Source organism: Nicotiana tabacum, chromosome 16 (genome assembly GCF_000715075.1).
Source record: "Nicotiana tabacum cultivar K326 chromosome 16, ASM71507v2, whole genome shotgun sequence".
NCBI classification, from domain to species: domain Eukaryota; kingdom Viridiplantae; phylum Streptophyta; class Magnoliopsida; order Solanales; family Solanaceae; genus Nicotiana; species Nicotiana tabacum.
Window position 1 is genome coordinate 165,257,259 of NC_134095.1, and position 72,089 is coordinate 165,329,347.

Genomic DNA, 72,089 nt, shown 5'->3' on the forward strand with positions numbered 1-72,089 from the left:
ATCAGGGACTCGTCAAAAACAAAAAAAAATCCGAAGGTCTACGTCGAAACAAGATACGTAACAATCAAGGGGAAGAAAAACAGAATCAAAAGATACACAAAGGCGAAGAAACTATTTTATTTATATATACGTGCGCAACAACCGCACCTTACAAAAGGCCGAAATAGGCCCTCAAAAAAAAGAAAATGAACAAAAAAAGACGAGAACGAACAACAAAAAAAATTATAAAAATTGCAGCAACTTTTCACTCGGTGTCATCACCGTCGTTCTCTCCATCATGGTCTTCGGGCAAACCATCCTCAACATCAGCATCCTCACCAGCCTCCGGCGTCGCAGGGTCATGGTCACAGTTAACACGAGCCTCCCGCGCCTTCGCCCGAGCTTCTTCAAAAGCAGCCTAAAAAACACTACCCGCCTCCCATAAACCTTTGTATATGTCCCGTTGGGCCTCGGTATGGACCCAAAACTCATACAAATGACGAGGAATGCGGCAGAGGCAGATTCAACTTTAGCCAACAACTGCGTCCTCTCACCCTCGAGCGCCACAACCCGGTCCCCTAGGCTTGAAGTCTCCCTATCAATCTCGCCAATGCGCTCCTCGAGTTGCGCCTCCCTCAGCGTGGTCGTGGCCCTCTCAGATTCCTGCTCAGATTGAAGGACGCATATAGTGTCCTCTAGCGCCGCTGCTCTTGCCAAAGCCGACGCCCGAGCGTTCTCGGCATTTTCTATCTCAGCCACTTTTCTCTCCAACTTGGCCAACTTCCCCATCCATTCTGCACTCAAAGCTTCGACTCTAGAGGAATTCTTCTCAAGTTCGGCTTGCAACGACAACACCTTCGCTTGAAGATACTCACATTCCGCAGTGACCCCCTTTCCCAACTCAAGCTCTTCATCTTTGGCACGGAGCATCTCCTCGAGTTCACTGCATCGGCGGATGGATTGCATCAACTCCTAGCCTCTTTTCTCCAACTCCTCACCGAGGGATTGGGTGCCAGTACTGCCCTGAGCTGCTCATGCATCTCACGGTACTTGTTGTGATTCCACGGATAACTTTCAAGCATCTTCAGAAAAATCTTGGCCCGAGTCTCGGCCCTGCGAGCACTCTTGATCTCCAGCAGGTAAGACTAAAAACAAAGAGAAGAAAAGAGTCAATAAAGACCAAAGTCACAAAAAATGGGGGAGAAAAACAAACAGAGAAGAGGCACTTACCCTCAGGCCCATCGCAGCCACGCCACATGATAATTCGGCATCACTGACATCCTGAAGAGCTCCGCTTTCTGTGGCAGAACATAGAAGGTCAAACTGCGGCATGAAATCTACCGTGTCTTGCAGAAGGTTGAGGTCCGATGGAATTTCGAGTATTCGGGAAGGACCTCCCGCTCTTACTACAGTCCGGGTAAAGCCCTTCTCAAACATCCTAACATCATTAGGATCCGCCCATCAAGCTCGCCAAGAGGCGACCCCAACGGATGGAGGGACTATCTGTATGTGTCAAAATCCGGCCATAAGATGGCTGTTCTTAGGAGGAACGATAAGGGGTCGACTGAGCCGTAGTCGTGCCCACGGGGCATGATCGCAAAGAGCACCTCGGCCATTGCCGGGATCAAACCGTCAAAAACCTCACCTCGCATAATAGGTGTAATGTTTGGGCAAGTAATAACGGGTACAGTCATGAGAAAGTACGCCAGTTAAAAACTATTGAATAAAAGGGAAAGTTGTCAGTATATATAGGTGGGGGGAAGATCTCCAAGGGGGGAGGAAAGCCCAGATCTAGCTACAACATTTACAATCATCATCATGGAATCAACCAAGAGATATCTCTGAATCATCAATAACTCTCTCTCTCTTCTACTTCTGTGCTCTTACGAGTATGGTGTATGCCTGCCATAGACGTAAGCATACCATTTACATTTAATGTATGATAATCATCTTAAGAAATGCTACTTAAGCTTGTTCCTCTTCGACTTTTGTACTCAATATATTTGGATCTAGAGTTAATTATGTTTGGCTAAGATTTGACTTTTATGTCATTATTAATTAGTTTAACTAAAAGGTTCAACACTTTTTTGGTCAAACAATAAGGAAAAATAATGTTGCATAAAATTTAACATATATGTGTTACACATGTAATCCTGCATAAATATTCATTGTTTAGGGTATGTTTGGTATAACGAAAAACATTTTTCGTGAAAAATATTTTCCAAGAAAATATTTTTTTAGAAAACAAGTAGTAATCTTATTCATTTTCCGGTGTTTGGTATGCAAATTAAGGAAAATAACTTCTCAAGAGTATTCATAAATAATTTAGATACAACAAACATGAAGCTATAAACTTTCTAACCAACAACCTTTCGAACACACAAATTTCATAAACTTCCGAACCGCTAAACTTTCGAAACTGCGAACTTTGGAACCTGCAAACTTTATAATTTCTAAAGCCGTAAACTTCCAAACACATAAACCTCTGAACTCATAACTTTAGAACTTGTAAAATTTCGAACATGTAAACCGAAAGATAAAAAAACTAAAATTGAAAATATATAAAAACAATTCGGGGGGTGGGGAGGGGTGTGTGCAGAAAACAAAAAAAAAACAGAAATTGAAATTACAAAAAAGTAAAAAAAATAACTTTTTTTTGTGCGGGGTGGGGGCAATGGGGGAGGGGGGGGCAAAAAATCGAAAAACAGAAATTTGAAAATTACAAAAAAAAAAGTAATTTTCTGTGCGGGGGGAGGGGTGGTGGTGGTTTGGCGATGGGTGGTGCAAAAAAAAAATGAAAAAATAGAAATTTAAAATTATAAAAAAAGTAAAAAAATATTTGGGGGGAGGGGGTTGGTGGAGGGATAGCAGGGTGGATGGTGACGGAAAAAGTTGAAATTTGAAAAAAGGCCTTTTTGGAGAGAGGGGGTGAGGTGGGGTGGGGTTGGGTGGAGTGGGTGTGAGGTGAGTTGCTGAGGGTGGAGAATGGGGTGGGGAAGGTTAAGAAGGAGTTTTGGAAAATGATTTCCCTTCTTTTGATAAGGAAAATGAATTCATAAGGAAAATATTTTCCAAAATATTTAAGCCAACCAAACATGGGAAAATTGGAAAATGTTTTCCTTCATAACAAACACACTCTTAATTTCAAATATAAAACTCTGCCTAATTAATGCAATATTTACGGTGTGTTTGGTATGAAGGAGAAAATATGTTTCCAATTTTCTCATGTTTGGTTGGCTTAAACATTTTGGAAAACATTTTCCTTATTAACTCATTTTCCTCCAATTGGAGAAAAATATTTTTCTTATCAAGAGAAGGGAAAACATTTTCCAAAACTTCCTCTCAACCTTCTCACCCACCCCACCTACCCCACACTACCCCCCTTCCACCCGGCATATTTTTTTTTTTTACTTTTTTCTATAATTTCAAATTTCTGTTTTTTATTTTTTGTGCACCCTGCCTCCCCCCACCCCCCACCCCCGGAAAAAAATATTTTCTTATATATTTTCAGTTAATTTTTCATCTTTCGATTTACAGGTTCGAAATTTTACTTCCAAAGTTATGAGTTCGGAGGTTTATGTGTTTGAAAGTTTACGGGTTCGAAAGTTCGCAGTTTTGAAAGTTTAGCGGTTCAGAAGTTTATAAAATTTGTGCATTTGGAAGGTTGTTGGTTCGAAAGTTTATGGTTTCATAGTTATTGTATCTAAATTATTTATGAATGTTCTTGAGAAGTTATTTTCCTTAACTTGCGTACCAAACACCGAAAAACGAATAAGATTGCTACTTATTTTCCAAGAAAATATTTTATTGGAAAATATTTTCCACGAAAAATATTTTCCTTTATACCAAACACACCATTATATTCTGTTGATTCTACATTACTTATTCCAGCATAACTTCTTGACCTAGAAAATATAAATATAATCTCAACATAATATATCACATAAATAATTGGGAATCATATCTCTTAATTCATAAATGATTTTTTTCTACGAAATGAATATGTAAAATTTTCTGATAGGTATTATATTTTTATCTGCTCTAAAAAATAATAATCGAGAAATTAAAAAATAGCTAGATTTACAACTGGTCGTTCAAAAATAGCTCAGTTTTAAAAGTAATCGAAATTTAGTCACTTTTCAAGTAAAGATAAATCTGAGCGAAAACACTGTTCAAAACTCGAAAAATACGCCAGTATATTATACTGGAGTTCCAGCATAAGTATGCTTGAACTCCAGCATATTATACTAGAGTTTCAGGATAAGTTTGCTGGAACTCCAGCATAATATGATGGAGTTCCAGCATAAATACACTAGAACTCCAACATAATATACTGGAGTTCCAACAATAATATAATGGAGTTTGGAGCACCGGTGCTCCAGTCTCCAGTATATTATACTGGAGTCAACAAAGTATACCGGTCCAGCATAATATGCTGGAGCATACACAGGTGCACCGAACTCCAGTATATTATATTGGACCGGTCTCTATTGCAGCAAAATAGTAGCTATTTTTTATTGACTTCGTAAACGTTGACTATTTTTGAATGACCAGTCCGAAAACTGATTATACCGTGCTATTTTTACGATAAAACGCCGAACGGCCCAAATTCTTTCCAGGAGAACTGGGCTTTGTTGAATAAGGAGCCCATTAACTACAGTCCAAAACTCTGTCAATTGGACCTCTCAAAAGCCCATTTCGGAGTTTATCAATAGTTCGTATACCCCTCGACCCCCCGCTTCTTTTCTCCTCTTCTCTACACCTCGTCAATTTTCCATTATTGCTCTGCATCGATTTCTCTGCTCAACAACGAAAAAAAAGGTAAAGATTATTCAATTTTCCAGTATGTTAATTGATTTTTTCAGCTTAAAAGCATTAAAATCTTCTCGATTTAACTTTCAATCGAAATCTAGGGTTTCTGAACATTCGTTGTAGAGTTAGGTCTATAATTTAGCTGCTTTCTAGTGTTTCTAACTTGTAAATTTAAGCTCTATTTGACAGTAGTAATTGTACAATTTTAAGTAAGGAAAAAATTTCTTTCCTTTCGTTTAATTTGCATAAAGTTATCATTTTCCCCCTTTTTAACTTATTTTTTGAATTTGAGTATTGTTTTGAATGCGTAATTTAAGCTTTATTGAAGGAATTTATGAGTTTAAGTTTTATGCACTCAAGGTGTAATATTTACCCATGTTAAAAAGTAATTGCAGGTAATTTTGTTAATAAGTAGTGATTGATAAACTAAGCATAAACGGTAAGTAACTTGTTATGACATGTTAATTTATATTGATAGTGTGGAAATTTCTGTACATTGTTAGTGTATATAACTTGAATCCCTTTTTTAGTTTAAGTTTTGTCCACTGACGTTAAAAAATATCTTCCCAATCATCTCAGTTAAAAGGTAATTGTAGGTAGTTCTATTAATAAGCATTGGTTGATACACTAGCATTAAAGGTAATTAACTTGTCATAACATATTAATTTAGACTGATGGTGCAATTTTTTTATGCACTGTTAGTGTATATAACTGAAATCCCCTTTTTATTTGTTTTTCTCGACCTAGTGGTGTTTTTGTTGGTAATTTCTTTTGTATAGTTTCTATGAGCTGGAGGGTGTATTTTGGTCTTGTGAATTAGGAGGAAGAAGTGGAGTTTCAAAGATTTTTTTTTTTTTCAATGTGTGAAGTTTGCAGTAAAGAAGAAATCTGTTTTTCTGTTTTACTTTGAATTCAAGTATATCATTTGAATCCTTAATTTGAGTCTTATTGACGGGGAAAACTACCTGAAAAATTTGGTGGTGGATTTGTTTGGTTCAGTTCAATGTTTTGATGCTTACTTTTTGTTTGGTTTTCTCGAGCTAGTTGTATTTTAGGTGGTGTTTTCATTTATATAGTTTCTATGAGATGGAGGGTGTATTTTGGTCCGATGAATTAGGAATAAGAGTGGAGTTAGATGTCCTCACTCCACTTTCACTTGTCCCCCCCCCCCCCCCCCCGCCTCCTGTTTTTACATCAGAAATGACAGAGAAATGATTTAATGAGGAATATGTGTTATCATCTGGTCTGTGATTTTCGTAGCCTTCTCATGCCCCTCAATGGCATCAGAGATGGTTTGAAGAACGGTCTTTTTGACGCTTACGAGAAGAAATGTTTTAATATAGAAACATTGAACTAGGAAGAACTGTTGACAACAGTAAAAAGATGGGTGCTTACTTCCAATACAATAGGAGTCTACTAGTGCAAGTTAGTTGAATGTCGTATTTGAGTGGATGGGTGGATTAGGTGCAAATCTCACCCAATGGGAAGTTATAAGGCTAGTTTCCCTCGGGACCTTATAAAAAAAAATAAGGCTAGTCTCCTTCGGGATGAAGAAGTATTGGATCCCAAACAGCAATAAAGTAATAATTTTATCGATGTGGTGAGAAGCACTGGTATACTTGCATTAAGTCTGATGTTTGTCAAGAGTTTTTTTCATTTACTTGTGTGTTGTATATTTGCAAGTGTCTGTTTTAGAGGCCTTTAGCTTTGAGAACTCACAATTTGCCTTGATAGATGATTTTTTTCTTATAATGGAAACAAACTTATAAATATTTAGCACAAAGGCTGTGCTAGTAGCCGTATTTACAATTCAAAACACAGAGAGAGAGAGAGAGAGAGAGAGAATTGTATCCTTGTTCTACTTACATGGACTCCATAATATCTATCAAAGAATCTGCATCATCTAAAAATTCTTCCTTACCCCAACAGTGAGACAGCAGTAAACAACTCATCTTAATCTTCTGAATAAGGCTGCTTGTTCCTTCAAAAAACCTCAAGTTTCTTTCCCTCCATGTAGTCCACCAAATGCAAGCTGGAATAATCTTCCACCACTTCTTCTGTCTACTCAATTCTTCAGAGAAACTTCAGCAAGTAAGCAGATTTGCAGTAGTCTTAGATATGGTCCATTTATCACCTTTCATGTTTTCGGAAAAGCTGCCAGAGTATTTACTATTGAGATGAAATGGACCTCAATAGAGCTGAATGAATAAAGAGGATTCATATGGTCACAATTAAGTTGGATCGACACTTACCCTCTGTTTGGATCATTGTTCCCATCGTTTTATAATGTATTGTATTGTACCGTATTGTTTTATGAATACAATGTTTGGATAGATTGTATTGTTTGTTATTGTTAAATAATATTTTGTTGTTTGGTTTGACTGTATCGTACTGTACTGTAACTGATAAATTTACTAAAATACCCTCAATGTTTAAATATTAAATTTATCAATAATTATGTATAAAAATAATTTTGAAAAACAAAATAGAAGAAGGCAAAACACCTTAAGAAAGCAGAACAAAGGAGCGAGACAGAAGAAGGCAAAACAAAGGAGCACAACTAATTAGAATTGAGTTAAAAGCAAATTAGGCTGGAAAATAAAACAGGAGGCGGCAAAACACCTTTAACATTGGTCTGGAAAAAAACAAAGTAGGTTATAAGTTGGAGATTTGGAGTTAAAATAGAAAAAAAGATAAAGGGTAAAATAGAATTGTGGAGTAATAAGTTAGGGCATAATTGGAAAGAAAAATAGGAAACAATCCCACCACATCAAATCGGTTGTTCAAAAGAGGGGACTTTTCATTGTTCCGGAACAATGGATTTAACAATACAATACAACCAATTTTAATGAAACAATCAAAACAAACATTATTTTGGGATAACAATACAATACGATACAACGAGGAACAACCATCCAAACAAGCTGTTAGTTGATTGATTGTGTGAATGTGCCAAGCAGTAATGATCATTTAGTTTTTCAAACATGGGATGGTTGTATTAGCTGAACCATCTGAAATGTGATTATATTAGTGTACATTTTTGCAAGTTTTAGTTCACTATGTTATGTAACTTATTCACTATTTTCTGTGACAGGTAACCTGGTATCTGAACCTTAATCTTTCCAATATCATTTTTTATTGTTGGCCAAGCAAAGGGAGGAAAAGATAACACTTTGGTGCCTACATCACTAAGGGCATGGCTGAGATTAAGACTTCTGGGAGACCGATCGACCAATTGCTGGAGAAGGTTCTGTGCATGAACATTCTTTCTTCTGATTATTTCAGAGACCTATTGCGCCTGAAAACTTATCACGAAGTGATTGATGAAATTTATAATCAAGTTGACCATGTGGAACCATGGATGACTGGCAACTGTCGTGGTCCTTCAACAGCCTTCTGCCTTCTCTACAAGTTCTTTACGATGAAACTTACTGTCAAGCAAATGCATGGCCTGTTAAAGCATCCAGATTCTCCTTACATTAGAGCTGTAAGTGGTGTTCTGTATCTTACACTTTATCTATTAGATTTGTTGCTTTCTTAGCTATGAATTGTTTCTTTTTCGCAATGTACTGTCTGTGATTCCCTAAAGATTTTTGTATAGATTTCTAGGAGATGTTTGCTTTTGTTTTCAGCTGATGATCGTGCCTGTTTACTACTAGTACATTAGTAGTGTGCATACTTTTTTCCCTTAAAAACCTTCTTCCCTTTTTAACTTTTGATTGGAAAAGAATTTAGAACCATTAAAGGAAGTTGAGAGTTTTCGATGCTGTCGGTTGGCCTGGAAGTCGGTCCAATTCGCTCTGCTATTGTGTCAAAGGGAGGTTCCATAGTGGAGTCAAAAATGATGAATGGATTTGGATAAAATGAGAACCCTAATCCGCAGCTTTAACCGCCTCTAATTAGGGGTGTCAATGATTGGGTTCGGCCGGTTATTTTATAAAATTTGTACCATACCAATTTTTCGGTTATTTTATTATGCATAACCAAAATTAGACTTTCCGAAAATTAGACCGTCCCAATCATGTCGGTTTCTCTTCAGTATCAGTACGGTTCGGTTAATTTTTGGTATTTTTTTTAATATCATATAAAATTCACCCGTAGAAGTAGAATTCAATAACATACGTTCTTTCAGAGGACATAGCAAAACTCTCTAGACATTTTTACTGTTTAAAGGATGATGAATTAAAAAAGAAAAAAGAAAGATGGCTAGAGTATAGATCCATCAACTATTCTACAACAACGAAAAGAAATCAAATAAAGGCAAAGAAAATATAAATCACACAAGTTGAAAGATATACCAAGCTAGGACTCAAGAATAAAGTCTATAGAAATATTCAAAAAGATAAATCTAAATTATATGAAAGGAAACATATTCATTGTAGTTTGCTACTCATAATTGCTAGAATACGTTGTCTTGCCAATAAAGATACTTGAAATAACTTAGTTTAAGTAGAAGTAGCATAATAGGTTTTAAGAATTAGTATTTTGAGTTTAATTACTTGTTGGCTTGTAATAGTTTTCATAATTCCAAAGGCTCAAAGAAAATTTAATGCATTATTATTTTTAAACTTACTAAATAAATATATTTTCTACATGTAAAATTTATTCGGTACGGTTCGGTATTTTTTCGGTTTATTTTTATAAAATAAAAAACCTACCCTAATTATCGGTGCAGTTATAGATTTATATAGAAACCTATGGTTTCTTTAAAAGAAACCTAAAAATTGGTTCGGTGTGGTACAGTTTGGTCGGTTTAGTCGGTTTTCGAATATTCATTCACACCGCTACCTCTAATAGTGTTTTCTATTAAAAGGTTTCTATTTGGAAGTGAAGGAGTGGAAGGCATCCGTGGAGTGTGTCATGTGTTTCCAAAAGCAGAAGGGAAAAGGAACATTATTTCTACTCTTCCAATAATTGTTAATAGGCAATCAGTAGTTAGATTAAGTGTTATAAGAAAGTTTCTAGGCAGACTTGATCCACTTCATCCCTGAAGAGGCAGTCTTTAGTGACGAGTGAGGCGTACTGAGTTTTTTTTCTTTACCAGCCAGGTTATGTCATGCTTTTCCCTCTCTATATTTTTCTCTGCATAATGCTGCATAAAGCTAACAACATTACTTTTTGTAGTTGCTGATGCTTAAAAAATCCTCCACTTGCTTGCCATCACCGTCACTGCTTCACCAAGTAATGAATCAAAATTAGGCTTTCGGAATTCCATCTAATGCACAGTAGTTCCTTTCATTACCTATTGAAAGTAGCACATGTATGAATAGAGAATTCAGTTGCATCCCCAATTAAACCATGTCCCTGACTCTCCAAATTCATGTGCTTTTGTTTTCTGACATTGTTGTACTTACATTCTTGAGCCTCTTGCCAATTGATTTAATGCTTGTAATTTTTTTGGCAGGTTGGGTTCCTTTATCTGAGATATCTTGCTGATTTTAAGACATTATGGGCTTGGTATGAGCCTTATCTCAAAGATGATGAGGTAAAAATGAAGTGCTCTACCTGAAGTAGATTATTCTATTGTGTTATTTTGGATTGAAATGCTGCATTTGAGCATTCTATTAAGATTCTGACATTTTGCATACAAACAACAAGTCTATCAATCCTGATCATTTCCATGTTATAGATTTGTCTGCAACTTTGACTATTTTCATCAATTTCATGGAATATAGTGTTTGAAGGAGAAATGCAATCATTTGTTACTGTTCTCTTGTTTCGTCAATCCGCTCAAAATATTGCCTCTATAGTTAATTTCCTGCCCCTCCTCTCTGCTTTCATTCATTTTAAACTAGCTGATCAATATGTTTTCAATCAGCATTTTTTTATCTGAATGGTCTCCTTTGAATCACCAGTTAACTATTTCTATTACAATAGCTCACTTTCCAATAGTTTTAGTGAAGAACTCTCTATCTTTCTCTCTTTTAGTATGCCTAAAACCATGTTGTTCTCAGCTCTGCTTCTGAGATATTGATCTTGATTGTGTGTCGTAAGTATTACATGATCTGTGCATACTTTATGCTATGATTCTCACTCCTTATGCCTTAGGATGCAAGGACCACTCTTGCTTGAAGGTGCGTGGACATGATTTTTTTTGCAGGTGAACTGATTTTAATATTTGTATGGTGGTACACTTCTGAGATTTTACCTACTTTTTTACATTCCATCTCCTGTTCCTTTTTTTTTTCCTTCTGCAAACGGGGTTTTTGAAGCAGTGATTCTTTTCAGTAGTTTTAGCAGCATCTCAGAAAACAGGCCCATTATGTCTTTAGTTTGTTCACCTATGATGTTTATCTTCATGATGGGAGTTTATTTTTAGGGCTCATTCTGATTATTAACTATTTAATTCAGGAATTCTCTCCTGGATCCAGTGGCCGAATGACCACAATGGGCGTATATGTGCGTGACTTGTTTCTCGGACAGGTAAGGTGCCACCTCTAAACCCGACCTTTTGTGGAGAATGTTTTAGCACAGTGGTGCAATAGATATATACTCGTGATATTTCTAATGGATGCTCTTCTCTTGCATTTCTATTTTGCTCTGATTTTGTTTGCTAAGTTTGCAAAGTAGAATATCATGGCCATTGCTTAGTCAGTAGTGAAGCAGTTGATATAAAGGATCTTGACACAGTATAATTCTTTGAACTCTGCTCCGGAATATGTGATCTTTTAACAGCTGAATGAAAAGACAATTCTGTGATAGTTTTGCCCTCAACTGTTTCCATGGCTGCAATTATGTGCTTAGACTTGATAAAAAGACATTTCTGTTAAAAAAACATCTGAGTCGTACTTTCATGTTATTGTTTTGGCCTTGGATTGCTGCAGTCTACATCTTCCAGTTTTGATGTTTATTGAATCTCAAGGGGTGTAACTCAGATGTTCGAACTGACCCTTCATCGGAAGATCTCTCATTTGTCACAGCATGTAGGCGCCTGTATGGGTGCTTCGCTAATGTTTAGATGAGTTCTGGAGCTTCACATTTATGCCATTCACTTATTAGGACATGACTTGCTAGTAAGTGAGCCTCAACTGGGAGGAGGCAAGAAGTATGCTTTGGTGGATCAGGGTTTTCAATTCCTATTCATGTGCAATTACCTGACACTTGGATAATGCTATTAGTGTATTTCAAACTGCTCCCATGATTCACTTGCACATTCTTTTTCATTGCAGTATTATTTTGACACACTATTACCCCGGATTCCTGTTCCTGTTATGCGGACAGCAGTTGCCAATCTCGAAAAAATGAATCTCCCGACCAAACCCTCTGGTTCGATCGGGGACTCTAGTCGTGGATCTGAGGAAACCTCCCGTCGGCCACCTTCTGTCAAAGCTTCCCTTTCAGTGTCTTTTGGTCAGCGTGCACCTCATCGTGCATCAACTAGAGATTCATCTCCCATCCGACGTACAATCGCACCACCACCCTATGATAAGGATGGTGCAGATGATTCAAGACGGTCCCCCAGCATCCGCCGGAGTCAAAGTCGTGATATATCTGACCGAGAGAATTCCGAAAGGGACAGGGGCCGAGACAGAGAGAGGGAGAAGGAAAGGCCTAGGGACAGAGACCGTGATAGGGATAGGGATCGATATAGGGACCGGGACCAGGAAAGAGAAAGGGAGAGGGGCAGGGATCGGGATAGAGATAAGAGGTATGATTATGAGAGAGATCGTGAAAGGGATAGAGACAGGAGGTATGATTATGACAGACATCGGGGAAGGGATAGAGACAGGAGATATGATTATGATAGAAGTTCAAGAGAAAGAAGCAGAAGAGACTATGAAAGGAGCAGGAGCCGGAGTAGGAGTCGAAGCCACAGCCGAAGTTTGCATGATCAAGGGACCAGTCTTGATCAACAGCGAACTCCACCTAGAGATGAAAGCAAGGAAAAGAAGGCTGCATCTAGCAATCTTGCCAAGCTTAAAGATCTATATGGTGACTTAGGCAGTCAAAAGGAGAACGTAGGCGGCGAGAGGGCTCCAAACAGGGATACAAGTACTGAGGAGGTTATCAGACTTGGTGGTTCGTGGAGGTAGCTGGTCACATTTACGTAGACTCTTTTTCCCATTGTGAGAAGCGAGTAATTCCTCTCACTCTCGCACCTGCACAAAAGAGCACGTTGTCGGCTAGACTTTTGTCGAAGGGGAATATGCAACTGATATCTAAAGCGAGGACATGTTGTATCATGATTGTGCAGTTGAGCAGAGCTGTGTGTAAGCTGGATTTACTCTACTATTTTAAACGTATGTTACATTATTGGATGGATTCAGTTGTCCCTTTGTTGTTCAAACATTATTACTATGTTAGACAGATACAGCTAACTCAACTAATCAACACTATCGGAAAACTTATTCTGACCGGTGATCGCAGGATTTGCTCTGTTCTATACTTTGCTTATTACTCTTGCTGACTTGCTACTGATAGATTGATAGACAAGTATTAAATGGATTTCTTTTATTTTTGTCCGTTCTGTTTCATTTTTCTTCCCTTTTTGGCAAATATGAACAGTTCACTTCCATTTGGGATTGATTTACTGAGTTTCCACTATTCATTAGCCCCTCTTCCCAAAACATCTTCTAAACACGCACACAAAAGGAAAAGGAGAAGAATTTGTACCCAACTCCTGTCGAGTACCTCATTTTCTATTTAACAGTACTCTTTGTCAACTCAATGACTGGGTATTTGGAAATCTAGATTCTTCATTTAATACTTTTAAGTGTTAAGAGTATAGAATTTTTGCGAAAACTCAACTCCACTATAGTCATTACGTGTTTTTTCTTTTTGATTTGTTATTCGGTTTTCGATACCTGTGTTGATAAATCTGGATTCATGTCATGTAAGACCATCAAAGGAGAAGATGTTTCTTACCAGAATTTCTCATTTGCAAGCTTGAACCCAAGACCTCTGTTATGAGATTATTGCATATTAATTATGTATTTCTTTAAAGTCAGAAACTTTTATTAGCTGTTTCCTTTTTTTTGGTACACCACAGAGACCAGATTAACATACAAAATCAAATACATATGTTAAAAGACCTTAAAAGAGCGAACGCGAGATTAGGTCAAGAACCTCATATGCTTGTATTTTGAAATAACGTCGATTTGGGGAAGGAAAGGGAGAGAGCTCACTACTAAGCCAAAGAAACAGAACTAATATTTAGTCCAAGCTTAAATTAAGTTTCAATATGTTTTGAAGATTATGGAATCATTATATTTTGTAAGCTTCATTATGGGTTCAAAACACAGACAAAGACACACACACACACACATAGAGAGAGAGAGATGAAGTGTGTTCCATGATATGACCTCCGCACTTGTTAAATGGGTTTAAATTACTTACATCACATTGATTTATCACATGATTTCCATTAAGAAGTTTACCAAGTTAAATCTTGAATTTACTACCGTGTTGAACTTTGAATAAATCATGTATTACGTAAAAGCTTGTGCCTTTCCAATTGAAAGATATAGAATACCATGTGATAATTTGTGTTAGATATGCGCTCTTAAGTAATAAGAATCTTGCACATAAAGTTAAAAAAGAAAAGCTTTCAGATTAGTTGAGATGATTGAACAAATTTTGAGATATGCTCCTTGGCATAGTGCAGCCTTATCAGAGATCTTTAACTGACAGGGACGGTGTCAAAATGTCATTATGATAATGGTGATGGGCAATATCAGTTAGCCACAGATCTTCAGTTACAGGATCTAATCTTCAGTTAATGGTGTCAAAACGTCGTATATTTTGATCAATTCAAGGTGAAAAATGGGTGTGATCTCTAGCTGATAAGGGTGGTGTCAGACCGCTGGGACTCCACCCTTGTTAATATGAACCCAAGTTAACAGTGGTGGTGCTCGACTATTGTGATCGAACTAGTGACTCACAGTGTGGATCCATAGCCTAACTGGCAGGGATGGTACCAGACCGCTATGGCATACCCAGTTCTCACAATGCGAACACAAAAATAAAAATTGAAGTAAAAGAATAAGATATAAGTAAGATAATTAGCCATAGGATGAAGGGGGAGTCTTGACGTAACTAGTAAAGTTGTTGTCATGTGACTAGGAGGCCACAAGTTCGAGCCATAGAAACAACCTCTTGCAGAAATGCAGGGTAAGACTGCATACAATAGATCCTTGTGGTCCGGCCCTTTTTCGGACCCCGCGCATAACGAGAGCTTCGTGCACCAGGCTGCCCCTTTAATAAGCCATAAGATAAGTGATAAAATTACAAGAAGGAAGAGATTTAAGTTCCAAAGATGCAAGAAGGGACCATAACCCTACTATAGTAGTAAGTTATTGTAATGCGATGAGTTCAGATAGCAATACATAATAAAATAAGGGAAAATGTTTGAGTAGTCTTTTCTTTTCCCATATATTGTTAACTCTTTAGCTAAATACTGAAGTTGGAATCAAGACTCAAACAAATTGGACAATGCTCAACGAGAGAATGGCTCATTTCATACATTCTTTTGAAACTTGGGACCAGTACAATTATAGCTCAAAGCTTGCCCAATGCAGTAAAAGGGATACTAGACAGATTAGGATAATGTGTTGGAAGGATTAGAATATGGAATGAGGAAACTCTAAATCTACTAATCGATATAAACTGTTGAGCTGTAAATGAAAAATGGCAAAAAGTTCTTAAAATTTCCGGCGTAAGATAATACATGCTTCATCTCAAGAGATCCTACCATCCTACATGGTCTTCTTGGATACCAGATACCAGATCTGTAAAGGATTCTGTAAGAGACAGAAGACCATCCCATCAGCTTCCTACTCGCACTTGATTGACCGGTATATGTGACGGACAAAAAATAGGGCTGCGCGGAAACCAACAGTCCCAAGCATGAGAAAGAAACCGTAGCAGATGCAAGCCATGTATCCAAAGAAGAATGAGGTTTGCATGAAGCCGGACATATCAGAACGGGCATAATAGTAATACAAGCAGTAGCCGTAGATGAAGAGTCCAGTTGATCCACCACAAAGGAAAGCCCTGTTTGGAGCAACATATACAAATTAGTTCTTCAAATGTTCATCTGAAATATCATGATGTTAAGCACATCAAAGTAACGTTTTGCAAAAGGATTCTCAACGCTCTTTCTTTGCTTGCATAGGTGAAGAACAAAAATTGGTTGATGCATATATTATTGAAACGAAAGATCACTGAATAGCAATAGCAGTAAATGAACACACATACCTCCACCACCATTCATGATCTTCAGCAGCGAGTTGAAAGTATGTCAATGCCACAGTTATAAAAGCAGTGACAATTATAAGAATAATGAAGACTATAAATAAGATGCTGTATATTGTGTAGATCCTGTGACCCCAAACACTTGCAAATATATAGTAAAGTTCGATATATATGGCGCTGAAAGGCAAAAATCCAGCCATTGCCATCTGAGGTAGTGTTCCGCGGTACCAAGGTAATGGTGGGATCTCTCTTGGGTATTTGGTGGTTCGACAAGGAGCTTGGAATTCAGCCTTGCTGTTCTTTCCAGCTATCCCTCCCAGTACAAGCAAAGGTGACGTTACAAGAGCCCATATTAGAAAGATGACCACAATAGTTCCAAAAGGCAGTGCAGCAGTGGCACTGTATGCAATTGCTACACTGTTAAGGAAACAGAACGTGAGAAACAGGGGTCCACAAAACAAGCCTCCAGTCAATAACAAATTCCTGACCTGCAGGATGAAAGGAAATCTAATGATCAAGTTTGCCGTATTCACTTCCATTTTCAGCTTTGTTTCATTAGCTAGGCAACAACTGACTAAAGAAACACAGAGCCACGGTTATTTGACGGCATACACAAACCCAAAAAAAGAATGAAGTAGAATTTTCCAGCCACATGATCCGGTATGAATACTTCTCTAATAACATGTAATATCTCTTGGACATGACAAGTGTAACTCTTCGCAAAAGATGAAGTGAAAAACAAACACCGAGACACTGTTATTTGATGGCATACACAAACCAAAAAAGAATGAAGTGAAACTTGCCAGCCACTGTCTCTGATATGAATACTTCACTAATAATATGTAGTAATATCTCTTGGACGTGACCAAGTGTAACCCATACAAGATGAAGTGAATTACATGACAGAATGAAGATAAACTGCTTCTCTAAATAACAACTCAGCTTCCTAAATGTTCTGTCCAGAAGGAATAAGTAACAAATCATCTATTGTACAAAACATCACATGCCTAAATCAAGGATGCAAAACTCTATGTTCAATTTGTTTTACCTGCTTGGACAAGATGCTTTATTAACGCAGTTCTGTTTCTTCCTTTGCTTAGAAAAAGAGCAATGTGATAACAGGTGAATCCTCTAACCCTTGATATAGAGGGTCAAAGTTATGGCATTAGAGTAGGTGCTTTCAGCAAACAAATGACTTGACTTGCTATATACAAACCTTCAATTTTTCGTCCTTAAGAACAGGATAGAGAAAAATAATTCCATGGCAAGCAACAAAGTACGATTGAAAAAAGGTCAAAGCTTTTATCCTTGTTTTAGGATGATAATAAGCATATAGTTGGAATTAGGGACTAAAAGTTAGTGCACCAGATAAAATTCTCAAAATACATTCAAATGGAAAAGCAATATAATAGAGACATGAAAACAAACCCAGTTTGTCCCTTCTAGCTGGCAATAGAAAGAGGAAGCGGTATAGCCTGCAATTCCAGATGTGAGAGCATATATGACGACCAATGCCGTGAATAAAGCTCCGCGGTTGTATGGATAGAAAACACCAACAAGGGAGAGAAGGAAAATAAAGATGGTCCTAGGAATTGAAAGGGAAAAGTGTTAGAAAGGGCTGCTTGAGACAACAAATTACCTAATTGCCTAGTCGAAAGCTGCCAGATTGAGCTAGTTGACCAATAAAACAATTCATAAAATATTTTTTTATATAAGTAAAGATTAAATACACATCAAAAAGGCCTTTTAAATATCCTGTTTAGAACTTTATTTTTCAGAGTAAAAAACTCGAAAATACTTACAGTGTAAATAGCTGGGTACCACTACCAAGTGCTGCAGCCAACACGGATTTGTAATTCGGGTACCTAAAAACATCACCATGGATGTATTTCCACCCAGTTTCTTCTTGGTCATCAGCTGCCTCCTCATCATGTGCATACCTTTAAAAGTAAAGATGAATAATAATTGAGCCAAAGGCTAAGACAAACTTGTTCTTGAGAGACCAACAAAAGTACATAAACCAAAATAAATTAACAAAATGACTACATACTTGACAAAGTCATTCTTAAGAACCCGCATAAGAATTGTGGCAAGAAAACCAGTTAAGAGAAGAACTGTCACGCAGGAATTGATAATTGAGAACCAATGAATTTCCAGGTGATGTGGCAACGATGAAGACTGTGAGTACTTCTCCATCCTCTTATCAAAAGGTGTTTTTGTCTCTTTCCATTTTACAGAGTACATGAATTCAACATCAACCTCCTTATCCTCTGTGATATCTACCAGGGCATTAGGATCAGTTCGTGCATTGATCTCAATCACACGATCATTGTTGTAAAAGATCTCAAAATGGAGATGTTTAAACAGGTAATATTTGTACTCGCTGGGGTCAGATTTTCCTTCCTTATCAACTTTCCCTAAGAAACCCCAAATGGGCAAGTCATCATAATACATTTGGAAGTAGTAGTCTTTAGCAACAGCACTGCGGAATTGAGCAACTTCTTCCTTCGACAGCTTCTTCTTGCAAACTATTTCTGAGTCCTTGTCGTACATAAAGTCAAGCTTGTAAGGGGCACTGACCAATCGATCACCATTCAAGACCTCACCAAGAGCTTCCTTTTTCTCCTTCACATGGTCTGCAAGAACATTCCTCAGTAAATTGAAACTTAAACTCTGTGAGTAACTTAAGAAAGGAAACCCACATAACAATGATTACATACCCGGAGCACAAAAGGGAAGATCGAAGAACCGGTATGTTTCACTACAAAGAAATCCAAAACAGAACAAGCCATCAGCTATGAACCAGATAAAAGAAAACAGAATAGAGACGTTTCCATAAATGCAGTGCCTATAGATGAGTATGGCACTTATAAAAGCATAAGAGGGAGATTATAAAAATTTCCTAGGCCTTGTGTATAAATGCAATCAGCCTTGTCAGAGGTAGCAGGCCTCCAGAGGTGCAATCCAAGTTTCAGTTAAATAAATCAACCAACTAGACCTAAATCTCAAATTAGCTATGGCTGGCTATATGAATCCTCTATATCCATTTCGTTCTGTTCAGGTCCATTCCTTTCCAATACTAAATAAATTATTGTTCAAGGAAAATTACCTGTTCTAAAAGTAAAGGTTCTCCAAAATCTCACCCTTATTCCATTGTGAACATAAAATCTCTAATTAGAACAAAAAAGAACTGGTGAAAAAAACTTAATTTAAGTATATCTACACCATCTTAGTCCGGATACAAGAATGGAGTCTCAGCCAAAGGCGGATCTTCAGTATAACCTATGGGTTCGCGGAAACTAAGTAGCTTTTGACCATACCCTGTGTATATATGTATTAAGAAATCTACTAAATATCGATAAATATTTGATAGTGATTCTGTGAACCCAGTCACATTGTATACTGAATCCGAGATCCCAATATCACCAAATCTTAGCTCTTTCTACATTGTACGTAAATTAGTTAGCTCAACAGAAATCTCTATCAAACGAGGAACTCATAAAATCTGCACATCAATACACTAAACAACACATCTGCCATTAAAAATCTTTCATTTTTATATCCACCGACACTTTTCCGAGCACAACAAAAACAACAGTACAAAATGCAACGAGACATCACATAACAACTAGCTCGATCACGCTAAATAGAACACAACGTAAATTCAGCTTTAAAAGGTAGATAGAGATCTAACGGCGATTAAATTAATTAATAAATTACCTTGGATTATGGAAAGGACCGACCTTGTTAGCATAAAGAGGAACCGGATCTCCGGCTTTGTACTTGTGATCTGAACCGTCTGATCTCACCGGCGATGCACAGCTGACAATCAGCAAAACGACGACGTACCACGCCATCGTCCTCTTCTTCTCCATTTCCTTAACGAACTTTATGGAGATCACAATGTGATTATATAATACAACTTTTTGTGTGTGTGTGTGTGTGTAAATTTGCTAGGAGGTGGGGGTGGGGGTGGGGGGGGGGGGGAGGGATAGATCTCGATCTCCCTGAGAGAAACGAAATGAGGAAGTAGATATGGAGAGGGATCTTTTTTGTACTAGTAGTATTTTGGGGGACAGGTTTCCGCCTCACGCGCTTCTATAGAGAGTGAAGCGCAAGCGCAAACAAACAACGTCGACTTGGGAACGGACGTTAGGAAGGAGAACGTGACTCCTCAACTTTAGTTTTCTATTTTATTTTGTTATTCTTATTTATTTATTTTTATTTAATCTCTGAGTTTTTCTTCACCAATTAACGTGGTGGAATGAATTTAAGAACGAAGAAATTTAAGCTTTTTTTTTTTTTTGGTTAGAAAGATAACATATATTATTAGAACTTATAAATCGCGTACAGAGGGTTGGGGCCTAACTGGCACCCTAACACAATTCATTGTCCTATTACAAAGCCTTAAATTACTACTAATATTTACAGTTGTCATGGTCATTCTATTAGAATTATCATCATGACAACTAATTACACACGAGTAGGGTTGATCCATATTGCCACTATGATTCTACCAAGCAGTGTCTTGGCCTGATTGAGTTCCTTACAAACTAGCCTTGTCCTTTGCAAAAATTGGTTCAACAAAAATAGGAACAACTTCAAAAACTGTTGGCAAATATTCATTTCCAAAATTGTGGCCTGCTTTTGCTAGTTGGTCTGCTACCATGTTTTGCTTTCTGTACGCGTGTTTGACTACAGGATTACCTAGCTGGCCCAGATAATACCTGCAATCAGCAATTATATTAGAGAATGCAATAGTTTCAGTATGTAGTAATAGGATAAGATCCTTTGCATCCACCTCCAGAGGTGTGATGTTATTTTCATAATTAAGCTAATTTCAGACCCTGTGTCAAGGCATAGAGATCCGCAAAGGTGGATGATTCATGTGGTGCAGAATCAGAAAAACCTAATTTCCATTCAGCTTTGAAGTTCCTAATTAATCCTCTTATTCCTGCTGTATTATCAGAAAAAGCTCCATCTATATTAAGCTTATAGAATTGAGCATTTGGAGTATTCCATTTAATATTCTTAGCTATTTTTATTTTACATAGTCTCACGTGTATAAGAAGCCAAATATGTATATTCAGCAGCTTGTTGAGTAATTATTTTAAGAAGAATATTATCCCTAGTCATATTAAAAAGGTTGTTGTTTCGTGTATTCCAAATATTCTATAAACTAATTGGTAAGTACATTTTAGGGTTAATGTTGAAAGGAGGGTTGAAGTTCTTATAAAAAATGAGCTGACGTACCCAAGTATGTGCACATGGAAGATTGGTAAGATGATTAATATAGTGCATGAAGCCTAAGTCTTGCCAATATTTCCTAGCATTTATACAATCAAGGAAGATGTGATTAAGTGATTCGTCCTCGCTTTGACAGAAAAAACAAGTTGCATCCTGAATAATATTTGTGTTTTTAAGTAAAGTCTCGTTGGTAATCTAGTATGGCAAAGAAGCCAAATAAAGATTTATGCCAAACTTGACTTAGACACACAATCACCTACGACTCATTCTCATACTTTTTCATGGATTTGGAAGAAATTTAAGCTTTATCCGGCATAAATCCCAATTACTCGGGTTTATTTGTAAAATATAGATTATCTTCCTCTATTTTTTTTATCAGTAGAAAATTGGATTTTTTGTGAGAAAAAATGATAATAGAATTCTCTGTTTTTTCAAGTTATAACATTTGGGAAAAAAGAAAAAAAATTGGACTTCAATATTTAAGAAAAAAACTTTGCTGGAATTAATTTTCATAATTTAAAGAAGATTTTATCAAACATATATGTATTCAAAGTTCTTCCAAAAAACTTTCAACAAACAAAATCAACTGGGGACTCATTCTATGAATATACACACATTTATGAAACATACTCTGAATCTAAATTGTTAATGAACAATTTCAACTTGGGCTATATTCTTATAATTTGGTGGATATCTAATTAAGTTAGTAATTTAATAAATTTTACCTTAATTGGGGTTTCAAGTTCACTAAGCCAAATTTTCCTCATTAGGACAGACGTACACTTCCTTTCAATTTTAACATTATTTTTCGAGATTCACTCTCTCTATCTTTTGAATAAGTAAGACTCCACTACATTAATTAATTATTGTTAATCTATGAAAATGTACATGTATAAAAAAAATTGTATATTAATTCGTTTATCCCTTTTACTTTAGGATTTGTCTTTTCTTTTAAAGTGATGATATGCTTGTAAGCTTCGATGTCTCAACATTAAGAAACCGCAAGTACAATAAATGGCAAAAAAATACCTTATCACCCCCCTAAACTTGTTACGGATTATTACTTACACCCTTAAACTATTCGTGGTCTTAATTACTCTCCTCAACTAGGCCTTTTGAGAGCCATTACCCCCCTGGACGCTGATGTGGCAAATTGTGTGGGTGCACTTGCCTGCCATGTGGATTTTTCTGTATATGTGGCATTTTTTGAAAAATAAAATATATTTTTACCTTTTTAAGTATGTTACTTTTTTATATAATTTTTTCGAATACAATTAATAATATTATTTGGATAGAACTACATTATTTAGGCTAAATTTTTTTATTTGGCTAAAAATAATAAAGTTTTAGTTAATCTTTTTTTTAAATTTGACCTGAAATTAAAGATTTAGACAATTGAAATAAATAGTCAAGGCATCTAAACAGTTACAAAAATACATAGTTTGAAATTAATTATTTTGGCTATAATTTTTTATATTGCTCTAAATTATGGTGCTCTAAAAATATACTTTTTATATATTTTACCTGAAAAAGAAATATACTTTTGAAATTTATATATTTATAACTTTTTAGATGAATTGACTATTTATTTCAATTGTTTAAATCTTTATTTTCAGGACAAATTCAAAAAATATTAACAAAAACATTATTATTTTTAGCCAAATAAAAAGATTTAGCCTAAATGATGTAGCTCTATCCAAGTTTTATTATAAATTATATTCGAAAAAAATTATCTGAAAAATAACATACTTAAAAGGTAAAAATATATATTTTTTTCAAAAACAATGCCACTTATACAAAAAAACCACGTGGCATGTGAGTGCACCCACACAATTTGCCACATCAGCATTCAGGGGGGTAATGACTCTCAAAAGACCTAATTGAGGGGGGTAATTAAGACCACGAATAGTTTAGGACTGTAACTAATAATTCGTGACAAGTTTAGGGGGGTGGTAAGGTATTTCACCTACAATAAATTTTCATCTTGTTTATATATTGTGACCTTAACTTGTGTTAGAATTGCTAATTAGACATATAAACCCCTTATATAGGTTTGATACACTTCACATAATTTCAAATATATAATACGTATATTACTTACGAATTCGACTGAACTCAATAACTTTAATTCAAGCTCTATATTTGTATTATGCAATCTAATATATATATAAAATTAAATTTAGAATCCAATTACGAACACTTGCTATCTTATAAAATCATAACTAGTGACAGAATAGGGTAGATTTTTTTAAAAAAATGTATATGTTCAAAGGAGGACTTTAACCTTGAAATTGAGAAGATATACTCGAAATAACAAAGTGATTGAATACCTGAAATCGGCTTATTTAACCAGACGTGCCACCTATACATTCTCAAGTTTAAACGGTTTATTTATATTTTCTTCTCATTTCTGCATACGTGACATGTTACAAATCCATAGTGTATATTTAATAACAACAACAATAATAATATATCCAGTATAATCTCATATAGTAAAGTCTCGTGTATACGCAGACCTACCCCTACCTTATAGAGATAGAGAGTCTGTTTCCAATAAACTCTCGGCTCAATAGTGTATATTTAACAGTACTAGCTATTACTACTATTTTATACATTGCTGTAGATTTTTTATATTTCGTTTATATTGAAGTGTTTGATGTCCTTAGTTTTCAAACTTTTCGAAGATAGTTCAACATAGAACTAAAACAATCATCTGAAATGGAAACTCAAAGTAAGAAAGCAAATTTTAGGTAAATTCTCGTACAAAGACAATAGACACTTGTAGAAATATAAGATAATACGGCATAAAATAGACAAAATAGACATATGTAGATTGACCCTTTCTTGAACTTTATATATAACGGGAGCTTAGTACGATTGAGTTTTATACTTGTGCATAGACAAATTAAATGACTCTCTTGCATTTCGTACGAATATGACTGATTCAATAAAGAGCAAAGTTGGTTACTATCTATTATAAATATACAAATTTAACTAATTCAATAAAAATGCTAGCTGCTCGATCATTTATACTATATACTCAATTGGATCCATCAACAATGAAGGTGTCAATGAGTTATTATCTTAATTACTAGCACATGGGGTGATTTCTCTGGCACAATTCACATAAATGTGTGTTTTTGTTTGAAAAGACACCTCACTTTGGGAGAGAATGGAAGAAATTTATCCCATACTACGGTCACTTTTTTCCGAAGGGGAGCTTTGATGTAACGGGTAAAGTTGCTATTATATATGCAACCAGGAGGTTATGGGTCCAAGCCGTGAAAACAACAACCCCTTGCAGAAATACAAGTAAGGCTACGTACAATAAACCCTTATAGTCCGACCCTTCCCCAATCTCCGCGCGCAACGGGAACTTAGTGTACCATAGTGCCTTTTTTTTACTATCTCTTTTCTTAAGTGACATATAGGGGACAAATTCCCTTTGTATCAATGTAAAAGGGCAAAAAAATAAGCAAGAAGTTGCATAGGGGAGTATATATTAGCAATCATTCCAAAGGTTTCTAGATATATACTACTTCATCCTTTCACTTAGTTTGTCACTTCTAATAATTAATCCATTTAAAAAATAATAACATATTTTTATATTTTCTTAATAATAAATTTTTATAGCTACACAAACGTTATAATATGTTTAAGATGACAAGTCTAACAGTGGTTAAATTGAAGGAATATTTGAAGTAGCGGGATACATTTGATCCTTTTCTCTATTCTTAATGAGAAGTTTTTATAGCTATAGTTTTTTCACGTGTTTAAGATCACAAGTTTCAAAAGTCTTATAGCTACACAAACATTACGGCACGTTGAGAGTTACAATTGTAATTTTTTTTTTAAATTTCGTGCTGATTAAAATTAAGAAAATAAATTGAAATAGATGGAGTAATTAATTACTGACAGCTCTGTTGGTGGATATACGGACACAATTAATTATTTGTTTCAAAAACAAGAGGGGTTGCTCTGATGGTAAGCAACCTCCGCTTCCAACCAAGAGGTTGTGAGTTCGAGTCTCCCCAAGAGCAAGGTGGGAAGTTCTTGGAGGGAAGGATGTCGGGGGTCTATTTGGAAATAGCCTCTCTACCCCAGGGTAGGGATAAGGTTTGCGTACATACTACCCTCCCCAGACCCCACTAAGTGGGATTATACTGGGTTGTTGTTATTGTTGTTGTTGTAAAATAAACCATATAAGTTGAAGAATATGATGTTCCACATTACTTCTAAGTTACTTTTGTATCACATGCATAATGTCCTAGCTTACCCACTGATGGTTTAGTGAAAATTGAGCAAGGCCCAAATATGGGTTTTACGTGAATTAACAATCCTCTTAGCCATTTGAGTAGTTGAAATAATCAATAGAAGTTGAAATACTGGTATATTGAACCTCTCTTCTTTCTTTATACGGAAAAGAGCCAAATATATCCATGTACTATCAAAAAAGGTATAAATATATCACTCGTTATACTTTGAGTCCATATATACCTCTGCCGTTATACTATTGGTTCAAATATACGCTTTTTCTATTAACTTTGTCAAAGTGAAAATCCAATCTTGCGTGACACTGACATTTGATGAGATGGAAGTCACAGGACTTGCCACCTCATTGCCCCTAACCCATTTTACCCCTCCCTTCTATTTTTTTTCACCACGAAAATTCTCTTCCCCTCCACCATTACCGCTAACATGAAAAATATTGTATTTCAAATTTTAGTCTTTTATATATGGACCAGGGGCGCTGAGGTAGCATGACATGTGACATCTACCTCAAATATCAGTGCCACGTAGGATTAGATGTCCACATTGGATAAATTTAATTAAAAAGGATATATTTGAACCAATAATATTACGGTAAAAATATATTTAGACCCAAAGTATCACAGATAATATATTTAAATATTTTCTCATAGTACAAGAATATATTTGACCATTTACCGTTCTTTATATATTAAGGGGGTTGAATCGGTCTAACAATGATCATGTCATTCTTGATTGACTAAAAAATGGAAGTGTAAGTTTTAATGAAATAAGAGTTTAAGAGCCCGCTTGGACATAAGAAATTTTCCTATTTTTTTCATTTTTTTTTTCAAAATCAGCGTTTGTTCATAAAATTTCTAATTTTCACTTGAAGATGTATTTTGGAAATTTTCAAAAATTTAAAAAACTCCAAAAAGTCGTTTTTCAAAATTTTCACTCATAAAACTTCAAAAACAACCCAAAAATATATTCATGTCCAAACAAAACTCTAAATTTCAAATATCATCTTCACTTGAAAAAAATTTTCACCCTATTTTGAAATTTTACAATTCTTATGTCCAAACGCCCACTTAATATAGATAGTTCTGAAATGGGACCACCTTAATTTTTGGCTTAAATTAAAGACAAGAAAAATTAAGGAGGAAGAAGGATTACTAAAAGAATCCATATTGTTGGAATCAATACATCTAAGTTGTTAAAGCTAGGTCATGACTCAATAGTGAAGTTGTCTCCGTGTGACTTATAGGTTATGGATTCGAGTTGGGGAAGCAGTCACTAATGCTTGCATTAGGTTAGATTGTCTATATCATACCCCTTGAAGTACGTCCCTTCCTCAGACCTAGCGTGAATGTGAATACTTTATGCACCGGCTTATCCAAAAATTCAACAATGAGCCATGAGACACTAACACTCGATTAATATTGTGTACGTTTGTTCTTCTTTTTCCTTTATTCTTCTGTGTCGTGACTAATGAAATATTAAGTATATTCACCATGTTTAGGAGAAGTCTAATAAATCAAGCTCGATAGTGAACAATTGTGTGCAATTGCATACCAAAATAATGTCAAAGATCTTACCACTAAAGTTTAATGCACAGTGACACGAATGAGACTCTTCCACACAATAAGTCGCAGCAGAGACGAATTCAAGATTTAAACCTTATAACTTCAACTTTAAAAAAAAATTAATATTGAAATTATTGTATTTTTAACTAACGATTCATATCTAATATATATTATAATTTTAATGTATTTTTACATAAATTTGTGCTCCGCACTAAATCTATATAAATTTCTTTTTTAATTAAAAAAAGGAAAAAAGTAATATTTATCCTTTCTTAAATATGAAGAAAGGATCTTGGCACTAGTGCAACATCATTTTACATAAATTTATGCTCCGCACTAAAGTCTGGCCACCAACATCTTGGCCTAATAGTAAGTGTCACACCTCATTTTTGCGCGCATACCCCAATTGATAAATGTGCGAGGAAGTTTTTTTAATTTAAGTGACAATATTCGAAAATGAGATTATTTATTTATTTCAGAGTTGCCACTTGAGAAAGGTTTGGCTTTTGGTGTCCCAAGTCACCGGTTTATCTTGAATCCCAAATCGAGGAAATTTTCGACTTTCCAAATGAAGTCTGTGAACCAGAAATTCTAAGTAAGGAATTCTGTTGACCTGAGGGAAGGTGTTAGGCATCCTCGAATCCCGTGGTTCGTTCATGTGAGGTGAAGCAGAAGCAGTCGAGGCAGCTGGAGGTAGCAGCAAAGAGCTGGGATGGTTGTTGGCGGAGCTGCTAGTCGTGTGGAAGGAGGAGATGAAGCAGCGGACGTCCATGGCTGGAGCTCGGAGATGGAAGTGGTGAGTGGAGGCAACCATGGGAGATCGAGCTCGAGCTTGACGGAGACGAAGAAGATGAAGGCAGAAGCAGCTGGGTCTGTTTGGATGTAGCAGAAGCAACAAAACGCAGCAGCCATGGGAGCTTGACGAGCTCGTCAATGGCGGATGTTGTTCGTCGATGAAGACGAAGCTTGGGGCAGCAGCTGGTCGAAGAAGAAGATGCACAGTAATGGGGGTCGTTTGCTCTTTAATGGCGGACGAGGGAGGGGCTGTTTGGAGTGAGCAGCCATGGATGGGCTTGGAAGCTTGGAGAAGAATAGCGAAAGAGAGAGGGGGGCGGATGCATTTTTTAGGGTTTTTTCTTGTTTTGTTTTTGTGAAATGTAAGATAGGGAGATGGGGTGTTGGGTATTTGGGTTATGGGGCGTACCGGGTCGACCCGTGTTGAAATGGACCGAGTCATGGGGAAGGTTGGGTATTTTTTGGGCTTGTGGCTTGAATTTGAAGAAGAGCCCAATTCCGGTTTTCTTTATATTTTTGCTCTCTTTTCTTCTTTTATTTTTATAAAACTAAATTCTAAAAATTCTCAAATTATTAATAAGTTATAAAAGCGCAAATTAACTCCCGATAACAATTAACGCACAATTAAGTAATAATTAAGCATAAAATTGTACATATGGACATTAAATGCTAAAAATGCAAAAGATGCCTATTTTTTGTAATTTTCAATTTTTGTAAAATAAACTTAATTACTAACAATTGTAGAATTAAATCCTACATGCAAAATGCTACATATTTTTGTATTTTTTATTAATTTAACAAATAAATATGCACAGACAAATACAAATAATTATCCAAAAATGTCACAAAAATTCTCAAAATTGCACAGCAAGGAAAATCGTTTTATTTTGAATTTTTGGGAGTAATTCTTTCATAGAGCAAAAATCACGTGCTTACAGCTGCCCCTCTTTGTTCGAAAAGATGCGAGGTTTTCATGCAAAGATAAAGTGAGCAGATATGAGCGATTTTTGCTCGTTGGACTACTCCGTGTGAAGCACATTTTGAAAGATTTGACCGAATCTTTGCTTCAAAGATTTCCTACATATCCTGGGCTAAACAGGAATCATGTCAATGTAGTTCGGGAAACTTTGGTAGCTGGGACTACCATGAGATTACGATGCTTGCTGTTACTGCTTTTGCTGTTGCCGCTACTGCTTTATCGACCTCCTTATTACAATCAAAGGAAATTGAAAACTGAACTAACTACTTATGCTTGTCAACCGCTAGTTACAAGATTCCTATCTATAATTCTTTTGCAACTTGATCTTGGGTCTTAGCTGATTCTGCTTGTAGACTTCGATCCGAATCTTGATGCTCGCAAGTTGTAGGCGCTTGTTTATTTTTGCAGTATTGAGTGAAACGGGATTGGCGGAGCTCGAGAATTTGATCAAATTTTGAGCGACCTGCCCTTTGTTTGTTCCAATATTTGGGAACATCTTCTTTTTGTTCTTTTCTTCTTTTCTTTATTCTGGATTGAGACTCATCCCGTAGGTCGTCTCGATCCATGCGCCTCGAGGTCAGACCTGCTGAAACAACAAAACACGAACGAACGAAATTTTTTGCCCCAGTTTCACTAGGAAAATTTCGTGAGTTAATTGCCATAAAAATTTACAGAATTGATGAGGGGATTGGAAAACTCTAGTCTACAAAGCGCAACTCAGGGATTGGAGCCCTAATGCTGGCTAAAAGGAAAAACGCTCAACTCAGGGATTGGAGCCCTAATGCTGACTAAAGAAAACTGCTCAACTCAGGGATTGGAGCTCTAATGTTGGCTAAAGGAAAAACGCTCAACTCAGGGATTGGAGCCCTAATGTTGGCTAAAGAAAAAACGCTCAACTCAGGGATTGGAGCCCTAATGTCGGCTAAAGGAAAAACGCCCAACTCAGGGATTAGAGCCCTAATATTGGCTAAAGGAAAGTTGCTCAACTCAGGGATTGGAGCCCTAATGTCGGCTAAAAGAAAATATTGGGGATTCTAACTAACCCTCTTTTTTTTGAATTTTGTTCTTACTTCCCTTTTCGTTTTTTTTTATTATTATTTTTCATTTTTTGTTTAGCAAAATGCATGAGAGAATTTGGGGAAACTTCCCTTTTGGGTTGATTCCTTATTGCAAAGTTGTTTCTTGCATTCACGCATTTCTTTTCCTTTTGGGCGGCACCTGCTTCTTGCACGGTTGCTTTGGATCGCACCTGTTTTAATTTTCCAAACAAAGAACAATTGTCAGTTTGAAAATGGTGGTTGGTTCGGTGGCCTTGATTGTTCCAATTGCTTGGTCCCGCCCTCATTCCTGTTGAGAAACTCTGCCATTGATTGGATTCACAGGCGAACCCCTTTTAAACCGATCAGACTCGCATTTCCGAATTTTGTGATGATTTGCCCGTGTAAGGCTTTGGTTCTTTCATCTCATTCTGCTTAGGGATTTTTACTGAGGCAGACTCGGTGGGGATTTTTACAAGGGGAGACTCTGTGGGGATTTGCCATTTTTTTTACTTCGAAAGCAATCGACAACATGATCAGTCGGGATTGGACTGACGTACCACTGAAGCGGGGTATTTTACTTCCTACTAAACGGAGCTCTGTGAAACCGGTCCTGCCACCTATTCTTTCCAGCACATTTTGGAATTTAGGGTTAACACAAAAGGGGTAGGAAAGGTAAAACAAAGGGCGGAGAAAACAAATTTAAAAAGAGAAGTGTCCCTTTCGGGACAAGAAAGACTTATCTGAGGCAACATGCTGACTTTAAATTGACATGACATGCTTTTTGGACTGGATGCCCGATCTTCGCGAACTTGCATTTCCTCATGAACCCAAATGGATTTATGTTCCCAAACCAGTGGAACCTTGCCAGAACTTTCTGAGGTGGAATCATCTTTTCGGCCGACAGCGCCCCTTGCGGGTTTTCGCTAGTCGACCTCTCTCATTTCTCTCCTTACTGTCGCTTGATAGCACTCTTTGCGAGTTTTTACTAAACAAGCTCTATCATTTTCGATTTCTCTACTCCCGTCACCTCATAGTGCCCGAAGGTTTTCACCAACAAGACTCTCTCATTTTATTTCTCTCAATTTTAGAATGTATCGACTTCCCATCATGGTATTCTTGGTTCTCCCCGCCTTTGGCAATTGATCCGAAGGACTTGTACTTGGTAAAAGAATTGTGGATGAAATTACAACTTCTGAACCATTTGGTGTGCCCCACTTTCAACTTCAGGGTAAATCGGATTTTATTTTTGGTGTGACTGAACCCCAGAGAGTGGCTGCCTACGTATCCTTTTGGAATCAATTCAGACGTAGTTCAGGCAAATCATTTGTGTGTTTTTTTTCCGGAGCATCAGGGAATTTTTGATCCTCAAACCTAACTGCAATGGCTAGTCGCGTGGGACTTAACCTTTCCAACTTTATTTTGCCTTTGTAGGCCTTTCTTTTCTGTTTTCTTTCTTCCAACTTCAATTTTAGAGCATTTGGGGGTACCTTGGTTTCTTCGACTTTGCTGAGGCGATTAGCCATGTGAAACTCAACTCTTTCAACTTCAATTGCCTTTATAGGCGCTTTAATTTGATTTTTCTCCTTCCACCAAGGGTCTGCGCTCAGCCCATTCCTATTTGCCCTGGTGATGGATGCACTGACTCATCATATTCAAGGGGAGGTGCCATGGTGCATGCTATTTGCTGATGACATTATTCTAATTGACCAGACAAGAGGTGGCGTCAACGAGAGGCTAAAGATTTGGAGACATGTTCTTGAGTCTAAAGGTTTCAAGTTGAGCAGGATGAAGACATAATACCTCGAGTGCAAATTTGGAGTTGAGCCGACGGAAGCGGGAGTTGAAGTGAGGCTTGACTCTCAAGTCATTCCCAAGAGAGGTAGTTTCAAGTACCTTGGATCGGTTATTCAGGGGATCGGGGAGATTGACGAGGATGTCACACACCGTATAGGGGTGGGGTGGATGAAGTGGAGGTTAGCGTCGGGAGTCTTGTGTGACAAGAAAGTGCCACCGTTACTAAAAGGTAAGTTTTATAGAGCAGTGGTTAGGCCTGCCATGTTATATGGAACTGAATGTTGGCCGGTAAAGAACTCACACATCCAGAAGATGAAAGTAGCAGAGATGAGGATGTTGAGGTGGATGTGCAGGCATACAAGGATGGATAAGATTAGGAATAAAGATATTCGAGAGAAGGTGGGTGTGGCCCCCATAGAGGACAAGATACGGAAAGTAAGACTCAGATGGTTCGGGCACATTCAGAGGAGGAGCACTGATGCACCGGTGAGGAGGTGTGAGCGACTGACTGTAGTGGGCACGTGAAGAGGTAGAGGACGACCTAAGAGGTATTGGGGAGAGATGCTCAGACAGGACATGGCGCGACTTAGGATTGCTGAGGACATGGCCCTTGACAGGGAATTATGGAGGTCGAGCATTAAGGTTGTAGGTTAGGGGAGAGTTGGGAATATTTCTACAGCACAATAGAGTGAGACTAGCCAGTTAGGAGTTAGACTAAGAATGTCATTGGTCGTCTATTGATGCAGGGCTTTACCTTCTAGTTTTACTATACCAGCCATCTATTTCGTATTTCGTATTCTTGTATTTCATATCTCTTATATATTGCTGTTATTTTATTATGCATTTTTATGGTACTAATATATCGGCTGCTGTTGCTTTTTTGAGCCGAGGGTCTCCTGGAAACAGCCTCTCTACCCTTCGGGGTAGGGGTAAGGTCTGCGTACATATTACCCTCCCAGACCCCACTTGTGGGATTATACTGGGTCGTTGTTGTTGTTGCAAAAGTTTTGATTCCTGAGCATCGGCCACCATGGCCAGTCGAGGTCGACTTTTGATGCACCTGCTGAGGCTGGGTGCCTTTTGCACATTAGAGTGTATCAAACGAAAGCCCTGTAAATCAGTCTTGCCATCCTTTCTTTGTCTTGGTTTTGGAACATTGTTAGACCAAAAGGGATTCAAAGAGAAACAAATAATTGAATGGAGAATGAGTTTAAAACTAGAAGTGTCCCTTTCGGGGAAAGGATAAAAGGACTTATCTGGAGTACATGCGGACTTCAATGAACAGGACATGCCTTTTGGACTGGATGCCTGATCTGTGTAAACCGTCCGACTCTCAAAAATTCATCACAACTTTGCCTTGAATACCGAGGAACCTTGTCAGGACTCTGTTGATGCCGATGGCTGTGAGGATCTTATTTTCGATCATGGGCGCCCTTTGTGGGTTTTCACGAGCTAGAATTTTTCATTTCATTTCTTACTATCTCCTTATAGTTCCCGTGTGGGTGTTCACTAACAAGACTTCTCATTTTGATTTTCTCTGCTTACCGTCGCCTTACGGTGCCCGTGTGGGTTTTCACCAATAAGACTCTCTCATTTTATTCTTCTCATTTTGTTGTATCAGATCCAAATAACTCCATCTTCCCATTTTGAACCACTTTTCCGATTGATCAGAAGGACTTGAACAAGGTTTGGGGTGAAAAGAATTTGGATTGAACTACAACTTTGGAACCTTTTGGGCGGGATCATTGCCGAACCATTATAACTTCTGCCCCAGTTTCACTTTTGGGGGACTTCTTGGATTTTTTTTTTTTGGATTTTTTTTTGTTTTTCTGATTTGCTTTGTTTTTCACTTCCCTTCCCTTTTTTTTCATTTTCATTGTCTTTTCTTTTTTGTATATATATTTTCTCATTTTTCCAATTCTTTTTTTTCTTTTTCATTTCAATTTCTTTTTTTTTTCATTTTATTTTCAATAATACTTTCAGGTTCCAAAGAGGGTAATCAAAGAAGAGTAACCAGCTCAAATGGGTTTGCAAAGGGTTGATAGTGTTTGGGTAGCGAGAATGAAAGCCTTCGTCATCTCAACCGGAAAAGATTTTATTATATAAAGGATCCAACATAGTACCTTTTGACTGCATTTGCATTGACAGTTATTTCAAGGACGTTTCCTTCGATGTGTCCCAAGTACAACGCACTCTTTTGGCAGTACTCTTGTTGCAATGTATGTACCTTTCCAATCTGGACCCAATTTTCTTTCAGCTTTTCCAAATCTTTGTCTTGTTTCCTTAAGCTATTCTTCATTGCGACCCAATTCTTGATTCATTATTTCGAGGTCTGGCAGAGTTTTAAGATCCGGGCATGAAGTCCGCAAGCATATCATATTATTGAAATCTGCATTTAACAGAACTAAAAGAGAATGAGAAAATTGACAAGATTTAAGAAAAGAGACATTCCGGGAAAATAAAATATCAATTTCAATTGATTTTTTTTAATTTTTGAAGATAGAAGGGTTTACATCGGAAAGTAAGACAATAAAGTAAAACATCCGGATCACACCCTGAGACAATCCAGATGCAGAAAGGATAGCAAGACTGGCTACCGAGACTCCCGTCTGATGGGGAACTTTCAGGCTTGACAATCGTTTTTTGGCTTTTCTTCTATCTCGGCAATGGCTGCAATAGCCTTCAGTGCCGGATCAAATTCCTCAGCTTCACAGATCATTCCGTCTATTGTCCCATTTGTGAGAGTAGGCAGGGAAATGTTCATCATATTAGGAACCTTTTCGTCCCGGAGAACGATTCTTTCAGCTTCAATCAAGTCTTCAACTGCCATTTGAGGGTCCAACGACCAACGGTCCTTTGTACCGTGTCCCACTGCTCCAGAGTGGTATTCACATCTAGTATCAGCTCGATGCGGGGAGGGGGGACTCGGTGTTTGGCCGATTTGGAGCCATTGGCTGCAGCAGACTTCGCCTGACTAGCTTTTGGAACAAGCCTAAGTATGATTCGCCAATAGGGGTGAACTGATTCCTTTTGAAAGACTCTCTTGGGTGAGGATTGTACTGAGGAACATTTGATTGGGGACTATATGGAGCTTGGTTAGGATGGACATTTCTGGGAGGTGGAGCTCAGTTTTGTGTATAATGTTGTGGCCGCGTGCAAGGCTGCATGTTCATCACCGCATACCAACAAAACCAATCACCTGAACAGAACCTGGCTAATTTACTCACACACACAACTTTGTTAGTTTGGAGGCATTTAACATATAGGAAATCGCACGTTGGGATGCAATGCACCTAAACAGCTAAACGCTTCTACCATGTGTTTGAACGGGTTGCATGTTTCATCCCGGCCTTAAACTAGCCCTCTTCACTATGTACCTCTTTTCTTTTATTCCTGCCTCTCTTTAACCACTCTTGATCTTGTTTTTGCCGCTCTTTTATTTTTGCACTCTTTTTTTTGTCACTCTTTTCCCTCCTTTTTTTCACTATTTTTTCTTTTCTCTTTTTCACTCAATTTTCTTTCTCCTTTTCTTTCAGTTTTTTTTTCACTCAATTTATTTTATAGCTATGATCGAATCCGATGGAGATTGCCTACGTATCATGACCCCGCATGAATCAGATCTTGCGTAGTTCGGGACTAACAAGTGCAAAAATAAAGAAACAAGTGTTCATTTTGCATTGTGCTCATCCTGCACATTTATTAAGGTGATTTAAGCAAAAATGATTTGATTATATTTTAGAAAGAAAGATCCGATTTTCGAACACGACCTTTCAGCACTTCGGGGATGAAGATTTTAAGGCTGTGAGGGTCAACCGAAAAACTCTAAAAGATGATCGAAAGTGGCCGTTATGCAAAGTCAGCCTTCCGCCGTCCTTTTCGGGAACATTTGGCTGTTTTTGACAAAAACAGCATCACTTGATTTATTTATGACTCTTTTTTCAGAATGGTGACCCGACATTGGGAATATGGCCTTGCAGAGCCTCGGGGACGAGGATCCTAAGGCCATTGGGCAATTTGGTCAGAATTTTAAAAATGACCAAAAATGGCTGTTTATGCAAAGTCAGCCTTCCGGCGTCCCTTTCGGGAACATTCGGCTATTCTTGACAAAACGGCATCACCTGACTCCTAAATTAAAATTCTGACATTTTGGCTATTTCTGAAAAAGGGGAGGTTGGACCCGATGAGGGTTGCCTACGTATCTCACACCTTGTGAGAATCAAACCGGCGTAGTTCAGGCGATCGTGAATAGAGTAAGTAAACTAACTCTTTTTTTTTGGAATTTTTTTTTTAAAAAAAATGCTTTAAAAGAAGAAAAGGATATATATTTTTTTGGGATTTTTGAATTTGACTCTATTTTTATTTTTGAAAGAAAGACTTCTAAAAATTCATTTTCTTTTGATTGGAACTTTGAGAATTTTAGAAGTAAAAAAAAAAAAATTTTGTTTGAATTTTCATTTCTTCTCTCTTTTTCTAAATAAGAAAGAAAATATTTTCTTTGGATTTTTGTTGTCGCCTCTTAATTTTTGAAAGAGGCACTTTAAAGAAAATATTTTGGATTTTCGAGTTTTTTTTTTAAATTTACAAAAGTACTTCTAAAGAAAAATGAAAATATTTTTGGACTTTAATTTTTAATTCTATGACATTTACGAAAGAAAGACTTTTAAAGAAGGAAAGTCTTTAAAAGAACGAATATATTATATATATATATATATATATATATATATATATATATATATATATATATTGATTCTCTTTTTCTGATTTTTTTTTTGATTTTTTGGGAAAAATACTTCAAAATAAAGGAAACCCGTATTTTGGATTTTGATTTTTTTTAGATTTTATTATTATTATTTTTTCTTTTATTTCTTTTTCCGTATGAAATACTTCAGAAAGAAGGAAACTACCTTTTTTTTTGAGTTTTGAAAACTTCTTCTTTTTTTTGAATTTTCTAAGGAAAGATTTCTAAAGAAGGAACTAAAAAAAATATTTTTGGATTTTTTGAAAATTGGGGTCGGAACCGATGAGGTTTGCCTACGTATCTCACATCCGGTGAGAATCAAACCCGCGTAGTTCGGTCCGATCAGGCGTAGAGGAAATAAACTAACCCCTTTTTTTGAATAAAATACTTACAAGGAAAAGGAGAAAATATTTTTGGATTTCGATTTTTTTTTATTTGTTTTTTTTATTATTATCTTTTGAAAAGAGACGATGACTAAAGAAACATTTTGTCTTTGAATTTTAACTTCTTTTCACTCTTTTTTTTTTTTTGAAATTTCGAAAAATCTTCTAAGGAAGTATTTGGACTATTAGTCTAAATTTATGAAAGAGATACTATAAAAGAAAAAATATTTTTTTGAATTTTGAATTTTCCTTTTTTTTTAAATTTTTTTTTTAAACAAATACTTTTTTTTGGATTTTGAAAGTGATTAAAAAGGAATTTTTTTTGTATTATATATGTTTTTTTTAATAAATCAAACTAAAAGACAAATTTTGTTTTCATTTTTTTTAAAGAAAATTTCGGCGAGGTTTTGACACTACTTGGACATCGGTTTTATTTTTCTAAAAATAAGTAGTTATCTCCCTACACTGCTATTTTCTTTTTCTCTTTTAATTTTTTTCTCAATTTCAGAAATCGGTCAGCATGCAAATCTGAAACAAATAAATGCGCAAAACAAAGAGGATGCAACAGGATGGTCTTTTCATTTTGGGTTGCTTGTCCTAGACGGACCCAGCCCCTGTGTTGAGTCCCCTATGTCAAATGCAACATGATGCAAATAAGCATTCCTACTAGGGATTCGACATGAGGTTTTGTTATACTAGGTTCATCCTGGGTATATGTTCTAGACTGTGTACCCGAGCGGACAACTCGAGTCGAGGAGGGGGCTACGTACCGGGGACCCGCGAGATCGTCTGGATTTGTAACTTGTCCGACCTCTTTCTTATTTCAGGGTATGACACTAACAGAATAGGGAGTCTTGACCAGCAAGCTCCTCCCCGGAGGTAAGAAGAGAAGGGTTTCGACACAGTTTATATACAGTTCAGATAATATCAAAGCGGTAAAAGCAGCATTTAGCACATTAGGCTCAAACATGCAATAAAATCAGATAATAAATAAAACCAATTATAACAATTATTCTAAGCTCGAATTCTTGAACCCTGAACCAGAGATTCTGGGTTCGATCCCCAGCGGAGTCGCCAGAGCTGTCACACCTCCTTTTTGCGCGCCTACCCCAAAGGATAAATGTGCGAGGGAGTTTTTCCAATTTAAGTGACAATATTCGAAAATGGGATTATTTATCTATTTCAGAGTCGCCACTTGGGAAAGGTTTGGCTTTTGGTGTCCCAAGTCACCGGTTTATCTTGAATCCCAAATCGAGGAAATTTTCGACTTTCCAAATGAAGTCTGCGAACCAGAAATTCTAAGTAAGGAATCCTGTTGACCCGAGGGAAGGTGTTAGGCACCCTCGAATCCCGTGGTTCTAGCACGGTCGCTTAAATTGTTATAAGGGCTAAATATCTGATTTAATACATGTTATAACTTATGTGCTTTTATTAAGTTTAAGCCGCTTTTATTATAATTATTTTTATAGAATTGCAACGTCGTGAAAACGCATCTCGAACCACGTCACAATCAATGCACCCGTGTTTGTTAATACATTCCGACTCCGTCGAGATTTGAATTTGGGTCACATAAATGCGCACCCGAATTTAAGAATGTAATTTAATTAAGTCGCGCCTAAAGGGTCTAACGCGTTATTATCTTTGGGGAAGGCAGTGACATTCACTAAACAGTCCATCCCAAATTCTAAGTATTTATTATGACCAATTATTGAGGGCCCCGCAATTTGCATTTTTTATTTGGCGAGGCTCGTCTCATTATTTTTAAAAGGATAATCTTAGCATGACTACATTTTCTATTTTTCGTTTTTCTAAAATAAATGAAGATAAGGTCCTACTTTATTTACACACTTTCGAGTTACTATAGTTAAGTTTCAAAAGTGAGTTGCTTAAAGAGTTTACATGGCAACGCATAGAACATTCTACATACAGACAGTAAAAGAAAGAAAAGACTACATTAAATTACAACTTCAAATCTTTCTCATTTTTTTCATTCATGCCTCGAGTGGCTTACAAGATGAACCAGTGTATCAGTTTGTGTACCTGGTATTTGGGAAAGCAAGGAAAGAAGATGAAGATCAGTAGAAGCAGCAATAGTGTAAATACACAGCAACAACAACAACCCAACAACAACAAATTCGAATCAGATTCAAGGCCCAGAAAACTTTGAGGAAAAACCGAACAACTCAATAGAACAAACCCAAAAGTTTGTAAGCAAACTAAACAACAACAGCCCCCGTGTGTATTAAACCCGAAACTAAACACGTTTCTCACTTTGTTTTTGTTTTCTCTTTTTAAACTCTCCAACACTCTCTTAGGATTTTCAGAATGTCTTCTTCTCTCCAAAAATAATCCCATCTAATGTTGAAGTCCTTTTTTTTCGTTGCCCTCTCAGTCTTAGTCCCCTTAAAATGTGTCAAATGACTCTATTTATAACAAGACTCTTGCCTTGAATCCCCAACCCTAAATATTCCCCCAATTGCATGTTTTGTCCCCACTACTTAATGTTTTCTTTATTTTAAACCCTTGTCCCCCATGCTTAGCATAAATAATTATATTATTCCCAACCCACTACATTATGTCTTGTCCTCCACTATATTAAACAATTTTATCAACCCCAACCCATTACATCTTGTCCCCCATGCTTAACATAAATAATTACATTATTCCCACCCCACCACATTATGTCTTGTCCCCCATTATATTAAATAATTATATCAACCCCATCCCATTACATCTTGTCCCCATGCTTAACTTAAATAATTGTTCAAATGTTCAATTCCAAAAATACCCCTCCGACCTTACTGCAATTACCATTTTACCCCTGAACGTACTGAAATTTACCGAACTACCCCCATCAGCTATAACCAAATCACCTAATCAATCTCAACTAAAATACAACAAATATGACCAATTTCTAAACAAATTCAACAACAAATCTCATGAACACAGATTGAATCATACATTTTCAAATTAATGGGAATAAGTTAACCATATTGGGAACCAATCCTGGTTAACTTAGACCAAAAATGAATGAGCAAAGAGACAACAATATCAACAACAAAATACATGATTCAAACTAAATCAACAAGTCAAAAACCAAAACATAAACTCACATTAAATCACTGGATTAAAAACGAACTTCAAACAAAGAAGAACATGAATTAAATCTATTTTAAACAACAAACATGACGGATTCAAATGATTTAACCAACATTAACAATTTCTGAAAAAATACATAACAACACATGAAACAAACTGAAGAAATAATTAATTAAATTTCAATTTAAATCTAACGATATTAAACTAACATGAACAAACCGAAAAAATTAACAAAACGATGAACACGAACAAAACAAAAATCAAATATTTACTGATTTTAAATTCGAGAATATCAAAAACAAAATACGGACAAAAATAAAACTCAAACCCACTGACCAGATCGAAACGACGAAGAACTTGAACGAAAACAAACTATCTGGAAACGATTATCGTGCCAAAATAGCTCGATGCCGAAGACGACCATGAATGGACGACCAAAGAAGCTGGTCGTTTGGTATCTTTTGAAAACGAGGCAGTGGCAGCCCGTCAAAGAAGATGGACGAAGCAGAAGGCTGCAGAACCCCGGACAACAACGGTTGTTGCTGCTGCGTCGCCTGGAGGTCGACTGGGTAGTTACGGGGTGTAAGTGAAAAAGGAGGTGTGACAGGCGCTGCTGCTACTACTGGACCTGGGGACTCGATGAGGCAGGTTGTTTCGAGACAAAAACGAAGGTCGCCGGATTTAATGGGAGGGGGGGGAGGGTTGCCGGACTGGTTCACGTGAGGTGAAGCAGAAGCAGTCGAGACAGTTGGAGGTAGCAACAAAGAGCTGGGATGGTTGTTGGCGGAGCTGCTAGTCGTGTGTAGGGAGGAGATGAAGCAGCGGACGTCCATGGCTGGAGCTCGGAGATGGTAGTGGTGAGCAGAGGCAACCATGGGAGCTCGAGCTCGAGCTTGACGGAGACGAAGAAGATGAAGGCAGAAGCAGCTAGGTCTGTTTGGATGTAGCAGAAGTAACAAAATGCAACAGCCATGGGAGCTTGACGAGCTCGTCAATGGCGGATGTTGTTCGTCGATGAAGACGAAGCTTGGGGCAGCAGTTGGTCGAAGAAGAAGATGCACAGTAATGGGGGTCGTTTGCTCTTTAATGGCGGACGAGGGAGGGGCTGTTTGGAGTGAGTTTGAGGGTGAGCAGCCATGGATGGGCTTGGAAGCTTGGAGAAGAAGAGGGAAAGAGAGAGGGGGCGGATGAGTTTTTTTAGGGTTTTTTCTTGTTTTGTTTTTGTGAAATGTAAGATAGGGAGATGGGGTGTTGGGTATTTGGGTTATGGGCGGACCGGGTCGACCCGTGTTGAAATGGACCGGGTCATGGGGAAGGTTGGGTATTTTTTGGGCTTGTGGCTTGAATTTGAAGAAGAGCCCAATTCCGGTTTTCTTTATATTTTTGCTCTCTTTTCTTCTTTTATTTTTCTAAAACTAAATTCTAAAAATCCTCAAATTATTAATAAGTTATAAAAGCGCAAATTAACTCCCGATAACAATTAACGCACAATTAAGTAATAATTAAGCATAAAATTGTACATATGGACATTAAATGCTAAAAATGCAAAAGATGCCTATTTTTTGTAATTTTCAATTTTTGTAAAATAAACTTAATTACTAACAATTGTAGAATTAAATCCTACATGCAAAATGCGACATATTTTTGTATTTTTTATTAATTTAACAAATAAATATGCACAGACAAATACAAATAATTATCCAAAAATGTCACAAAAATTCTCAAAATTGTACAGCAAGGAAAATCGTTTTATTTTGAATTTTTGGGAGTAATTCTTTCATAGAGCAAAAATCACGTGCTTACAGTAAGGATCAGGTAGCTCCTTCGCATGATGCTCGAGTTTTCAAATCTCATAGTTCTCCTTTCATTCTTTAACGTCTATATATGATTGCCCTTTTAGCTATGTTATTTCAAGAGGTTGATTCAGGTTTTGAATTTATTAGATTCGGGATGCCACTAAACTCACTGATCATTTGAATTACTGGTTCGGAATATAGTATTTGTACATATTTAGTATATTTTTAGCAGTTACGCAAAGCTATTGGGTTAATTCGGTTAAACTCGTAGGTCACAATTTACATCCGCCCCTGGAGTTTCAATAGTCCAAAAATGATGTTGCACTCGTGCCAAGATCCTCCAAAAATGAATAATATTTTGGAGCTACATCTATCTCAATGAATTTTTAGCTTTTATTCATATTACTCAACCATGTTTAGGTGATTAATGTCTGTATTTGTATTTTGCTTTTATTGCAAATATCCCCTATTCTCTACTTACAATTATTAACATAAGTCACATATCAAAAAATGATCTAACTCAGTAGTTTCAATGGCGCATTGTTCTTTTTTTCTTTCTTCTAGCAGAAACGTTCCATAATTTTAAGACAGAACGATACTAGTCACTAAAAATAAAAGAAGACAAACGAGAACACATCATAGGAGGCAATGTATATGCCAAATGTCATTGAACGGGCAATCATTATACTATTACTGCAAGTCGCTACTTATACGATAAAGAATTTCGCTATCTTAGGATAGTTAAAGTTACTCCGTCGTCTGCCCGAGTTTCTATTTTTAAGAAATTTAATATGCTAAAGTACCTAATTATTAGCTTTAATGTTTGAGAGGACTTTAGGGCCATATTGCATGATCTAAAGCTTATAACACTTCTCCTTCCGTACTGACATCCCAAGAAGGTACAATCTGCCTATTGGATTTGGCACCATTTCTCAGCAATTTTTCATGTTGTTGGACTCATCGAGATGCCCTTATAGAGATATGTAACTCTTTTTTTTACAGTTGTACAGAACGGATAATTATACTTTTAGATGAACTCTTCAACTTGATTTGTTATGTTCAATTGAGTCACCTCAATCAATTTGGATGTGTAACAAAAGTTCATTATTTGGCCATGGGATCATCACACTTGGATCTGACATTCGACTGTGCCGACTGTATTTATTTAGATTGATTGCGCATTTAGGTTGTCGCATTTATGAGCATTTGATTGATTCCAACATATTAGCTACTATCATTCATCTTGCTTACTTCCTTTACCACTCGATCTAGATTTTATTATTCTTAACTGAGATTCACCCTTCTTCTAATCATAAGATTGGTTTAATCAAAGGGTTTAACATCTTTTTGATCAAACAATCTTGACCAACCAACAGCCTCTACAATAAGGCGAAGTATCACGATCAGGAGGTAATTGGAAAAGATAAACGATGTTTTCGACGAGATAAAAGTTGGGGAACGTATTCGGGTGATGGAAATCGAGTGGAAGGGGTAATTGAAGAGATAAATCAGGAGAGTTGCTTTTGAAAGGAGGAATTGAGGAACACCATGTTTTGCAGACTGCACGAAAGTGAAGGACGTCGAAAGGGTTGTCGACGAGGCATTTTATGATCCTCCCGACTAGTTCGTCGGGAAGATCGGACCAAGAGATCACTGTTTCACTGCCCATACTCCTAGCTAGGTTACATGAAACCCTAGAGCTAGCCGAAGTATATAGGTGTAGAAGGCGATATTATTTTAAAGTAGATTTATTTATATTGAAAACTTAATAACCAATATTACGATTTAAAAAAAAAATATATGTTATGGCACTTTTGTGAATCTATCTATTTATCTATTCTATACATCATACACTATATTAGATAAAATTGTCATTTACTTATTTTTCCTAATTTTTAGGACTTTGAAATATTCTAAAATTTTAATAATTAAGTGTTCCTTATTTAAACTATGTAAAAAGTTTTAAAATTTAGAATTTCAAAATCAAATAAGATTTACCAACTTGACTACCTAATTGTTTGGACTTTGAAAACCAAATACTATTTGACTTTCTATTTAATTGTTTACATTATTATTTTTTTGTTTCAAGAATATTATTTTGTTGTGTCCAAACGACTCATTAATGCATTTGTCTACATTTATGGCTTATCTATTCTCATCTTAGTTATGTATACGAATTTATTTTTAATTTTAGTTGTCTAATACTACTAATTTTATTTATTTTAAATTTAGTCTTGTATGCTATTACTTTTAATTCAATCAATTACGATACAGACCCAATAAATCATGCAAAAATGGATAAGAATATTTTTGAGTAAGTTTATAAGCTGGATAAACTAATTTGACTCAATATTCATCTAATTAGTAAATATAATAAGTACAATATTAGTGCCACCTTACACATATATAAGATAAGAAATTTATTTTAATAAAAGTTGTATATATTATTTGTCTCACTGATAGGAAAACAATTGATTGTTCTGTGTAATATGTCACGCGTAAGACGAAGTACTTTAGAAATACATCATATGTAGATTAAAATAAGATCAAGATATCATTTATAAGAGCAATTAGTGTTTGCCGAGTTGGGATGCATAATCTGATTACTAAGGCATGATCAAAATAAGGATACAAGATTTAGCACTCTCACAAATTAAGTAAAAAATGGATATTGAAACTTGAAATAAAAATAATTTTTTGGAAGTTGAAGTTGTATTTGGACATATATTTTATTTGAATAAAAAAAAAATTTTGAGTGGAAGAAATTGTTTTACCCAAAAATTATCCTAAACCAATTTTTAGAAACGTGAATTTTTTTAAAATATTTTTTTTTCAAAAACTAATCATATTCCATGAAGAAACAATGTTTTTAAATTTTTTCTGAAAAAGCCAAAATCTTTAACTAAACGGGAGCTTAGATTTTTTCTAGTATGTGTCCACGTTTAAATCCAACTAGTCTTAAGGTACACGTTTTGCGTGTGATCGGAATGTGTTTTGGAGGTCCGGAGTAAATTTAGGCTTGAATTGGCGAAGTTGGAATTTTGGCGTTTTCCGGTTGATGGGTGAGATTTTGATATAGGGATCGGAATGGAATTCTGGGAGTTGCAGTAGGTCCGTCATATCATTTGGGACGTGTGTGCAAAATTTCAGGTCATTTGGACGAGGTTTGGTAGACTTTTTGATCGAAAGCGGAATTTGGAAGTATTTGGAATCTTAGGCTTGAATACGATGTGATTTTGGTGTTTTGATGTTGTTTTGAGCATTCCGAAGGTTGGAGCAAATTTGAATAAAGTTATGGGATATGTTGGCATGTTTGGTTGAGGTCCCGAGGGCCTCGGGATGGATTCAGATAGTTGACGGGGAGTTTGGAGGAGCTGCAGAATTTTCTGCTTCTAATATTTCTGCACCTGCAGATTGGGGACCGCAGGTGCGATGCCACAGATGCGTAGAAAGGACTGTATATGCGGTCAAGGACGCGAAGGGCAGGAGCCGCAGATGCGGCGAGCTGAGCGCACCTGCAATGGCGCAGGTGCGAGTATTTGACCGCAGATGCAGTTTGTGCGGATAAGTGACTTCCGCAGGTGCGACTCTCTGGACCACATGTGCGGTCTCGCAGGTGCGAGTTTGAGGCCGCATGTGCGAGTTTGAGGCCGCATGTGCGAAATCCCTGGCCAGAAGCTATATAAGCTTGCCTTCGCGAATTTCAGCCATGTTCCACCATTTTCAAGTCGAATTGGGAGCTTTTGGGGAGATTTTAAAGAGGGATTCAAGGGATAACATTTGGGGGTAAGATTTTTGAACCTAATAATCGATCCTATGGCATTATTTTACTGATTTGGCTTGAAATTAATGGAAATTAAGGGTTAAAAATTGGGGATTAGGGCTTGGTATTGGAGACCTTGACTTGAGGGTTTGAGGGGCCATTTGTGGTCGGATTTTGGTACTTTTGATATGGATGAACTCGTGGAGTGATAAGGATTCCGTTTATGTAAATTTTATCGGATTCTCAGACGTGGGCCCGGGGGTCGGATTTTAGTTAATTTCGAGATTGGTGTTGTAATTTAATTATTTTCGAGTGATTTTTGTTCCCTTAGTATATTTTAATGGTTATGTACTGATTTTGGTTAGATTTGGAGCATCCGTAGGCTGATTCGAGAGACAAAGACATTGCAGGCTAGAGTTTGGACCGGATTGAGGTGAGTAATGATTATAAATGCTGTCCTGAGGGTATGAAACCCTGGACTTCACATTGTTGTGCTATTATGAGGTGACGCGCATGCTAGATGACGAGCGTGGGGTCGTGCACCATTAGGGATTGTGACCTAGTCCGTCCCGTATGACTGTTTTACCGCGTATTTGATTGAAAACGGTTTGCTATCATCATGTTTTCGGCTGAATGCCATAATTGGGTCTTGTGCCAACTATTTTGGATCCCTTAGGGGATTTTTATTGCTATTCCTCACCGTTTTGACTTTATACTTGTACTCAGTCATGCTATATTCTACTGTTTTCATAACTCAGCCATGTTTTACTTTGTTTTGACATCTTAAATGATATTTTGAGCTGAGCATCATATTTTACTATGCCCAAGTGGCTTTTACAGATTTCTGACTTAGTAAGGCCGAAGGCCTGTGTTGTGAGGTTATTATGGGATCGGGCTGCGCGCCGCAGCGGTATTGAGTTGATTCATGATTATTAGGCCGAGGGCCTGAGTTGTACGCCACAAGGTGGCTTGATATGAGACCGAGAGCCTATTTGATTATGCTACGAGATGGCTTGATATTGCGCTTGGGCTATTAGGGGCCCCTCCCAGAGTCTGTACACCGCCAGTGAGCGCGAGTACCCAGTGTGATATGTGATATAGCCCGATGAGCTGATGTTGTTCCATGTTATTGCCCAAGGGGCTGATACGAGTGATTATGAGATAGCCCGAGGGGCTGATTATGTTGGTAATTTATCCGAGGGGTTGGTTTTATGTGTTTATATTTTCTCACCGCTTTTCATTCACTCGTTTAACTGTTAAAAGATGTTTTAAAGAAGCTTAAACTGAACTAAGGTGTTTTTACAAGTTTTCACTGTTTTATTGCATTGTATTGGTTTTACACTGCCTCTTTATAGTATTTCGCTGTGTTTTACGTGTTTTCTTATCGCTCAACTGCTTTTACTTTTATTACTCACTGAGTTGGAGTATTCACATTACTCCCTGCACCCTGTGTGCAGATTCAGGAGCCTCGGGTCCCGCTAGCGAGTGCTGATTGCTTCCAGCAGGCGGTTCAGAGTTCACTAGGTAGCTGCTCCGCGTTCGCAGCCCAGTGCTTCTCCCTCTTATCTTACTTTCCTTGTACTAGTTCTGTAATAGACTGTGTAGTCCATTTTCATATTCTTGTCGGATATTTAGATGCTCATGACTGGTGAAACCCCGATGTCGGGCTGTGTATATTTTCCACAGTTGTTCTATTTCACTCTATTTTGGGAATTTATCAATTATTAATGACTTAATTATGAACTATTATAATTGTTAATTGGATTGGAGTTTGTGTCGGCTGGTGTGAGTACATGATTTTTGCCCTATGTGAATTACTCCCACAAATTCAAAACAAAATAATTTTTTCATCATTTGCAATTTTGTGGATTTTTGTGGCATTTTCTGTTAATTGTTTGCATTTGTCTGTGCATTTTTACTTTAATTAACTAATAAAAAATATAAAAATATGTTGCATTTGCATTTAGGATTTAACTTTGTGTTTTTGAATTAAGTAGTAAATTAGTTATTTTATAAGAATTGGAAAAAATCACAAAAAATGGTACTTTTGCACTTTTAATTTTAATCTTTGAATTTTGGTAGTTTTCGTTTAATTTGGTTTTAATTAGAGTTAATTAATTTAATGTGTTAGGATTAATTTGATTTTTTTTATTTTTAATCCGCTAGGCAAACGCCTAGGGCTAGTTTTATTTATAACCATATAAAATACGAAATACAATGTCACGATATCCTACGAACTGAAAGAGAGAAATAAAGTTTGAACTTAACAAGTATCCTATTATTAAAATTGAGTTTTGCACTCAACATTAACGTCACATTAAGGCTATTAAACTTTGTAATACAATTCTGCATCCACGAACGTGCATGTGAAAGGCAAAATGCCACGTTCCTTCTTTAAAGCATGATGTACTTTGTTTCCATATCGATTTCCCTCCATTCTCCATAGTAGACTCACTTGCTCTCCTCGAGGTACCTTTATTAACTAGTCTTGGCGTGCAAATCCATTTGAAAATCCATTTGCAACTGTCGTTCCTCCATCACGTTTTAGCTGCTATCATCCGTTCGTCCATGCTGGTTGCAGCATTGCACTTAATTTATTGCACGCCATCTACTCGTAGCCTACATCACCTTGCTGCACGACACGCTGAGTAGTCAATACAGGTTCGAAGTACGTGAGCTACACCTAGTGCCTTTTCCATGTGATCCCTTTGCTCAACATCATGTGTTGTCTGCCATGCCTTCCACATTAAACCATGTGTGCACATTAAAATATTATTATAAATCAGAAAAAGCCTTAAAGCACGGTTCCCTTTGCGTGCTCATTGTTCCCAAGCAATTCCAGTTGTTGTGTACACAATCAGCACACTATTTGATTATCGTGCATGTCATCTGGATTTTTGTTTTCCCCTTGCTGCGTTGATCTTGCTTCATCGATTGGAGCTTTGTGGAAGCACGTGAGCTCCAGCTACAGCAGCAAAATGAGTTTTCTGCCATGCCTTCCACCTTAAACCTTGTGTGCACATAAAGATTATTTAATCCTAAAGTGTATTGAAGCATGCGTTAATAACACATTGGCCTTTGTTGCATGCTTTTCTCGAAAAACATATTTGCTGCACATGCTAGTTGTGTTTCCAATGCCATTTGCTTCTTGTTGTGCTCGAAATGAGGAGTAACCAATTTTATATTCCCAGATTCTGTTTGTAACTGAATCATGCGTGTGATATTAAACACTTTTGCACCATGCTGGTTGTATATCCAATGAACTAAAAGCACGCTTTCACCCCATGCTGGTTGGGTTGCCATGCCATTAGTCTTTTTTGTTGTGCTCGATTATTGATGTTTTTTGTTTTTTTTGCATCAGTTATGTCGAAAGTTGCAGCATGGAGTGGCATAAGCATTGTAGTGGCACCTGCATTAGATAAAAGAAAGTTAGAAATACTAACCATTATATCCTCCTCCCTTAGGATTTGAATATATTGGTCGATTAAGTTATGCCTCCTGCTCTTCCTTTTCTCTTTGCTTCCTAACTCCTGTTCACCTTCACCCTTAGATTTGGACATTGCAGCTTATCTTCATTAACCAACCTCCTTCCCTGTGCATCTAGATGCCAGAATTGTTGGCATTCTATTTCTCCATTATCTACAGCATAATTAGCCAAGTGATCTGCCAGCTTGTTGCCCTCCCTATGAATATGAGTAACTATGTAATTACACCAATTCATTAGTTGCATCATTTCCTCTACCTGCTCAGATATGATCCATGGTGGTTTCCAGATCCCATCAATTATCTTTTTTAATAACATTGAGTCAGTTTGAAGCCATACATGAGAGTATTGTTGAAATCTGCAGAACCTTAGTGCTTCTACCATGGCCTTCACTTCAGCTACTGTGTTTGTTGTCTCCTCAATCTCTTTCCCTACTGAGTTGACTATGTCACCATTTTCATTTCTTATACAAAAACCTATTGAGCTCCTGCCTGGATTTCCCCTCGATGCACCATCCGTATTAACTTTTAGCCATCCTGTACTTGGAAATTCCCACATGACTTTTGTAACCTTAAGTTTAGGAGTGAAATTTTCCATCACTTCTAATAGATCTTGCCATTTGTGAGGTACCCTGTCCATCCCCGGCTTTCTCACTTTCACCAGTGCCTGGAGATTTGATGAAATTTGATAAATCACCCTGCTAGTTGTCACCGCCTCCCCATACTTCATACTATTTCTTCTTTTCCAAAGTTCCCAGACTACGCATGAGGGGAGTGCTTGCATTACTGGTTTTAACCTTAAGCACAAATTTGCAGTCCAACATTTTGTGATTGCTTGGTGCAATGTAAGTCCCTCCACATCTATTCCTGCCCTCGATAGAAAATACTTCCAAGTTGTCTTTGCTGTTTCTGATCTAAAAAACAAATGCTGAAGAGATTCTTCGTCAGGCTGTACACAACACCAACATTTTGACGGCATGCAGTAACCTACCCTTTTCAAGAAATCATCTAAAGGTAGCTTTGCTTTCCACACTTTCCACATGAAAAATGCTATTTTAAAAGGCAATCCCTTTACCCAAATCTTTCTATAAGCTATTTTTGGTTCGTCTCTTCTTCTCGTATACTCCCATGCTAACTTAACACTGAAATATCCTCTTGTTTCCAGCATCCAAAAAGGCCTGTCAAGAACCTGCATGGTTGAAGGTGGTTTGATTTTCTCCAGAATGTGTACTGCTAAGTCTTCAGGAAGTATTTGAAATAGCTTGTCTACATCCCACTCACCATCTAAGGTAACATCATGTACATTATGTATATTTTCATCAATGCCAAAGTCCTGAGGAACTAAAAGATATAGTGCCCCAAGACCTGTCCAGTTTTCATACCAGAATAGTGAGTATCCCATTTTTGTTTGCCAAAGGATTTGATGTTCAACCAGATCTCTGCATTCCAACATTTTGTTTCCATATGTGAGACCCCCTTTTCCACGGAACAATTACAGAGTTTAACTTTTTACAGTATTTTTGACATACAAAAGAGCTCCATAGGCTTGGTTTTGTTCTGAAATTCCACCACAACTTGCTGAATAATGCCTTTGCTACATCATGCAGTGACCTGAAACCTATTCCTCCTTCATCAACTGGCATGCATAAAGTATTTCATGAAGCCCAATGCCTACTAGTTCCTCCTACAGTGCTGCTCCAGAAAAACTGAGCAAACAATTAGTGCAACCTATTTATCACATACTTTGGAGGGTTAACAACTGATAGTAGATATATAGGAATGCTTTGCAATACATGGGATATGAGAACTGCCCTGCCCCTACTGATAATAACTTGCCCTGCCATGATTGTAGTTTGTCCATTACCTTTGTAATTAGGGGCTGATAGAATTCCAGCTTTCTCCTTGTATAAAATATCGGGCAACCTAGATATATGATAGGGAAATCATTCCTATGAATGCCTGTGATCCTTTCCACCTTGCTAACCACTTCCATGTCTGTTAAATGATGCAGGTACACAACTGATTTGGTCTTGTTAACAAACTGCCCAGATGCATCTTCATATGCCTTCAGCACTTGCATAATCAAATCAGAGGTGTTTCATCTGAGGATGAGAAAATAATCATATCATCTGCATACGCTAAATGATTGATCTTTGGATTCCACTTTGGCATCCCAAATCCACAAAAAATACAAGTTAGTATATAGTGCATTGAGACCCCTAGATAATGCTTCTGCTGCCAATATAAACAAAGTTGGAGATACAGGATCACCTTGTTTTACTCCCCTTGAGGACTTAAAGAACCCATGAGCTTGACCATTGATTAGAATAGAATACCAATTGTTTGAAACTAATCCAAAGACAATCCCTATCAACCTTTCTGTGAATCCCATCTTTCTCAGTACCTTGGTTAGGAATAGCCAAGATAATCTATCATAAGCTTTGGTCATATCTAGCTTCAGGATGACATTAGGTCCAGCCTTAGTTCTAAGCCTAATGTCAGTCACTATCTCCTGAGTTAGAAGGATGTTTTCTACTATATTCCTTCCCTTAACAAAACCCGCCTGTTCCTCCGATATCAGACTTGGGAGAAATTTCACTAGCCTTTCATGTACCACCCTTGATATAACCTTATTTGAAAAATTACTGAGGCTTATTGGTCTTAAATCAGGAAAGGTGGTAACTTCTTTTTTCTTTGGTAGAAGAACTAGGTTTGTGTGTGTTACACATTTGGGTAGCTCATGACCATTGAAAAAAGCCCTGACCATGTCGTACAGGTCATCCCCTATTAAGTCCCAACAAGAATGATAAAATTTTCCTGTCATACCATCTGGCCCCCCAGCACTATCCCCATTAAGTCCAAATACTGCCACTTTAACTTCCTCTTTTGTTGGTTGCTTAATCAATTCTGCATTCTGCTCAGTGTTAATCAGATTAGGAACATGCTCTACGATATCAAATGATGAAGGGGTAGATGCTTCTGTGAACTTTTCCTCGTAGAATTTGATAGCTTCTTCTGCAATTTCTTATTCTTCTTCAATCCAGGTTCCTCCACTGTTTTGAATTCTTTTAAGCTGAAGTCTCTTCCTCCTACCTCTCACTTGTGCGTGGAAGAACTTTGTGTTCCTATCCCCTTCCTTGAACCAAGTCATGCCTGCCTTTTGTTGCCAATATTTCTCCTCTAGTGCAAGACATTTAATCAATTTCGCCTGAACCTTTTGTAGTCTTTCTCTGTTCATCCCTGTAGGATTTGCTTCAAATTCTGCTTCATGAACCATCACTACCTCCTCCATACTTGCTATTTTTTGGAAAATATCTCCAAATGTAGCCTTACTCCACAATGAAAGGGCTTTCTTTAATTTTTTTAACTTGTGATTAAAAAGAATATAAGGATTTGCATTGAAATCAGCAGACCAATTCTCATTCACCACATCTTTAAAAGTCGCATGTTCCACCCAAAAATTCAAGAACTTGAAAGGATTTTTTACAGGTGGAGTCTCAATATCACACTTCAGATATATTGGACTATGATCAGAACCAGTCTTTGACAAATGCTGCACCTCTATTCCTGGAAATGTTTGCTGAAACTCAACATTGGCCAAACATCTATCTAGTCTTTTGAATATACAGTCTTCCTCTGCTTTCCCATTCCACCATGTAAATATGCTGCCTTTAAATCCAAGGTCGAAGAGATTGCAAGTGTTGATGCAGTGTCGAAAATCATCAATTTCATTCAATGACACAGGTAAGCCACCAAACTTCTCTTCTTCGTCCCATATTACATTGAAATCACCTCCTGCAAGCCATGGTGCTTCCATATCCCTTGCCATTGCATATAATGAATCCCATAATTCTATCTTCTCAATTGCATCACATTTTGCGTATATCAATGTTAGGACAAACTCCACATGCGATTCAGTATGAAACAATCTTAGTGTTAATTGTTGCACCATATTGTACATAACAGTTACCTCAAATACCTCATCTATAAAAGCCCAGATCTTGTTGGAAACATTTGAAATTGCCTGTGCAAGTCCTATCTTGTTTCTGTACCTTTCCAGTTTTTTTGCTTGTTGCTTTGGCTCCATTAATCCTACAAAATCATAGTGATTTTGCCTATGCATTTTTGCCAACCTTTCAAAGGCCTTCTGTGTGTTGACTGACCTTTTATTCCAAATGAGAGCATTCATCACTGATTGCTGGATTTAGTTAGTGTTCTCCTTGTGTGCACCCCAGTTTTTGGTGCTGCAAAATTATCCTTTTGTTGCTTTTTCTTTCCTTTTGCTGCTGATTTTGCCTTTTCCACTTGCGTAGGTGATAAGTCACCTTTCCTTGCAGCATTCATAAGGTGTTGGGTAGTTGATTCTTGATCCATATCGTATCATGATTTACCAGGTTCTTCTCCTTCTTCATTGTCTTCCTTCCCTCCTGATGTAGCTCCAAATGCATTCTTTTTAGGGACCAAGGCTTTCTCTTCTCCTCTTTTTAACAGCTGCAACTGGTTTTTCTCCAATGTAACAGTAATATTTACTATTTCTGTTTTTTGTTTTGGTTGTTTCTCCTTCTCTGTTGTGTTGTGTCCTTGTGGGTCTTCTTGTGATTTCTGAACTTGATCATCTTCTGTTCCTCCAGGATCATTTACCTCTGGGCCTCTTCCTTCATAGTTATTAATTTCTGTGACTTCTGCTGTCTGAAAATTATTGATGAGCTCAACATTTTCTGATCCTTCATTTATTAAATTATTACCAGTTGTATTGTTGTCATTGGCATGGATCTCTCCATTTACACTATGCTCATCTTCTTCTTTGTCATTCTCATTTGGTTCCTCATCCGCTTGTGCTCCTAGTGGCACTTCGTTCTCTTCTGAATCGTATTCCCTTTGTGCCTCTCATAGCCTGCCTCCACATTCTTTCACTCTTTCTTTAAATGTAGACGATTTTGACCCTTCTGCTTGAGAATTTGGATTTTTATTAAGTATCTTGTTCACTAATGTATCTTGTGATGGGATTTCCTTGCATGGTTTATTGATCTTCACTATTCCTTCTCCTGTTTTATCCTTGAAGCTTCTTTCTACCCATTGTGCGATATCGTTTTTTGCTTTTGATGCCTCCTTTCCATTGACTAGACCATTAGTCGAACTAATCCCCGATGAGTTTAGATGAAAAGCTTGTGCTGCTGAATTTAACTTTCCCTCATTATTGACCATATTTTTTGGTTTTTGCTTTGTAGATGCTTGGTTATTAAGTGCTGAACTGTTTGTTGCTACATTAGCTGCCATCATTGCCAATTGATTAACAAGTTCTTCCTCTTCATCCATCCCTTGTAATATTGCAAACTTGTTAGCTACTTGAACATGATCATTATCTTTATTGTCTACTGCCACCAAATCCTTACCACTGTTGCTATGTGCTTTTACTTGTCTCTCTACAGTGCTTGTACCCTCCTTGTTGTTATTGTTTTCAAATTGCTTAGCTGGTGCCATCTCCATTCCATTATTAGTGAGACTAGTATTTTGATTTACTACATTTCTAACTCTGTTGTCCTTCACTTCCGTCCATTGCTCTTTTGATGTAACATTCACATTACCCACAACTTTTCCACTAGATAACATCATTATAGGCTGTGAGTTCCCTATGTCCTGTTTCTTAGCCGTATCTGCTTGCTTATCATTTTCCTTCTCCACATATAGTTCAGGGTGTATCCTCCAGCATTCAAATTGATCATGCCCTTGAAGTTTACAATGTCTGAAATATTTAGGCAACATGTCATATTGAATTCTCACCCATTCAGTTCTTGTTGTTCCTTTAGCTTTGTTGACTATGTCCATCCTCACCTTTTTAGGCAAATCTGTAAGTAGATCAACTAGTACTTTCACCCTAGCACAACTAGGTCTAGTTTTATTAATTGTTGCCATGTCTAGATGCATAGGTTTACCTACTGCTGAAGCTATAGAAAATAGACATTCCTTTACAAAAAAGGTTGGCAGTAGACCTGGGAATGAAATCCAAGCCATTGCCTTGGGTGTTTCTTCATCCGCTCTAAACTTTGAGTCATAAATCAACGGCCTAAGTTGATATTAATAGCCATCCCGTCCTTTATGTAATGAGTTTTTGATGAGAAATGAAGATAGTCCTGCCTTAATGTCATTCTAATTAAAATATGTCTATCCCTTAGAAAACCAATGTTACATTCACCTTTAATTCCGCATTGAATTGGTATTAGCTTACGCAGTTGTTGAATTTCTGGGCTTCCATAAGAACATTTACCAACTATTGCATATTGTAATCCTTCGATGATATCCATCCTTTCTACTTCTGCTTCTGTGAACTGAATAACATGTTCTCCATTCAATATTGTAGGTGGACGAATAGGAATTGGCTCAACTTCCTGTTGCTCCTGCATTGCAGCATTTAAAGTGCAAGGTTTCAGAAATTTGGAGTAATCCATCGGCTGTTTGTTATTATTTGTGTTCCCTGATGTTTGTGCAAAGTATGGAGGAGGTTGTTTAGGTAGCGCAGCCTCCAAATATGGCCGGCCACCTGCCTGTATATCCATTGCAGTTGTAATTCTTTAGCACTTTACTTACATGACACAAGTGCAACAGTTTTGCAAGAAAACGATGCTACTGTAATTCTAACTATCTTCACTTTACTTACTGCGTATGGCCGTGAATCCAATTTCACAGTCCGAAATGAAGCGTAGAAATCAAACCAATCTTAGAAGAGAAGAGAACACTTTCACGTTATCAAAACAAGCTATTGTGCTCAACAGTAGCGCTGGAAATTGAATGAAGAACACTGTCTGCTACAGTAACTCATGAAAATGAAATTAAGATCTACAAAAATTGACTATAGATCTGAAGTTGAAACCAAATGGGTATTATTCGTAAGTTAATTATGTATCTTTTGACACCAAATTTGGTTAGTTCCACCAACAGATTCCGGAGTTATGACCTGAAAATAATGATGAAATTACTATTCCTTCTCTTCTTAGAGAGAAGGCAGAGAGCTAGACAGATGCTTTCCTGTGAGTTTTACAGGATTAATTTGATTCAGGAATTAGTTTAGGTCTTATTTTAGTTTTAATTTTAAAAAAAAGGAAATCAAAAAGTGTTTGCAAATAAAAAGGAAATTTCAAGAGAAGATGAAGAAGTAGAATTTTTGGACCAAAATTAATGCATTTTGTTCCCAGCCGAATTGTTAACACCCCAAGATCCGTTCAGGCAACCCGATCCAGTTCAGCCATAACCCAGTTCGTCTCACACCCAGCCAAACGACCTCGTTTCGATAGGCATGAATCCCAGCCGTTGATCTCCTTTAGATCCAACGGTTGGGAATTGTGGGTCTTGATGGTATATAAGTGTCCGAACGAACCCCGCCCCCTCAGACCCCCCATCTCATGGTCTATCTCAGACTCCCTCCTCTAGGAGACCTAAACCCTAGCACGACCCTCATATCCTCTCCGCCATCTCTGCCGGCGGCGGGCCCCAAACCACCTCAAACTAACACCCTAGAACCCCCTCACTCCCCTCTTTCCAAATCCACACTCCATTACCCTCGAATCTTCCCATAACCCCTCGAATCATAGATCCAAATTCAAGCCTTAAAAGTTCAAAACCAGTTGCGGTCGAATCTGGTGGCATGCATCGACCCAGGAGTGCTTTTCTCATGTTTGGAGGGTTGACTCACTACAAAGCTGATGCTAGTCATTCTTTATTGATAGAGAAAAGCGTCTGGTATCAGTTTCGTATGAGTCAAGATATCGAGTGTCATTTCGAGATTAGCCGGTAAGTTCCATTTCAGTTTTGGGTCTGTTTCTGGTTTCATTTTCACTTATTGCCCCTCTTCTTTCTTTTCTTTTTCCTTATTTAAAATTTAACCAAATGTTTGGACAAGTTTGAGATTTGTCAGTTTGGTTTTCGCCGGTTTTCCTTTTATTCTTTTTGTTTCCAAGTCCGTTTTTCGGTCCTGCTTGATTTGTTTGGTTTCTTTTGATTAAATGGCATGGTTATTGTTCCAATTAGTGACCTAGTCAATTTAATTAGAGTTATTCTGATAACTTGGTTAATTTCTTGCTCATTTGTGTAATCAATTGATTGGTATGGCTTAATTCTCGAAATTTTTCAAGTATTTGCCCTTTGTTAGTTGTCTGATTTGATTCAATCTATTTGTATTTGGGCTTTGAAGACATTACAGATCTCACCCCAGTGGGGGTTTGATTTGGGTCATTGGGTCAGAATTAAGCCCACTTTTGGTTTCATTATCGGGTCAACTTGACCCATTGGATTTCAGGGGTAATAACAGGGTTTTAAAGGGGTAGTCTAAGTAACTAGCATAAGGAATCTGGGTATAACAACCTTAGGAAGCTTCCTAGAAGGGGGGTTTGGGACTATTCTGAAATGCTAAAATTTACATTAGGGGCACCTAGGCTAAAATGAAAATTTCAGAAGGTGCAAAGTGCAAACCTGATTTTCTTTAGGCTGCCCTAGTAGCTTGCTTATAAAGGTACCTTAACTTGACATTCAAGTCAGTTTTTGGGGAGGAAAAATACTGAAAATACTAAAAAAATTGAGACGACTGAGCTTCTTTGGAAGCTCTGAGTTCTTGTCATGACCCAATCCCCGAACCCGGTCGTGATGGCGCCTCTCATGAAGACAAGGCCAGCCAGACCAAAACGGAATACTTTTTTAAATAGTTAATCATCATAAACAGTAATAACATATAATATAACACTCATAAATTGCGGAAATTTAACGTTGACAACAACAGGAACCATCCCGACACAGCCCAAACTGGGGTGTCACAAGTCATGAGCAAATAAGAAGTCCGGATACAAGTCTAATGAACACAAAATCCGATACAATAGTTTAGAAAAGAAAAAAAACATGGAATGATAGGATAAGGGAGGCACGGGGCTGCGAACGCCAACAACTACCTCGTAGTCTCCAAATCACTGCCTGGACTGGGAGAAATCAGCACTCAGGAGCGGACTCTGCGATGCCTGAATCTGCACACATGGTGCAGGGAGTAATGTGAGTACTCCAACTCAGTGAGTAACAATTATAAATAATGGTTGAAAGTATGAAAACACGTAAAGACACAAAGCAATTCCATATTAAGCAGTAAAATTACTTAAATCAGTAAATCAGTGAAGAATCAAATGATATTCCTTTTTAAAACAAGTAAAACAGGTAATTTAACAAGTAAATAACAAGTAGAAATCCGCCCTCGGGCACAGTATCAATCGTTCAGCATACTATCAGCCTCTCAGGCTCACTCTCGGAATAGTATCAGCCCCTCCGGCTACCTCACAATCACTCATATCAGCCCCTCGGGCATAGCATCAATCACTCAGAACAATGGGTACCCGCGCTCACTGTAGGTGTGCAGACTCCGGAGGGGCCCCTTACGGCCCAAGCGCTATATCAAGCCCCCTCGTGGCATCATCACTCAACATTTGGCCTCACATCACAATACACAGTATATGAACCCGAAGCTGATGGCAAAACCAATACTGGAGCTGTGGTCAAGACTGTCTTGAGCTTCTAAAAGCTCTCCTCACACTCGTCCGACCATACAAATGGAGCACCCTTCTGAGTCAACTTGGTCAAGGGCGATGCAATGGATGAAAATCCCTGAACAAACCGGTGATAATAGCCTGCCAACCCAAGAAAGCTACGAATCTCTGTGGCTAAGGACGGTCTAGGCCAACTCAAAAAAACCTCTATCTTCTTTGGGTCAACCTAAATACCCTCGCTGGACACCACGTGTCCCAAGAAAGCCACTGTACTGAGCCAAAACTCACACTTGGAGAACTTTGCATAAAGCTTCTCCTCCCTCAATCTATGCAACACAACTCTCAAATGCTCTGCGTGCTCCTCTTGACTACGTGAGTACACTAGGATATCATCAATGAATACTATCATGAATGAATCAAGATAAGGCCGGAACACACTGTTCATCATATGCATGAATGCTGCTGGGGCATTGGTTAGCCCGAAAGACATAACAAGAAACTCATAATGACCATATCTGGTCCTAAAAGCAGTCTGAAGAATATCTGAATCCCTAATCTTTAACTGGTGATAACCCGAACGGAGATCAATTTTGGAGAATACCCTCGCTCTCTTAAGCTGATCAAATAAATCATCAATGCGAGGCAAAGGATACTTGTTCTTAATTGTTACTTTGTTTAATTGCCTATAATCAATGCACATTCTCATCGTGCCATCCTTCTTCTTCACAAATAAAATCGGTGCACCCCAAGGGGACATACTAGGCCGAATGAACCCCTTATCTAGGAGTTCCTGAAACTGTTCTTTCAATTCTTTCAACTCTGCTGGTGCCATACAATATGGTGGAATATAAATGGGCTGAGTGCCCGGCACCAGGTCAATACCAAAATTAATGTCCCTGTCCGGTGGCATGCCCGACAGGTCTGCAGGAAACACATCGTGAAAATCCCTCACAACTGGGACATAATTGATACTAGGAGTCTAAGCTCAAAAATCCCTTACAAATGCTAGATATGAAAGGCAACCCTTCCCAACCATACGCTGGGCCTTCAAAAAAGAGATCACTCTACTAGGGATATAATCAGTCATACCACGCCACTTGATCCGCGGTACACTTGGCATAGCCAAAGTGACTGTCTTAGCATGACAGTCTAGAATAGCACGACATGGAGATAGCCAATCCATGCCCAAAATGACATCAAAATCCACCATGCTCAATAGCAATAGATCCACTCAGGTCTCCAGACCCCCAATAGTCACCACACATGACCGGTACACACGGTCTACAACAACAGTATCGCCCACTAGGGTAGATACATGAACATGTAAAGTAAGAAACTCATGGGGCGTACCCAAATAACGAGCAAAATATGATGACACATAAGAAAAAGGTAGAACCAGGATCAAATAATACAGAGGCATCTCTATGGCAGACTGAAACAATACCTGTAATGACAGCATCCGAAGCAATAGCATCTGGCCTGCCAGGAAGTGCACAGAAATGGGCATGACCGCCCCCTGATCGACCTCCCCCTATGGGGCAACCCCTAGCCGCATGACCTCCACCCCTAGCTGGCTGGGCGGGTGGTGAAGTAACTGGAGCAGAAGTCGAGGGCTGACCCCTCTGCTGGGACGAACTAGCAACACGACGAGGACATTGCCTCCACAAATGCCCAAACTCTCCACACTCAAAACAACTCCCAGGTGCTGGAGAAGGGGACTGAAGGGAACCCCTCGCACCGGAGTGACCAAATGATGCACTAGGCATAGAAGAAGCTTGAGCCGACGGGGCACAAGATAAACTCTAGGCTGGAAGGGCACTAAGTGATGACTAGACCCGCTGAGATCCATGATAACCATGACCCGAAGATTCCCCACGATACTCTGGGCGGGCTGACTGAGCATGCCTAAAAGAACGGCCTATACCATGCTGAAATTGGCCCCTCGAAGAAGCACCACTATAACTGCCAGATCCTCGAGGCTTCTTGGCCTCCCTCTCCTCTCGATCCTGACGACGAACCGTCTCAATCTTACGAGCGATATCGACCACCTTCTCGAACGTAGCACCCAACACCCTCTCTCGGGTCATAGGAATACGGAGGTGATAGTTAAGGCCATCAACAAATCTCCTGATCCTCTCACGATCTGTCGGAACCATCCAAATGGCATGACGAGCCAACTCAGAAAACCTCGACTCATACTGTGACACAGTCATATCCCCCTACCGCAACCACTCAAACTGTCTACGCAGCTCCTCTCTGTGGGACTGCAGCACATACTTCTCCAAGAAGAGATTGGTGAACTGCTGCCAAGTAAGGGGCACTGCTCCAACCGGCCTACGCCTCTCATACGCCTCCCACCATGTGAAGGCAGCCCCAGTAAACTGAAAGGTGGTAAATGCCTCACCACTAGTCTCAAGAATCCCTGCTGTACGGGGCATCCGCTGACACTTATCAAGAAATCCCTGGGCATCCTCACCCTCGGCACCACTGAATGACGGAAGCTGGAGTCTACCAAACCTCTCAAGATGACGCTGCTCATCATCCGACATAGTTGGCACAACAAAATCTTGAGCTGGTGCAACCGGCGGAGCTGGAGGTGCCTCTGGTGTCTGTAGTCCCTGCACTACCTGCTCAGGTGTGTGAGCAGCGGGGGTCTGATTGCCTCCCCCGGCCTGTGAAGTAGCTGCCGCTGTAGTGGCTGAAACTGCCTGAGCCAGGCCAGTGCAAACTGATAAGATCTGTGCCAAGGCCTCCTAAAGACCCGAAACCACAATAGGAACAGCTGGTGACTGAACTGGTGCTGCTGGAGCATCTATAGCTGGAGCTTGATACGGAGCCGGGGCAGCTGGTGGGTCAACAGTTGCTGCCCTCGCTGCTCTGCCTCTGCCACATCCACGACCGCGTCCATGGCCTATGGTGGCCTCAATAGGTGGCACTGGTGGTCGTCCACCTCGTCCGGTAGCGCGAGTCCTCGCCATCTGCAAGAGAATCGAATAACAGAAGTTTAGCATTCAGATCAACAAGTTCACACGATAGGAGTTTCAAGAATATGAAGTTTTTTCCTAAAGGTTCTGCAGCCTCTCGAGGATAAATACAGACGTCTCTGTACCGATCCGCGAGATTCTACTAAACCTGCTCATGACTCGTGAGACCTATGTCTCAATACTAAAAAAATTGAGACGGCTGAGCTTCTTTGGAAGCTCTGAGTTCTTGTCACGACCCAATCCCCGAACCCGGTCCTGATGGCGCCTCTCGTGAAGACAAGGCCAGCCATATCAAAATGGAATACCTCTTTTAAACAGTTAATCATCATAAACAGTAATAACATATAATATAACACTCATAAATTGCGGAAATTTAACGTTGACAACAACAGGAACCATCCCGACACAGCCCAAACCGGGGTGTCACAAGTCATGAGCAACTAAGAAGTCTGGATACAAGTCTACTGAACACAAAATCCGATACAATAGTTCAGAAAGGAAAAGAAAAACATGGAAATGATAGGATAAGGGAGGCACAGGGCTGCGAACGCCAACAACTACCTCGTAGTCTCCAAATCACTGCTTGGACTGGGAGAAATCAGCGCTCAGGAGCGGACTCTGCGATGCCTGAATCTACACACATGGTGCAGGGAGTAATGTGAGTACTCCGACTCAGTGAGTAACAATTATAAATAATGGCTGAAAGTATGAAAACACGTAAAGACACAAAGCAATTCCATATTAAGCAGTAAAATTACTTAAATCAGTAAATCAGTGAAGAATCAAATGATATTCCTTTTTAAAACAAGTAAAACATGTAATTTAACAGGTAAATAACAAGTAAAAATCCGCCCCTCGGACACAGTATCAATCGCTCAGCATAGTATCAGCCCCTCGGGCTCACTCTCGGAATAGTATCAGCCCCTTGGGCTACCTCACAATCACTCATATCAGCCCCTCGGGCATAGCATCAATCACTTAGAACAATGGGTACCCGCGCTCACTGTGGTGTGTAGACTCCGGAAGGGCCCCTTACGGCCCAAGCGCTATATCAAGCCACCTCGTGGCATCATCACTCGGCACTCGGCCTCACATTGCTCAAGCCACCTCGTGGCATATAAAGTATCTCAGTCCATCGGCCTTATATCACTCAGCATATCCTCACATATGGCCCTCGGCCTCACTCAGTCCAAAAATCATAACAAGCCCCTTGTGCATTAGTAAAACAGTAGTTCTCACCCCAAAACATGACGTAGAAATATCATTTAAGTTTCTAATCTGAGTAAAAGTAGCTGAGTTTGTAAAACAAGAGATATCAATAGGAATGAGTTCAAATAATACATTAAGCAGTGAGGAAACAATGATAAAAAAATCTCTGAAGGGTACAAATAGTTGGCACGAAGCCCAAATATGGCAATCAGACCAAATCATGATGATAACAAATGTATTTCAGTCAAATATTCGGTAAAATCATCAATCAGGATGGACCAAGTCACAATCCCCACTAGTGAAAGACCCCACGCTCATTATCCAGCGCGTATCTTGCCTCAATATAGCACTACGATGTACAATCCGAGGTTTCAAACCCTCAGGACATCATTTACAACCATTACTCACCTCGAACTGGCTAATTCTCTAGCTCGCGACGCCTTTGCCCCTCGAATTGGCCTCCACGCGCGTCGAATCTATCCAAAATCAGAACGATTACATCACAATATGCTAAGGGAACAAAGCCCAAGCGAAAACACTCAAAAAATATCAAAAATCTGAAATTAGCAAAACCCAAGCCCCGGGCCCACGTCTCAGAATCGGGTAAAATTTACATTTTCAGAATCCTCATACCCTCACGAGTCTAACCATACCAAAATTATCCAATTCCAATACCATTTGGTCCTTCAAATCATCATTTTATATTTTTGAAAGGTTTCACAATTTCCTTCCCAAATTCCATCTCAAATCACGAATTAAATAATGAATTTAGTGATAGATTCATGTATTCTAGCCAAATCTGAGTTAAAATCACTTACCCCGATGAATTTCTTGAAAACCCTTCAAAAAATCGCCAAAATCCGAGCTCTCTAGGTTAAAATATTAAATAAAATCCAAAACCTCGTATTTATAGGTACCCCTCAGGTTTTAGCTACCGCGGTCCGCGCAAGCCAGTGCGGTCAGCGCAAACGCAACCGCGGCCGCACAAACCTTCCTCTGCATATATAGGCTTTAGTATATTGTCCATAACTTTTGCTACAGATGTCCAAATTGCGACATCTTTACCCTTCTGGAAACTAGACACGAAGATCTATAACTTTTGTTTTTGAATCATCTCAAAATTCCTTTTATATCAAAAGATATGATCTTCAGAAGTTGGACCAGCGGGAGGGTTCTTCAGCGCGGCCGCGCCCACTTTTGTGCGGTCCGTACGACACCTACCGCGGCCGCGGCCACTTTTGTGCGGTCCGCACAGCACTCAACGCGGGTGCACTTATTTTTGTGCGGACCGCGTGAGTGAGTTCCGGGCCCTGCAACCCCTGTAGACCTGCTACAGCTATATTTTTGCACTAAAACATCCCGGAACCTACCCGGAACTTCAAACCAATTGTACCAACACATCTCATGACATCATTCAAACTTGCTCAAAACTTCGGAACGCTCACAACAATATTAAATCACCAATTTAACATAGGATTCAAGCCTAAAAACTCCAAGAACTCTTAAATTATGCTTTCGATCAAAAGGTCTATCAAAACACGTCCGAATGGCCTGAAATTTTGCACACACATCCCAAATGACACAATGAAGCTACTGTAACTCTCGGAATTCCATTCTGACCCCTATATCAAAATCTCGCCTATCAACCGGAATTTGCCGAAATATCAATTTTGCCAATTGAAGCCTAAATCTTCTCTATAACTCCAAAACCCATTCCGATCGCGCTCCTAAGTCACAAATCACCTCCTGAAGCTAACCGAACCATCGAAACTCACTTCTGATCCTTCTAACACATAAGTCAACATCCAGTTAACTTTTCCAACTTAAGCCTTCTTAAAAGAGACTAAGTGTCTCATTTCTTACCAAATCCTCTCCGAACTCGAACTAATCAACTCGATCACATAAAACATGGATAATGAAGTGTAAAGTAGCTGAAATGGGGGAAACAGAGCGGTAACTCATGAGATGACTGGCCGGGTCATCACAGTTCTATTATTGGAAATTGCTAAATTCTGTCTTGTTTTGGACTTCTAAATCTTATGATAAATAGAACCTTCAACTAATTCCTTAACTATATTGCTGGGAGGTGAAAACCGGTTTGGGTCTGATTTGAAATGGGGTTCTGGATCTGTTGGTTATCACTGTTGGTTTAAGCTTAGGATTTGCTGGATTTTGGCACTGTGCCATTGCTGGGATTAAGCTGTTCTGCTACTGCTGATTTACTGATCTTTTTCTTTGCTTTCCTTTCATTCCCAGGTACACTTTTCCTGAACTCTACCCAATGTAAGGTCAAATTTGAAGAGTGAAATGAAAACAAAGTTGAAAGAATGATAGTAGTCTTATTTGTAGTATATTTACATAATTGGTTGCTTTAGCTACTTGATTCATTATGTATGCTAGTTAGTTGCTATCCTGAATAATTGAATTCTTTGAGTTGTATTCGATTTGGAACTGTTGAAATATCGTGTAAAGGACTCAGTCAAGTTTAATATGTCTTAGATGTGTTTTAGCTTTGGACAAATTCAGTAGATGTGCGTGGTAGTATTTCCATGTTTGAATTGGTGTTAACAAGGCTACAAGGAAAAGGGTTAATGTTTGATATGCTGATAGAAGTTTCTGTGAGACTTGGGAACATAATGCTCTTGTTTGGAAATAAGGTTGATTAGTCTGCTCATGATCTTGGTGCCTTTAATTCTGCGTATAATGTCTTTTGGGAATAAACTTTAGATCTTGTAAGAGTTTAAGCTTGGGTCTCTCAGTTGTTAAATGGCAAGTTATTGGTTTGCTTATGTAGAATAGATTCTGTTGGCACCTTGTTTCAAGTCATTTGAAGATTTAAAAGTCAAAGCCGCTTACTGTTTAGTTGCTAATACTGGTTTTTTTAAATTGCTTTCAAAATCAAGTCTTTGTCAAAATTCTGTGTAACTATCCGTGGGATCAATATTAATCACAAACTCATTTGTGTGTTGTGTTATACCACTGCAGGGATTCGATCTTGAGTCCCCGTGTTGCAATCGTGCCCTGTCCTCGAATTGGGCTTGCTTTTGAGGCTTAGCTTAAGCCATTTAAAATAAGTGGTTCATTAGCATTTGCAACTCAATAAGTTATTGGGCTCGGGCTTTAAAGGGGAATGGGCTTTTGTTTATTTATTTTGTTATTCAGGTCTGAACTTTGGTATAAAGGCATCTCTGATTCCATCAGGCTTTTCTCTAATTAGTTAGATTCCTTAAAAATGGGTTGTGGTTGCCACACTAGCTAAATGAACTATAATGGCCTTTCAATTTGGTGATTGCTAATCAGTTAGTAGGATTGAGATTTTTGTTTAAATAAGTAGAAGTTTTTGCAAATTTTCTTTAGTTAATTAATTGGGTTTTCAAAGGTAGAGGGGAGGTGTGCCATATGAGGAAACACTGATGATAGGCTATAATTGCGTATTTTAGTCGATTATTACACTCTAATTTACTGCACTTTAGTTGAGTTTGCGCTTTAATCGCTAGTGTCTTGCACTAACTGTGTGTTTTATGCCTTGTAGGAGTGATTCCGAGCTATATAGATGTTATGGAATGAACTCAAGTGATTTGGAGCTTTGAAATCTGTGTAAAAGCTCAAGGAATTAAGCCGGGATCGCGTTTGGGGGTCAACGGATGATAGTTAGAGCAAACGAAGAATCGAGCAGACATACTGCGCACTGTCTAGTAAAATACACATAACTTTTTGCTCGGGAATCCATTTGGGTTCACAGTATATGGTTGGAAAGCTAACTCAAAGGGCTACAACTTTCATGTTTTACGTTTTTCCAAATTCGAAACGGAACAGAGTGAAAAACGTAGTTCGCCCGTATAAGGAACAGAGGCAGAATACTGCGCGAAGTAGTGCGCGAACTCTGTAGTTCGCGCAATAGTTCGCGCACTATCGACCCGGAAAAACATTATTTAGGGGTAAAATTGGAATTCCTTCTTAACCCACTCAATATACATAAAGCAAAAGCTCCATTATTGATAGAAGATCAGATTTTGAGGGAGAAAAAGCCATAGAAGAAGGAGGAGCTCATCTTGGAGCTAAGAAAGGAGAAGAAGAACAACATCTTGAAGCAAGGATTCAAAGAGTTCTTCTAAAGTTTCTTCTATTTGCTTGTTAATATTATGTTTAAGACTTTTATTGTTGATTTTTGTATGATTATGAGTAGCTAAAAACTCTAGTATTATAGTTTGTGATAATTTAGCTTGAATTGATAATTGTTTGAGTCTACATCAGTCGAGAAGTTGATCATAATTCCTCGTGGGAACGATACTTTACTTACTACTATATTGCTTGTCGATCGCGTGCACTTGCTTGAGTGTTTTGGTCGCAACAAGTTTTTGGCGCCATTGCCAGGGAATTAGACATTAACTATTCTTCTGGGTTAGACTTTTATTATTATATTTGCAAGTTTATTTTGTTTTCTTTTTGTAAATATATTATTTTTATAACTATTTGATTTTTCTCTCAGTATGTTTCTAGTTCTCTCAGGATGACATCTGAGGATGAAATATACAGAGGTAAGGTTAATGATGAAGATGCTTGGTTAATCAAAGATTTTTATGGCCCGTATTTTTGGGCTAGTCATGACCTCACCTCTTAGACATCTGAATTTGAATATGGGAGTAAGGGTTGGTATTGTGATGGATATTCTCGATTAGAGAATTCTGCGAAACGACATTGTTTACTAACAACAGTGATGAAAGATTGGTCTAAGGAGAGAGATGAGCTTGCACAAAAAAGTGATAATTTTGGCTTGGTTGTGCATAACTTGGATTCAGATTTGAGTGCAAAGGTTGATGCGTGTAACGCCCAACAATTTAATGATGAGTTGTATGAAGCTGAAAAAAATCTTCTAGACCAAATAGAGGAGCTAAAACAAGAATACCAATCATTAGATCATATTTTTCTTGAGGATATCCATGTTAAGAAGAGTGCTCTAGAGTCATGTGAGGGAGTAGATAACACTACTTTAGAAAAATTTAGTGTTTGTATAAATGGGGATGTAAATAGTAGTAAATTCATGAGTTATGGCGCATTAGACCTCATTCCAATCATTTTTCCACATTGTGTTTAGATTGTAAGATAGTAATCGAGCTATCTAACCCTATGGGGAAGTCAAAGAGTGAGGATGAAAGTGTCTATATTCTTAAATTTATTGTGCCAAAAAGCAAAAATTACATTCCTCATCCAAAGGCCGAGAAGTGCCGAGTGAAAAATTTATTACTTGGCCTGGTTATCTTTGTAGCCCCACCAAAGAAGCATAGCGACAGACTTGATGCCTTGTTGGGGGCTCAATTTATAAGTTCAAGGTGGAGGAAAAAGTGGTTCACATTGTGCCGCGACGTAAAATAAGGCGCTTGTTGGGAGGCAACCCAGCTTTACTGCTTTCTTTTATTTTTATTTATTTTTGTTTATTTTAGTTTTCTACCTTTGTAGCATTTGTTGTAGGATTATGCGCATAGAAGAAAAGCCACTGAAAGTATGCAAATGCGAGGCAGCTGGTTGGAACTAGTGTGAGGTAACCGCACAAAGGACCATCCTTGGGAGAAGTCTGAGTACCCCGTGAGCTGTCAGTGCTTCGGTCTTTGGCCTTTCAGGGAGTTTCTTGTCCACCCTTGTTATTTTTGCTTTATTTGTGTATTGGGGACATTGCACTCTTTTAAGTGTGGGGTGGGAGAATTCCTTTTGATAATTAGCTTTTTATTATTTTAGCTTCTTATTTCTTTTCTTCGTAGTTGTGTAGTATTTTAGAAGATTAATTTTTTTTATGTGAAAAAAAAATGGTAGAAAAATTAGATTTTTCCCTACGACGGATCTTTTAGACGAATTTTCTTGAGGGAAGTGAGTCTAAAGAAAACGACAAAAAGATTTTTTATTTTTTTTATTTTTTTAGGTAGTGTAGCAATTCCCCCTTGGTTTTTCTTTAAGCCGCGGTTCTTTTCCAAGGGTTTATCTTGAACCGGGCATATGTAGTTTTTAATTTCTGTTTTTATTTTTTTGATAGGTAGACTAAAATAAGGAGTTATAAGCTATAGAAAAGTGAACCCATAACATTGACACACCCGAACACAATAGACCCTAGAGTGTAACGCGCTTAGTCTTTATTGTTGAATCTCACTGAAAGTGCCTTAATTTGTATGTTTGTACTGAATTGAATGCTCGTAATGGAGTGTCTTGATGAGCTGATCTGGAATGAGTCATATGCCATGTGTGGTGAGTATTTGTGTAGTCCATGTATTGTACTTGTGTCTAGAACTTGCCCGGTATGTGAGTTGAAGCAAAATTTGAGGTGATGCTTGGTTTGAAAAATGATGTTAGGCTTTCTTTGACCTTTTTTGAGCTTAATTGCTTATCACAAATAAAATTTATCCCTAGTTAACCCTTTTGAGCCTTTAGACTTTTGTTTGGCACCCGCATTACAAGTCTATACCCTTTTGTTCTTAATTGACATTGTCTTGATCCTTTTATCTCTTAAAGCACGTTAATTATGAGAGGAGAGCTAAAAGAAGTAAGAAGGAAATACGTGTGGGGTGGCTTTTGAGTGGAACCAATAAAAGGATGAAAGGGGCACTTATGTTGTAAACGAATACACCACTAGCAGAAATTGAGTGACAAGAAAAATTATATTGTGTTTTGCTCTAGCTAGTGGGAATGAATTAATAGAGTGCTTAAAGAAGAAGTGCGTATTTTTGGGATGATATTGTGTATAAATGAGAAGTGGGTTGAAGAATTTATGTTGAAAATTGCTCGTGTGATGTGTTAAAGTGCTTAGGGGTTGAGTCACTATTCCTAAATACATCCTACCCGTCCCTTATCCCACATTACAACCATGAAAAAGTCTTAATTGATTTTGGATTGAGCTAGCCTACATTAGTAGAGATTTACATTAAGGGAAATCTTATGGTACCAATTGCATGCATATGACTTCTTTTGTGAGAGTGAGTGATTTCCTTGATATATGTGAATATATGAATTGAATGTGGGGGATTGAACTTGGTCTTTGTTGATGTAATTGTGAGGGCATATGAATCGTGACAGAGAAGCAAGTCTTGATTTCTGTGTAGAGTACTATGAGGAAGTGTAAATATTGCATGACACTTGAGAGTTGACTTTGAGGCTAGGATTGTTCACTGCTAGGCGTAATATATGTACATTGTTCTAGGTGTAATGCGTTAAGGGAAATGGTTGAGTGAAGGATTCTCATAGATAGAGTAAATTTTTGATTGCTCGAGGACGAGCAATGGTTTAAGTGTGAGGTGTTGATGGTAGGCTATAATTGCATATTTTAGTCGATTATTACACTCTAATTTACTGCACTTTAGTTGAGTTTGCGCTTTAATCGCTAGTGTCTTGCACTAACTGTGTATTTTATGCCTTGTAGGAGTGATTCCGAGCTATATAGATGTTATGGAATGAACTCAAGTGATTTGGAGCTTTGAAATCTGTGTAAAAGCTCAAGGAATTAAGCCAGGATCGCGTTTGGGGGTCAACGGATGATAGTTAGAGCAAACGAAGAATCGAGCAGACATACTGCGCACTGTCTAGTAAAATACACATAACATTTTGCTCAGGAATCCATTTGGATTCACAATATATGGTTAGAAAGCTAACTCAAAGGGCTACAACTTTCATGTTTTACGTTTTTCCAAATTCGAAACGGAACAGGGTGAAAAACGCGCGAACTACAAAGTTCGCGCAGTAGTTCGCGCGTATAAGGAACAGAGGCAGAATACTGCGCGAAGTAGTGCGCGAGCTCTGTAGTTCGCGCAATAGTTCGCGCACTACCGACCCGGAAAAACATTATTTAGGGGTAAAATTGAAATTACTTCTTAATCCCACTCAATATACATAAAGCAAAAGTTCCATTATTGATAGAAGATCAGATTTTGAGGGAGAAAAAGCCATAGAAGAAGGAGGAGCTCATCTTGGAGCTAAGAAAGGAGAAGAAGAACAACATCTTGGAGCAAGGATTCAAATAGTTCTTCTAAAGTTTCTTCTATTTGCTTGTTAGTATTATGTTAAGACTTTTATTGTTGATTTTTGTATGATTATGAGTAGCTAAAAACTCTAGTATTCTTGGGTCATGGATGTTAGATGATCTTGTTGTTTGAAGCTTAGATTGAAGATCTTGAATCTATCGTTATGGGTTGTTTATTTGATTCTGCTTCTAATTATTTTACTGCGTAGCTAACAGTGAAATATTATTTAGGAATTTTGAATTAAAATTGAAAAAGGAAATTCTTGGTTGCATATAGAATCAAATAGAACAAGATCCGGATCCTGGGTATCGGGTGAAAGATTCGCAATTAAGATAGAACTATACTTAATTGCCTTGCTTGGTTGAGAAATAGGATTTGTAAATGCATTTGAATTATTATTAATACCATAGATATATAGGTATTAGTTTAACTTGAATAGATGCATAAGAACTCGAAAGATTCTTATGAATATTATTAACCCTATAATCAATAACCCGGATAATTCAATAAATCAATCTTAAGCTAAAATAGTAGCATGATCTCTAGCAAGTCCATGACCCTGGAATATCTTTACCCAAATTGTTATCAAAATATTGCGTGAATTGGTGTAGTAATTTTGTATTGAATTATTGTTTAATTACTAAGTAAATTGTAAATTGGTTCTTTATATAGTTTGTGATAATTTAGCTTGAATTGATAATTGTTTGAGTCTACATCAGTCGAGAAGTTGATCATAATTCCTCGTGGGAACGATACTTTACTTACTACTATATTGCTTGTCGATCGCGTGCACTTGCGTGAATTGTTTTGGTCGCAACAAACACAAAAAAGCTTATGGCCCTCTAAAGTTTAATTTGAAGTCACTTTATAAATTGGAATCGAGGTGTGTCGTGCCAAACAAAATTTTTAAATGCACGACCCTCAGTTAATTAATGTGTTTGCTCTTTAGAAATCGAGGTGCGCCATTTAGTAAATTTTCCATGGCCCTCGCAAAGTTAAAAACGCGTAGTCGCTTTAGGCGCGTTATCTTAATAATTTACCTTCCTAAACTCGGGTGCGCATTTATGTGACCCAAATCCAAATCTCAACAATGTTAGATAAAATATGTCAAGGATTGCGGGTGCATTTATGTGACGTGATTCAAGACGTATTTTAAATGACGTTGCAGTCTTCCTTTAAAATAAATAAAAAGCAGTTATAAAGTTAAAATTGAACCATAGGTTAAAACATGTATTAAAATCAAATAATTGAGCCAATTATAACAGTTGGGCGACCGTGCTAGAACCACGGAACTCGAGAATGCCTAACACCTTCTCCCGGGTTAACAAAATTCCTTACCCGGATTTCTGTGTTCGCGGTGTAATACAGAGTCAATCTTTTCCTCAATTCGGGATTTGAACCAGTGACTTGGGACACTAATATTTATCCCAAGTGGCGACTCTGAAT

The 72,089-nt window shown here is 37.9% G+C and overlaps 3 protein-coding genes across 3 annotated transcripts; 1 reads left to right on the forward strand and 2 right to left on the reverse strand.

Moving 5' to 3' along the window:
• Positions 1–4,674: 4,674 nt before the first annotated feature.
• LOC107819133 (pre-mRNA splicing factor SR-like 1) lies at positions 4,675–13,145 on the forward strand. Its single transcript, XM_016645219.2, has 5 exons — positions 4,675–4,800; positions 7,886–8,278; positions 10,196–10,276; positions 11,143–11,214; positions 11,961–13,145. Exons 2-5 carry the CDS (start codon positions 7,988–7,990, stop codon positions 12,822–12,824), a joined length of 1,308 nt encoding a protein of 435 aa, XP_016500705.1. The 5' UTR covers positions 4,675–4,800; positions 7,886–7,987; the 3' UTR covers positions 12,825–13,145.
• A 2,070-nt stretch (positions 13,146–15,215) lies between these two features.
• Positions 15,216–20,007, reverse strand: LOC107819134 (transmembrane 9 superfamily member 3). The gene is made up of 7 exons (XM_016645220.2): positions 19,705–20,007; positions 18,705–18,745; positions 18,035–18,620; positions 17,787–17,924; positions 17,413–17,569; positions 15,988–16,472; positions 15,216–15,783 (listed from the first exon to the last, which is right to left on the reverse strand). The coding sequence occupies exons 1-7, from the start codon at positions 19,857–19,859 to the stop codon at positions 15,564–15,566; spliced, it is 1,782 nt and encodes a 593-aa protein (XP_016500706.1). The 5' UTR covers positions 19,860–20,007; the 3' UTR covers positions 15,216–15,563.
• Positions 20,008–50,362: 30,355 nt separating this feature from the next.
• LOC142170503 (uncharacterized) lies at positions 50,363–53,124 on the reverse strand. Its single transcript, XM_075232430.1, has 4 exons — positions 52,029–53,124; positions 51,073–51,881; positions 50,895–51,000; positions 50,363–50,571 (listed from the first exon to the last, which is right to left on the reverse strand). The coding sequence occupies exons 1-4, from the start codon at positions 53,122–53,124 to the stop codon at positions 50,363–50,365; spliced, it is 2,220 nt and encodes a 739-aa protein (XP_075088531.1).
• Positions 53,125–72,089: the final 18,965 nt, after the last annotated feature.

Coding starts and splice junctions, on each gene's coding strand:
- LOC107819133 (XM_016645219.2), top strand. CDS start 7,988: ATGGCTGAGATTAAGACTTCTGGGAGACCGATCGACCAATTGCTGGAG. Junction 8,279..10,195: donor ATTCTCCTTACATTAGAGCT/GTAAGTGGTGTT, acceptor TTTTTTTGGCAG/GTTGGGTTCCTTTATCTGAG. Junction 11,215..11,960: donor GTGACTTGTTTCTCGGACAG/GTAAGGTGCCAC, acceptor TTTTCATTGCAG/TATTATTTTGACACACTATT.
- LOC107819134 (XM_016645220.2), bottom strand. CDS start 19,859: ATGGAGAAGAAGAGGACGATGGCGTGGTACGTCGTCGTTTTGCTGATT. Junction 18,746..19,704: donor GGTCCTTTCCATAATCCAAG/GTAATTTATTAA, acceptor ATTTCTTTGTAG/TGAAACATACCGGTTCTTCG. Junction 17,925..18,034: donor CTTAAGAATGACTTTGTCAA/GTATGTAGTCAT, acceptor TTACTTTTAAAG/GTATGCACATGATGAGGAGG.
- LOC142170503 (XM_075232430.1), bottom strand. CDS start 53,124: ATGAATGCTCTCATTTGGAATAAAAGGTCAGTCAACACACAGAAGGCC. Junction 51,882..52,028: donor CTTCCACGCACAAGTGAGAG/GTAGGAGGAAGA, acceptor TTGATATCGTAG/AGCATGTTCCTAATCTGATT. Junction 50,572..50,894: donor CAAGGTGGAAAGGATCACAG/GCATTCATAGGA, acceptor TATGCATGCCAG/TTGATGAAGGAGGAATAGGT.